Genomic DNA, 56,833 nt, shown 5'->3' on the forward strand with positions numbered 1-56,833 from the left:
AATGGCTAGAACTAATACACAAATTCAGCAAAGTGGAAAGATATAAACTCAATGTGCAGAAACCTGTTGCATTTTTATACACCACTAATGGAGCAGCAGAAAGAGAAATCAAGGAATCTATCCCACTTACAATTGCACCAAAACCCGTAAGATACCTAGGAATAAACCTAACCAAAAAGGTACAGCATCTGTACTCTGAAAACTACAGAAAACTTATGAAGGAAATTGAAGAGGACCCAAAGAAATGGAAAAACATTCCATGCTCATGGATTGGAAGAGCAAACATTGTTAAAATGTCTATACCACTCAAAGCAATCTACACATTTAATGCAATCCCTGTCAAAATACCACTAGCATTTGTCACAGAGCTAGAACAAACAATCCTAAAATTTGTATGGAGCCACAAAAGACCCTGAATAGCCAAAGCAATCCTGAAAAAGAATTCAAGCTATACTACAAAGTTGTAGTCATCAAGACAGTATAGTAATAGCACAAAGACAGACACACAGATCAATGGAACAGAATAGAAAACCCAGAAATGGCCCCACCACAAACGGTCAACTAATCTTTGACAAAGCAGGTAAGAATATCCAATGGAAAAAAGACAGTCTCTTTAGCAAAGGGTGCTGGGAGAACTGGACAGCAACGTGCAGAAGAATGAAACTAGACCACTTTCTTACACCATTCACAAAAATAAACTCAAAATGGATGTTACACAGGAAACCATCAAAATCCTAAAGAAGAACATAGACAGCAACCTCTCTGACCTTGGCTGCAGCAACGTCTGACTTCTTACATGTCCCCAGAGGCAAGGGAAACAAAAGCAAACATGAACTACTGGGACTTCATCAAAATAAAAAGCTTCTTCACAGAGAAGGAAACAATCAACAAAACTATAAGACAGCCTACAGAGTGGGAGAAGATATTTGCAAACGACACATCTGATAACTCAACACCCAAAAAACAAATAATCTAGTTAAGAAATGGGCACATGACATGAATAGACTCTTTTCCAAAGAAGATATCCAGATGGCTTATAGACACATGAAAAGATGCTCAACATCACTCATCATCAGGGAAATACAAATCAAACCCACGACGAGATACCACCTCACACCTGTCAGAATGGCTCAAGTTAACAACACAAGAAACAACAGGTATTGGTGAGGATGCAGAGAAAGGGGAATCTCTTACACGGTTGGTGGGAATGCACACTTGTCCAGCCACTCTGGAGAACAGTATGAAGGTTCCTCCAAAAGCTAAAAATAGAACTACTTTACCATCCAGCAATTTCACTACTCGGTATTTACCCAAAAATACAGAGTCAGAGGGGGTACATGCACCCCGATGTGTATAGCAGCATTATCAACCATGGAAAGAACTCAAATGTCCATTGACTGACGAATGGATAAAGGAGATGGAGAACGCGGAGAAGATCTACAGTGAGAACACAGGTTCTGGCAGCACAGATTAGAAAGAAGTCAATTCTGCCAGCCCTGATGGCTGCAGGTGGCTTTAGGTAGCTCCCTCCCATTCTGGTGAGGATTGATGAAGTATAGAGAAGGGTCATCCGCGTCCAGGTGGATGGTAAACCTGGCCTTGTACCGGTTCTGCCTCTCGGGAGCCTGCAGATCTTGGAAAAGTTATCTAAATACCTGCAGGGTGATTCTGAGGACTGCATTTAGTGGAGGCGAAATGCCGATGTGGCTGGTTTATACTCTCTTTTAGGAGCTGTGGCCTTTGGAGACCCTGGAGGTGGTCAAAAGAAGACGTGGTGTGGTGGAGATTATATTGATGTTACTGTATCTTCCGGTCATCCAGGAAACCAGGACAGAGGTGAGCCCAGCCTGGCTCCAAAATGGATATGCTGAACCAAGCTGAAATCATACAGAAATAAAAGAGGACTAATACACGATTTCACAACCTCCTCTCGTACGCAAGGAGCAGGGATGAATATTTTCAGGACAGAAAAAAGAGAAGCACTGTTGGTAAGATTCTACCTTCACCCTTAACTTGGGAGGGTTCTTTTTGGAGGGGGGAAGGAGTGGAAGGTTCCTAGAGTCTCCTTAAAAGTCCTTCATATGCCCATGAACTCTGAAGAACACTGTCTTTGCCAGACATCCTGGTCTCTGGGTGCCCCCCTCAGAAGTTGGAATCAATACATCAGACAATATCCATAGGTACAGAGATGCAAAGGTGGCCACCATAAGACAACACATCTTGGGCACAGGTTCTCACCAGAGGTGGAAATGCCCATTGCCTGCATGCAGGTGGGTATCCAATCCTGGAGCAAATTCAACTGAGGTTTAAGAGAGGAGCCCAAGGCATTCCCATAATCCCACAAAGCGCCCAATATATAAGCAATGACTGGTCTATAAGGGGTACTTACAAAATGAGGATTATCATTGTTAAGAATCAGAATATGCCACCCCAAAACTATGTCACTTTGGTGTAAGCATCGTTTTGAACTAAAAGCAATTGGGAATCACCCCCTGCAGGAAGAGTTCGCTGCCCTTCCCCGTCTGCCTAAAAGCGGGGGATAAACTTCCCTTAGATGAAGGGACCCACCTGGTACCAGAGAGTGACTCTCATCATCAAAGACGGGGAGTTGAACACCAAGACGAGTTTGCATAAATGAACCTTACTACAATAGTCCTCGTTTTCCATTGGTTCTCTCATACATTTCCTTGCCACTTCCCCATAATTTTTCATCCCCCGAAACCCAAATCTCCTTTCCTTTGTTAAAATGGCATAAAAACACCCACGTCTAACCACTTTTGAGTTTTACGTCTTTTCTGTGAACTCCCATGCGTGTAAATATTAATAAAAATTAGGTACCCTTTTTCTCTGTTAATCGGCCTTTTGTTAGTTTAATTCACAGACCCCCAGGTTCTAAACCTAAGAGGGTAGAGGGAAATCCATTTTTCTCCCCGACATCTGCTTCATAAACCAGATACACTTTTTCAGCCCAGGCTTCATCATAAACATAAATCTGCTGGACCAACCCAGACTTCCCTTGTGTACCCCTTTTTTGTCAGGCAGCTGCTTTTTGTTCAGCGAGTCATCGGGAGAGAAGCCCAAGTGTGGATGAGTAAATTCATCTACAATGTAATCATTAAATCATTTATAAAATGGAAACTTCTCTTCTTTGAGTTTGTCCTTGACAGCCCTTTGTCTGGTTCCTAAAAAACACTTACTATTGGGAAGACAAGATACCCCCATTAAAGAAAACTTTAAGAATAAAGAGGAATCACCTAATACCTGACTGTTTTCATTTCCGCCTGTTTCATTCTGGAATGTGATCACGCACATCCAGGTCTTGGCACAGACCATCAGTGTTATACGCACCGCTTTAATCTGCTTTTTTGATCTTAAAGATTTTTTTGGGTTTCTACTTAGTTTTCACAATGATTTTTCCCTTTCATTATTTATCATTCTTCAGAGAGTCGCTGCTAAGCTGTTTAAGGGGAAATTCATATAATGTCACCTTTTTACTCATCTATTGACCAGAGCAATGCTGGGTCCTCAGTGTTTGTAGCCTTGAGCAGCGGGGCGGGGCAGCGGGGGGCGTTAATAAAAGGATGTTGGTAGAAGATAAATTCTAGGAATAAAGGACCATCAAAAGGCTGAGAGATTTAATCAGTTCTTCTTGCATACAATACAGCATACATTTCCCGAACATGCAAATAAAAACACCAATGTTGTACTATTAATTGCACACACTTCTCCGTGTTCAACCCTTCAAAGCAATATTGTGGTTGTTGGTTGTGCCTTTGATTATATGCAGACACTCTTCCTGGCGACTCTCACACAGGAAATAAATATTTAGTAGTAAGAAAAACCTGTTTTTTGTAGCTTTTTTGGCCCTCTATATGAAGAATCCAATTATATGCATATATGTACATATAATTATACATAATTATTGTAATTGATTTAATATACAATCATATATAAATCATACGTATATGTTAAATCATATATAACTAAATTATATAAAAGCCACACGTATATATTAGATTCTATATCAAGTTATATATAAATGACTTAGATGCACGGGAAAAGCTTTTTCTGATAAACTGACTTTATTATTAATAACACATATGCTTTTATTGAACTCCTCCCTCTGTCTGCTATTTTGCCAAGCGAACGCTTTTGTCCCCTGAAAATTACTGGTGGACTTACAACTGGAAAATACAGAACCCCCTTAAAGATTCCCCCTAGTTTTATCCACAACTCTCTGTAACGTTATCATGGGAGAATTTTTGAAATACGGTGCCATGCAGAAAGCACCCTGGGCTGTGCTTCAGAAAACCTGAGAACCCGCTCTGCCTCGACTACAGACTCGCCATCTGCTTTGGGGAGAGTTACTTCACCTCTCTGGACTTAAATATCCCCATTTACAAAGATAGAGTTCAGTTTACATGGCCTGAGGGCATCTTCTGCCTGATGCTCTATGACAAGCATCTGTGACAGTAGTTAATGTACACATTTACACTGAGAGTTGATTTAAACAGTCTTTTCTTTGTCTTTATTCTGGGGGAAAGGAGGCAGAACGTGATGTCATTTATTGGTTACCAGGTGGAGAATTGACCTCCTGTTGCAACACAGCTACCTAAGATGAGGTCTTTTTTTTTCTTTTTTGAGAGAGAGAGAGAGAGAGAGAGAGAGCGCACATGTGCACAAGTGGGGGAGGGGCAGAGAGAGAGACTCTTAAGCAGGCTCCACACCCAGTGCAGAGCCCAACGCGGGGCTTGATCTCAGGACGGTGAGATCAGGACTGGAGCCAAAATCCAGAGTCGGAAGCTTAACCCACTGAGCCACCCAGGCGCCCCAAGATGAGGGCGTGATATGACCTTAAGCAAGAGAGGGCTATTCAGTCAAAGGAGGTGCAATGCCATGGGCAGCAAAGGAGTGCAAGGGAAATTAGCGGTCCAAGGTTCTCAGAAGTTTGAGGAGATGACTTGCATCTTCCCTCCCCTCTGTCCTGTCTTTAGAGGCACTCTGACTCTGCACCGATGCACATCTGGGAACCGCATGATCACATGAGCCTCCATAGGACGGAGGCTCAAGTGAGGTCCCTTAACTAGGCAGACTTCTCTGGGTACACAAATCAAATAACACATCTGTGGCTGCTTACCCGTTTGTTCCTGTGAATCTGTGACAAAATCACTTGGCCAGAGACGCAGGCCCGAGGTGTGATCGCCCCATCTGTGATTGACGTGTCCGCCCCACAGTCTGTCTTGATGACTACAGTCCTTAGCTGCCAGCCTCTCTTCCTGTCCCCACGGAGGGCCGTGCAGTGAGCCCATTCCAACTACGGCCAATCCCTAGCACGGCACTTTTTAAAGAGTTTGGGGCTTCCTTCATCAATTTAGTTTTCATTCTGGTGGAGGAAGACCTTCTTGACCCTTGGGGGAGCATGGTGGAGTTGGATTTATATGGGACATCCCTGATAAATCCAATCCAACATTTCTGTGCCCTGGTGAATTTAGATTCTTTCTTCTGTCTCCGCCAAGAGACCTTCTCCCCCCCATTCAGTGCCACTTAGGAGGCTCCAACAGTGAGTCCAGGTTCGTATGAGCCAATTCAGCAAAGGGTTAGGATTTGACCCCAAAGCTGATCTCTCAGGAAAGTAGACAGATCAACGAAGCCATCGAAATCCCCACTTTCATTCTGCCCTCCTTGATTCAGCGGCCATTCCCACATATTTCCCAGACTTTTTATAATTAAAGACAAATTCTTGTAGGTCCTTCAGAGGGCCAAACTGTGTTCTGAGTTCTCGTTTTACCCCCATGGTCAGGATGAATTCAGACTCTGGAGAAGTGGGGCCTGGGGGGAGGTTTTCACTAAGATGCATGGGGCATGAGGATTCACCCAGGTCCTTCACACCCTCAGAATCTCCCAGGGTATCATCATTCCTGTTGTCACACCCCGCTTTTTGTTTTCAAATCAATCAATCAATTAATTAATTAATTAATTTTAAAAATGTTTATTTATTTTTGAGAGAGACAGAGACAGAGTGTGAGTGGAGGAGGGGCTGAGAGAGAGGGAGACACAGACTCCGAAGCAGGCTCCAGGCTCCGAGCTGTCAGCACAGAGCCTGACGTGGGGCTCGAACTCACAAACTGTGAGATCATGACCTGAGCCAAAGTCGGATGCTTAACCGACTGAGCCACTCAGGTGTCCCTTTATTTATTTTTTAATTAACATCCAAGTTAGTTAGCATATAGGGCAACAATGATTTCAGGAGTAGATTCCTTAGTGCCCCTTACCCATTCAGCCCATCCCCCCTCCCACAACCCCTCCAGCAACCCACTGTTTGTTCTCCATATTAAAGACTCTCTTCTGTTTTGTCCCCCTCTCTGTTTTTATATTATTTTTGTTTCCCTTTCCTTATGTTCATCTGTTTTGTCTCTTAAAATCCTCACATGAGTGAAGTCATATGATATTTATCTTTCTCTGACTAATTTCACTTAGCATAATACCCTCCAGTTCCATCCACATAGTTGCAAGATTTCATTCTTTTTTGATTGCCGAGTAATACTCCATTGTATATATATACCACCTCTTCTTTATCCATTCATCCATCGATGGACATTTGGGCTCTTGCCATACTTTGGCTATTGTTGATAGGGCTGCTATCAACATGGGGGTGCATGTGCCCCTTCAAAACAGCACACCTATATCCCTTGGATAAATATCTAGTAGTGCAATTGCTGGGTCATAGGGTAGTTCTATTTTTAGTTTTTTGAGGAACCCCCATACTGTTTTCCAGAGTGGCTGCACCAGTTTGGATTCCCACCAGCAGTACAAAAGAGATCCTCTTTCTCCACATCCTCGCCAACATCTGTTGTTGCCCGAGTTGTTAATGTGAGCCATTCTCAGGTGTGAGGTGATATCTCATTGTGATTTTGATTTGTATTTCCCTGATGAGGAGTGATGTTGAGCATTTTTTCATGTGTCGGTTGGCCATCTGGATGTCTTCTTTGGAGAAGTTCTATTCATGTCTTTTGCCCATTTCTTCACTGGATTATTTGTTTTTTTGGGTGCTGAGTTTGATAAGTTCTTTATAGATTTTGGATACTAAGCCTTTATCTGATATGTCGTTTGCAAATATCTTCTCCCCTTCTGTCGGTTGCCTTTTAGTTTTGCTGATTGTTTCCTTCGCTGTGCAGAAGCTTTTTATTTTGATGAGGTGCTAATAGTTCATTTTTGCTTTTGTTTCCCTTGCCTCCAGAGACGTGTTGAGTAAGAAGTTGTCACGGCCAAGATCAAAGAAGTTTTTGCCTGCTTTCTCCTCGAGGATTTTGATGGCTTCCTGTCTTACATTTAGGTCTTTCATCCATTTTTAGTTTTTTATTTTATTTTATTTATTTATTTATTTATTTATTTATTTATTTTCATTTTATTTTTTATTTTTTAAATTTTACATTCAAATTTGTTAGCATATAGTGCAACAATAATTTCAAGAGTAGATTCCTTAGTGTCCCTTACCCATTTAGCCCATCCCCCCTCCCACAACCCCTCCAGCAACCCTGTTTGTTCTCCATATTTATGAGTCTCTTCTGTTTTGTCCCCCTCCTTGTTTTTATTTTAATTTTGCTTCCCTTCCCTTATGTGCGTCTGTTTTGTCTCTTAAAATCCTCATATGAGTGAAGTCATATGATTTTTGTCTTTCTCTGACTCACTAATTTCGCTTAGCATAATACCCTCCAGTTCCATCCATGTAGTTGCAAATGGCAAGATTTCATTCTTTTTGGTTGCTGAGTAATACTCCATTGTATATATACCACACCTTCTTTATCCATTCATCCGTTGATGGACATTTGGGCTCTTTTTTTTTTTAATTTTTTTTTTTTAATGTTTATTTACTTTTGAGACAGAGAGAGACAGAGCATGAATGGGTGAGGGTCAGAGAGAGGGAGACACAGAATCTGAAACAGGCTCCAGGCTCTGAGCTGTCAGCACAGAGCCCGACGCGGGGCGTGAGATCATGACCTGAGGCGAAGTCGGCCGCTTAACCGACTGAGCCACCCAGGTGCCCCGTGGACATTTGGGCTCTTTACATACCATGGCTATTGTTGATAGTGCTGCTATCAACATGGGGGGTGCATGTGTCCCTTCAAAACAGCACACCTGTATCCCGTAGATAAATGCCTAGTAGTGCAATTGCTGGGTCATAAGGTAGTTCTATTTTTAGTTTTTTGAGGAACCCCCATACTGTATTCCAGAGTGGCTGCATCAGCTTGCATTCCCACCAACAATGCAAAAGAGATCCTCTTTCTCCTCATCCTCGCCAACATCTGTTGTTGCCTGAGTTGTTAATGTTAGCCATTCTCAGGTGTGAGGTGATATCTCATGGTCGTTTTGATTTGTATTTTCCTGATGAGGACTGATGTTGAGCATTTTTTCATGTATCGGTTGGCCATCTGGATGTCTTCTTTGGAGAAGTGTCTGTTCATGTCTTTTGCCCGTTTGTTCACTGGATTACTTGTTTTTTGGGTGTTGAGTTTGATAAGTTCTTCATAGATTTTGGATACTAAGCCTTTATCTGATATGTCGTTTGCAAATATCTTCTGCCATTCCATCAGTTGACTTTTAGTTTTGCTGATTGTTTCCTTCACTGTGCAGAGGCTTTTTATTTTGATGAGGTCCCAGTAGTTCATTTTTGCTTTGTTTCCCTTGCCTCTGGAGACGTGTTGAGTAAGAAGTTGTCATGGCCAAGATCAAAGAGGTTTTTGCCAGCTGAGTTTATTTTTGTGTATACAACCCTACTTTTTAAAAAGCACAGTGCTCTACATTTCTTTTTTTTTTTTAATGTTTATTTTTGAGAGAGACAGAGACAGAATGCGAGTGGGTTAGGGGCCGAGAGAGAGGGAGACACAGAATTGGAAGCAGGCTTCAGGCTCCGAGCTGTCAGCACAGAGCCCGACGCGGGACTCAAACTCACAAACTGTGAGATCATGACCTGAGCCGAAGTCGGGCGCTCAACCAACGGAGCCACCCAGCCGCCCCACACAGTGCTCTATATTTTGCAAAGAGACCCAGAGAAACAATACACACAATTGTTATTGTGATTCAGAAACCCAATGAATCTGTTTCTGAGGGAGGTCCTCCATTACCTTTGCCAATGGTTCGCAACCAAAGATGGTCCTAGTTCTCGAAGGGACATTTGGAAATGTTGATGGTAGTCCCCTTGTCAGAATAGCTGAGGGTCGCGACTAGTATTTAGTGCCCAGAATATTTTCAACATTCTGTGAAATCAGGACTCAGGGATGAATTAGGGCATTTGTGGACATCTCTCAGAACCCGTGGGCAATCTCTTTTTTGAAGAACACTATGAGAACAGCAGAACCTCTTTTTTAGCTGTGGTCATTTTCCTAAAGATGTAAAGTCTCGGGAGACAAAGTCTAATTGGTTTTCCTGGGCTCAACCATGGGTCAAGATTAAAGCTGAGGCACCACATTTGACAGTCTCTTAGTTCCCCAAAGGAAAAGGAGGGTTTTCATACTAAGAGAAGGAAAATGGACAATGAATGGGAATAAAAACGACAATGTCAGCAAACAAAACAGATGTCCACGTTGATTACTGTTAGCCAGACAATTTTGATTGGATCATCTCTAGGTCAGTGTACAGATCAGAATTCTTTCAATTGTAAGAGACAGCAATTCACCTAAAGCCAGTTAAATGTACCAGCCTGGAACTGAAATCCACCGCCACCTTAGCTTGGGTGTATTTGCATCCATTGCACTGGGCACACACCGGCTCCTTTCCCTCTGGAAGCCGGTGACATTTACCTCCAGGAGATTTTCTTGAATTACGTCTTTGATAATTCCTTCTCCTTTGTTTTCTCTGTGCTCTTTGTGGAACTTCCATAACTTGGCTGCCAAACCCTAGGAGTGTCCTTGGATTTTTTTTCTCTCTGTTTTTCCATATGTTGTCTTTCTGCTGCCCTTCATGGGAGACATCCTTAACGTCACTTTCTAAACCTTCTGTTAATCTTTAGAATCTGATGGCATGCTTTTAATGTCCAGAACCCCTTTTGTACTACAAATGTCCTTTCGGTAGCATTCAATTCTTGCTTTGTGGATGTCATATCTTCTTATTTTCTCTGAGGATAGTGACATTTCTATTTTTAAAGTTCTCTTCTCTCCACATAACCTCTATTTCCTCAAAATCTGTGTTTCCTGTCAGTGTGTTTGGTCTTCATCTTTCATTTTGGAGCCCTTTTCCTCTCATGGGTAGTGGTTCTTAGCAGTCTGTCTGTTGGAAACTCTGAGCACTTGGAGGGTTTTGTCAGCTGTGAACTTCATCACCAAGTATTGCCTGTTTGGACTATTAGGTGGGAGGTCCACGGTGCCCATGGTCTTGAGTGTTTTCTTAATGCCCATCAGAGTCTGCTGAGGAACTTTTTCCCACCTCTATCTGGTGAGGGATGCAGGCCAGAGGGCCTTAGCTGGGTGTGCATATGGTCACTCAATCCTCTTTCCAGAGAATGCCAGTCTTCTGCAGGGGTGAGGAAGGGGCAGCCACCTGCTGCACAGAATAAAGAAGGGGTCCTAGGGATGAGGCTGCCTGCTATTTATTTTTTTTTAATGTTTACTTATTTATTTTTGAGAAAGAGAGTGAGTGCACACGTGTTTACTTATTTATTTTTGAGAAAGAGAGTGCATGTGCTCATGTGGGGGGAAGGGGCAGAGAGAGAGGGAGAAAGAGAATCCCAAGCAGGCTTGGAACTGTCAGCACAGAGCCCAATTCAGGGCTTGATCTCTTGAACCGTGAGATCATGACCTGAGCCCAAATCAAGAGTCAGAGGCTTAACTGACTGAAGCACTCAGGCACCCCAAGGCTGCTTCTTAAATAGCTTTCTACCAACTCCCCTCATTTAAACTATCTCCTCATCCCCTTGAAGACACCAGTCTAGAGAACCTGGCCCAGTACATTCCAGAGATCTTTGAAAAGTCTCCAGAGTAAACTAGGCTGCTTCTTGGCCTAGCATTTGTGTTCTGGGGTCTGCCGGTTATCACCTGTCCATCTGCTTTCCTGGCTCTAACTTCTGTTGTTGACTTCTTATTCTTTCCATTATTGTGATGTTATGTCTTACTTTACAAACAAAACAAGGGGCACCTGGGTGGCTGAGTTGGTTGCGCGACTAACTTTTGGTTTTGGCTCAGGTCATGATCCCAGGGTTATGGAATCGAGCCCCAAGTCAGGCTTCAAACTGAGCATGGAGCCTGCTTGAGATTCTCTCTCTCTCTCTTTCTCTCTCTCTCTCTCTCTCTCTCTCTCTCTCTCTCCCTCTTCCTCTCTCTGCCTCTCCCCCGCTCTCTCTCATGAAATGAAATGAAATGGAATGAAATGAAATGAAATGGAATAAAATGAAATAATAAAATAAAATAAAATGAAATAAAGTAAAATAAAATACTACAGTAGTTCAGAGTGTTTCCAGGGGGAGCAAAAGTAGGCCTTTATGTTCTGTCTGCCATATTACCTGAAGTTCCTATGCTCCCTCTAGCTTCAGGGACTTTAAAAATACTATTCCTGGGGCATGTGGGTGGCTCAGGTGGTTGGGTATGTGACTCTTGATTTCAGCTTAGGTCATTATCTAGTGGTTCATGGGATCGAGCCCCCCATGGGGCTCTATGCTGACAGCCAGGAGCCTGCTTGGGGTTCTCTCTCCCTCTCCCTCTGCCCCTTGCCCACTCCACTTTCCATCTCTCTCTCAAAATAAAATAAATAAGCATTAAAAAAATTTAAAAAATCAATAAAAACACTATTCCTATTGGGGTTCCTGAGTGGCTCAGTCGGTTAAGCATCTGACCCTTGATTTCAGCTCAGGTCATGATCTCATGGTTTGTGAGATTGAGCCCCATGTCAAGTCTGCACTGACAGCATAGAGTCTGCTTGGGATTCTCTCTGTCTTTCTCTCTCTTTCTTTCTCTCTCTGTCTCCCTCTGACCCTCCCCTATTCACATGGTCTCTCTCTCTCTCTCTCTCAAAAAAATAATAATATCCCTTCTGTCGTCCACCCTTCACCTTGTGAACAGCTGCTCAGCAGTTGGCTTTGCACCAATACAAACTGTCAAAGACACCTTTCTGGTCATCTCCACACAGACACACAGACACAGCAGATTGGGCCCGCCTGTTCTAAACATCCTCAGTATGGGTACTGCCCATTCACACTATCACAGATTCAAACACTTGTATAACTAGCTTTTTGCCTATCACCCTACAGGACAGAAGCCCTGGTTATGTCATCCCCCGGTGTATCCTTACAACCCAGCACAGAGACTCTCACGTAGTAAGCACTTGATAAATATTCATAGGATTAATGAAAAAAAAATGAACACATGAATGGACTCACTACTTCCAGAACCCACGAACCGCGAGATCATGACCTGAGCCGAAGTTGGCCGCTTAACCGACTGAGCCACCTGGGCGCTCCAATAAATAAACATTTTTTAAAAAGGATACAATTCTTTGCTAATTGAAGCTTCCAAACATAAATTTTCTTTATAGTGTCAATTCATCACAGATTTATGTCTGTCTAAAACGTATAACAACTGCAACTTCTTAACTCAACATGTCTCCGGAGGCAAGGGAAACAAAAGCAAAAATGAACTACTGGGACCTCATCAAAATAAAAAGCTTCTGCACAGCAAAGGAAACAATCAGCAAAACTAAAAGGCAACCGACAGAATGGGAGAAGATATTTGCAAATGACATATCAGATAAAGGCTTAGTATCCAAAATCTATAAAGAACTTATCAAACTCAACACCCAAAAAACAAATAATCCAGTGAAGAAATGGGCAAAAGACATGAACAGACACTTCTCCAAAGAAGACATCCAGATGGCCAACCGACACATGAAAAAATGCTCAACATCACTCCTCATCAGGGAAATACAAATCAAAACCACCAACTCAGGCAACAACAGATGTTTGTGAGGATGTGGAGAAAGAGGATGTCTTTTGCACTGCTGGTGGGAATGCAAACTGGTGGAGCCAGTCTGGAAAACAGTATGGGGGTTCTTCAAAAAACTAAAAATAGAACTACCCTATGACCCAGCAATTGCACTACTAGATATTTATCCAAGGGATACAAGTGTGCTGTTTCGAAGGGGCACATGCACCCCATGTTGATAGCAGCACTATCGACAGTAGCCAAAGTATGGCAAGAGCCCAAATGTCCATCAATGGATGAATGGATAAAGAAGATGTGGTATATATACATACAATGGAGTATTACTTGGCAATCAAAAAGAATGAAATCTTGCAACTATGTGGATGGAACTGGAGGGTATTATGCTAAACAAAATTAGTGAGTCAGAGAAAGACAAATATCATATGACTTCACTCATATGAGGATTTTAAGAGACAAAACAGATGAACATAAGGAAAGGGAAGCAAAAATAATATAAAAACAGAGAGGGGGACAAAACAGAAGAGACTCTTCAATATGGAGAACAAACAGAGGGTTCCTGGAGGGGGTGTGGAAGGGGGGATGGGCTGAATGGGTAAGGGGCATTGAGGAATCTACTCCTGAAATCATTGTTGTACTATATGCTAACTGTTTTGGATATAAATTTAAAAAAATTAAATTAAAAAAATAATAATAAATAAAAAATAAATTCTATCAATCAATCAAAAATAAATAAAATGCATAAAAACTGCATAACTTGGTCATTTGTTGGTGGGGAGGGGTCTCAATTTCATTATTGAGCCTGTATGTTCACATAATTAAACCTTGTTTTTTTCTCCTGTTAATTTGTCTCATGTCAATTTAATTTTTAGACTAGCTATAAGAATTTTAAAGGTAGAGAAAAATTTTTCTCCCCAACAAAGTCCATTCCCAAAGTCACAGAAGGCTCTATTATAGTATATCCCATCAAAGCATATGACATGGTTGGACAGGTCCCCTGTCCATTAAGGTCCCCTAAGTTGTAAAAAACTAGACCCAAACTCACTATGTAAAGCAGGAGTGCTCATATCCCGTAAGTCGGTGGTGCAGGGGCACCTGGGTGGCTCAGCTGGTTAAGTGTCCAGCTCATGGTTTCAACTCAGGTCATGATCTCTCAGCTTATGAGATCAAGCCCTGGGTCGGGCTCTGCCACTGGTAGTGTGGAGCCTGCTTGGGATTCTCTCTCCTGCTCTCTCTGTCCCTCCCCTGTTTGTACAAGCATGCGCTCTCTCTCTCTCTCTATCCGAAAATAAACAAATATTAAAAAAAAAAGTTGGTTGCACAAGCTCCATCTCAAATGACAAAATATCGAAGTACATGGAAGTGGAAAGTCTTTCACCTTAAACCTATAAAATTCCTCAACACCCAAACCAGGTTCTCTCCTAAAGAGAACCCTCTGAACTCTGCAATGTTCTTTAGCTGTCAGAGAAGTTGTGTTGAACCAGCTATGGGACTGAGCTAAAGCGATTTCTTTGGAGGGATTGGTGGTGATTCAATATAATGGTGCATCTAAGGAGTCATCCGTGACTAATAAGACATGTAACCCAGTAACCCAGTACTTGGAGACTCAGTACTTCTCCTTCCTAATCTTGCTTATTTATTTACACCATTAACTATAGTGTTTTTTTGTTTCGTGGTTCACATGGTACATTAAGATTCTCCAGAAAAAAACAGAACCAATTGGATGTGTATATACATAGAGAGAGAGATTTCTTTTAAGGAATTGGCCATCATGATTGCGGAACTTGGCAACTCCAGAATCCACAGGGTAGACCAGCAGGCCGGAGACTCAGGGCAGTTGCGATTCAAGTTCAGGTGGTTTGCTGAATTCCCTCTCTGAGGAGGTCAGTCTTTTTTCTATTAAGACCTTCAACTGATTGGATGAGGCCCATCCACGTTATAGACAGTAATCTATTTTGCTCAAAGTCCATGGATTTGATGTTAATTTCATCTAAAAAATACCTTCATAAAAGCATCTAGAATGTTTGACCAAATATCTGGATACTATGACCTAGCTAAGTTGACACATAAAATTAACTATTGTATGTGGTGATTACTGAAACCGCCGAGAGGATTTTTCTAAGTTTTGGAGACTAGATGAAGAAAAAGACAATGGATTTCAATTAAGATCTTCCCCAAAGCTTTGGGAAGTCTATCAACGACAGAAGTGGAAAATATTATTAAAAATACATTTTGAGGGAGCCTGGGTGGCTCAGTCGGTTAAGCGTCCAACTTGGGCTCAGGTCATGATCTCGTGGTTCATGGGATCGAGCCCTGCATCCGGCTCTGTGCTGAGAGTGCAGATCCTGCTTGGGATTCTCTCTTTCTTCTTCTCTCTCTCTGCTCCTTCCTCTCTTGGGCTCTCTCTCTCGCACGTGCGTGCACGCTCTCAAAATAAATAAACTTTAAAAAGTACCTTTTGAAATATGTTTGCCCAGAGGATCTTCCTTCCAGAATGCACTGAGTGTGTCTGTCCAGCAGGAGGTGGACCCAAGAGGCTGTCAGTTCTGGAGGCTGTATGTGACTTGGGGTGTGTAGTTGACTTCTGCTGCCTTCTAGAACGCTGGGGTTCCCCACGTATGGCCGAAGGTGAGAAAACAAAGGTTCTCTTTAGCCATATCATAGTCTCCTGTCTTTAGAGTCAGGGTAGAGGAGTTTGAACAAAGGCCACCCAAAGATATCAAAACCTAATCCCTGGACTTTGCAAATGCCCCCTTATTTAGAAAGGCACTTTGCAGATGTGACTAAGTCAAGGACCTTGAGATAGGAAGGTTATCACAGATTACCCAGGTGATTCTCAATGCGATCACCAGAGCGCTTATAAGGTAGAACCAGAGGGAGACCTCACAGAAGAGAAGGCGGGAAGGCAGAGGCAGAGACTGGAGTGATGTCACCACCAACTCAGGATTGCTGAGTGGCCACCAGATGCTGCACGGAGGGAAGCAAGGACTCACCCTTCACAGCCCCGGAGAGCTCAGTTCTACTGGATTTCGGTCATCTGGACTCCCAACTGTAAGAGAACAAATTTCAGTTGCTTTAAGCCGCCGGGTTGGTGGTAATTTGTTCGACAGCTGCCTTAGAAAGCTGCTACGCTGGCTGAGGGCAGACAGGTGCCCAGCCCTACGGGGCTCACGCCAGCCCCACGCGGACAGCCCCGGAGCCGCGGTGAGGGGCTCGTCCTTCAGGCCTGGCTGGGCAAGGACCCTTCAACAACTTCTCCAATTCTTCAGCCGACCCCAAGCCCTCATCTTGTCTCACACTCCGTTCAGTGATTTACGGAGAAATCGCCATGCACCAGGCACCATGTCAAAGACAGAGGAGCAGTGGACCAAAGCATCTCAAGGAAGTCACCGCAATCGGCCCCAGAGTCACCTCCACCAACTGGACTTGCCTCTGCCCAAACCGGGTTGCTTGGTAAAACTAGGCATCCACCGAGCGGCCCCGCTTTGTGCGGTTCTGGAAAGGTGGTGGATGGAAACCAGACCGCCCCCCGTGACTCCCCCGGCCCTCGGCTCAGTCACCACCTACAAAGCACTCCCTCTGGGCCAGGTGCCGTGCTGTCATTCTGGGCCGACCTGGAACCCGGGCGTGGGGAAATTCCACCTCAGTCCCTCAGGCCCGCTTGGCCTGCCCGGGGTAGGCTGCCCACGGCTCCTTCCCCCCACTGGGGGCGAAACAGGTATCGTAGTTTTTGCCATTGTGATGTGAGTCAGCAGTACCTGGGGGCCCTGAGTGTCACCACTTGGTGAACCATTGATCTTTGCTTATCAGGTACAAAACTCACATAAAGTATCCGGGGTTTTCCCCAGACTGCGTCAAAGCATGAATGACATTGGTAAGGGGGGTTACCCAGGTCCCAACACGGGCACCAGCAGGTGTTTCTAAGAGATGAAATATGGGAGGCAAAAAGACTGGATTCGGGGATCGTGAAGCAAGCTAGAGGAATGCGCGGGCGTTTGAAAATTGCAGCTACATCGAAGTGTAACAGCGACATGGATGTCACCTGTCCTGGGAACGCTTACCTTCCTCCTCGCTGTTTGGGAGAGGAACTCCCACATACCTCCGGGAGGGGGCGGGGCTGTAAGGAGAACAGCTCTGGTCCCTCTTCACCCCTCCCTCACTGCTCCCTGGAGCTGTGCCCCATCTCTCTGCTGCCTCCTCGGGGTGGTCTACACTCCACAGCGAAGGTCCTTGTGGCCGAAGCGGGTCTGTTTTCGGCAGACCCAGTTAGGTCTTCGTGTCTCCTGGTGAGGCAAGATACGATCCCCCATGCGAGTGGCCCTCCTGGTGTGAGCTCAACCAGGGGAAATAAACACTGTTCATCACTTCCCAGTTCTGTGCCCGAAATGCCTCTTGCCATCACTGCGCGGAAGAAAGCGCAAAGGATCAAGTTTGCAACACGGGGTATTTTTTCCACCTGACATTGTACTCTTCCAACGACTGAATATTTGGGCACGTACCACAGTAGAATGAAGCCATCTAGTTTCTTTTCTCTTTTTTTAAGTTTATTGATTTATTTTGAGAGAGAGACGGAGAGAGAAAGAGAGCCGAGGGGGGCGGGGCAGAGAGAGAGGGAGACACAGAATCCCAAGCAGGCTCTGTGCAGTCGGCACAGAGCCCTAGGCGGGGTTTGAACTCACAAACCGTGAGATCACCACCTGATCAAGAGTTGGGCATTTAACCAACTGAACCACCCAAGCGCCCCTAATCTCCTTCCTTCCTTCCTTCCTTCCTTCCTTCCTTCCTTCCTTCCTTCTTTCCTTCCCTCCAAGTTGTTCCTACTATAAGTTATATCATACTGTACCTTTGTAGATAGCTTACTTTCCCTCCTGCATTTCAGATTACTACCTTAAGTTGATTTCCAAAAGGTGGCCCCAAGGTTCTCGCAGACACTTTATATTTTTTTCTCAGGCTCCTTTCAGCTGAGCTCCTGTGCCCTTTTGCACAGATGCTGTATTGCAGGGTGGAGGCAGCGAGCGGAGACTTTCCTGGTCTCCTTGGTGGTTTTCCTGTCACCCTCTGTTCTTAGCATGTTCTCTGACTTCCTTAACGCACATTTGTGCAAAGTGTCTCCCAAGTTACCGTGTCCAACAGAATGGCGGAAACCCCTGTTTGCCTCCACTCCATATTTGGGGTGAAAATATGGGAGGAGGGGTAAATTCAAGAGTGAGGATTAGAGGACGACCTGTGCTCTGCTCCACCTTCCTGCTGGTACCTCACTTTCTTCCTCACAAGCTTCCAGAAGGAAACTATCATCCTCATTCTACACACAAAGAATGTGTCCAGCCACAATGGGCTTCTCTGCCTCCTAATCTGGCAAGACTGCTTGTATCGGTTAGTTTTTTTTACACAACAATGCTGTGTAACAAACAATGGTGGGGGGAGGTCTCAGGTATTAATGACAAAACGTTTATTGCTCATACATCTGTGGTGGTCAGCGAGGCAGCCCCGTTGATCTTGGATTGGCTCACTTCCACACTGGGCTCATGGAGTTGGCTGACGGATCTGGGTTGGTCTTGACTAGGATGCGTGAAGTAACTTGATTCTCCTCCAGCTGATGAGCTGGGGCATATTTTCATGGTAATAGAGAGTTACAAGAATGAGCATGTGCCTTCAGGTCTCTGCTTGCCCCATAAAACACTGGGACCACGAATGTGAGGAATCTACTGCGTCCTTGCATGGATTGTAGGTGGGGAGTGTCTAGAACTTCTATAGCTCCCTCCCAACATCTGGGGACCTGTTCACTCCCTTGGGCCAGGGGAAATTGCTTGAAGGTGAGCCTCAAAAGGCTTGCTGTTTGAAAGAGTTTACTTTGAAAGCCTAAAGCTCAGTTTTGACCCAGCAACACAGGCCAGAACCCAAGGGCTCTGACATTTGCCACTTTCAAGATGATGAAATTAAAGGTTCAGGCTTTGTAATCCCTTGGACCTGAATTTCAAGACTAGCCTTCCGTTAACTACTTGGGTGACCACTGCTACATCGCCTCAGTTCTCTGAGCTTCAGTTTCCTCAAACCGAGGAATAACTGAGAGAATAACTCTTGTGCATAATCTTTATGAGACCTAATGAGGATGAAATGTGCAAAGGAACTGGCACATAAATGGCACTCAATAACCAGAGCTATTGAATCAGTATCTACACTTTTAGTTGTGCCAGAAACCCCCCTGGAAACTAGCCGATGCGTAAAAGGGTGGTGCTGGGGGTGTGTGTGTGTGGACACTAATGAATCACACAACTGTCATTCCAGGAGCACAAACAATTTCATCAGAATTATGTATTTTCTCTGTTTCTTGGTTCTAATTTCCCCTGCTCGGTTTCATCCTTCAAAGATGTTCTTGTTTCCACACGGGGCTCAAGATGTGAGAGTCTGTAAATAAATCATGACTGTGGATGGGAAAGTGAAACATCCTCCTTGACCAGACCTGAGTCAAGGAGCCATCCGTCCTTGTACTGGTGTGTGTACATGTGTGTGTGCGTTGCATCGGTGGGCTTGGCGGCCCAACCGGGAATGCACGGAATGGGAGTTAGACGGATGTCCCTTGATCTAAAGATTCGTCTAAAGAAAGGATGTTGACAGACATAAGCAACATGGCCATCACATTATTACTCTGCTCACCGTAGGATGAAAAGAGGGAACACTCAATAATGATCATATTTTCAACGTACAGCATGGAAGCAATGGAATGACTCTCAGAAATTGTCTCTGCTACCACTGAAATTCCAATATATATGCATATACACGCACGTACCTACCACACTTGTGCAGGCTATATGCTGTGAAGGAAAGCAGGTGCAGGTAGAAATTATACAACTTCAAGAGAATGATAAAATTGCCATCTCATTTTATTTATTTATTTATTTATTTATTTATTTATTTATTTATTCAGTTTTTAGGGAGCGAGCAAGAGCCAGAAGGGAAGGGGCAGAACCCTTGACCCTAAGATCAAGGTCGCGTGCTCTACTGACTGACGGCCAAGTGCTCATCTTCGTCTTCTTATAGGAACACCAGTCTTACCAGATCAGAGGCCCATCCTTGTGACCTAATTTGACTTTAATTGCATCTCTAAAGGCAAATCCTATCACGCTGGGGGTGAGGGCATCGGCACTTGAATTTGGGGGGGACATAATTCAGTCCATAATACCACCTGCCCACCCTGCACGCTTTCTTCTATTATTCACATCTTGCATTAGGATTGGTACATTTGTTATAACTGATTATGTCAGCATCGATAGATTGTTATCACCCGAAGTCCATGGTTTATGTCAGGGCTCACTCTGAGTTGTACTGTCTCTGGTTTTTGACAAATGCATAAAGACATGTATCCACCACTACAGTTTCATAGAAAATAGTTTCACCCCCCTAAAAATGTCCTGCGCTTCACCTTTTTGCCCCCCTCCCCGGGAGCCCCTGAAAACTGCCTATCTTTTTTTACGGTCTCTACAGTTTTGCCTTCGCCAGAATGTCACCTAGTCGGAATCATTTCAGATGTAGCCTTTTCACATGAGTTTCTTTCACGTAGCAATATATGCATGAGGTGTCTTTGTGTGTGTGTGGCCTGATAGTTCTTTTTTTTTTTTTTTAATCACGGAATAATATTCCATCGTGCACATTACCACAGCTTTTATCCATTCCTCGATTGAAGGACATCTTGGTGGCTTCCAACTTTTGGCAGTTATGAAATAAAGCTGCTATAAATTCATATGCTCAGGTTCTGGGGGGGAGGATATGTTTTCAGCTCATGTGGGTAAATACCCAGGAACCCGATTACTGGATGATATGATAAACCTATTCTAGCTTCATGAAAAATTGCCAACCTTCTAAAAAGTTGTCGAACCATCTTCCCACGTGGCAGGACCGTTTTGCATTCCCCCCAGCAATAAATGAGAATTCCTCCGCATCTTCTCTAGCATTTGGTGTTGTCAGTGTTTGGGATTTTAGCCATTCTAATAATTACGGAGGGCTACCTCACTGCTGTTCTAATTTCCCATTCCCTAATGACATAAGGTGTTGAGCATATTTTCATATGCTAATCTGTCAGCTCTTATGTGTCCTTGGGTGAGATCTTTTTAAGTCACTGTTGGGATGGTAGGTCCACCCCTATTCTGCCACTCGCCACAGATAGATAAGACACCTTCCTCTAGAGGAGCTCTTGTTCACTGAGCTGCACACACACGAGGCAGGTTCTGCAAAGAAGGAAATAGCAGCACTGAAGTCTCCAGAACAAAGGCTCAAATTAAGGTATGTATTAATAAACATCCCCGGGGAAGAAGGATATTAGGCAAGGACTCTTTTATGTCCTTGGGAGAAAAGCAAAGGGAGGGCCAAGCTTTCAGAAGCTGGGCACGGGAGGTGAGTCGTTTTTTCATCGTTGCATGTCCTGAGTCCGCAAACCTGCAGATGTCTTAGCGGCTGCCCCTGGCTCTGACTGAGGGAAGCAAGCCATGCCATTTTCTCTGCAGGGCAGTAGGAGGGAGTCAAAAGAGTGGGAAGGTAGATAAGAAAATACCTCTCACCACCAGGCATCTGGGAGGAGGCTGTAATTTTGCTGGCTACAAGGCTTGTGTCAGACAACCATCACTCGGGTACAAAATAGTCTAGAACTTGGAAGTCAGGTGGCCTGAACTCTAAAAGACTGGAGTGTTTTTACTCTCCCCACAAAATAGATATGGAAGAGATGAAGGGTTTGGAGGAGATGCATTTTTGAGGCCTGGCTCTATGGTCTTCCTCTCTGTGACGTTAGTCAATGGACTGACGCTCTCTGAGATTCAGGTACAACCCGAACTCCAGAAACAGAAAGGAGGTCTGAGTGCCTGTTTCACAGGGATTCAAGAGAAATAAATGAAGTCATGCGTCTGAAACGCCTGGCCCCCTGTGATAAACGGTGGACATTCTTAAAACTTCGCTTGGATTTTACCGATGAGAGAGCGTGGGGGAAGTGTGGATTGGGGGGTCAGCAGGAAGGACCTGGGGAAGGAATGAGTTGAGGCCCCCTCTTACTCTAGGATATTCAGAGAGCAGAACAGAAGGATGGCAAACTGAAAAAATATTTTTTTTTTTTAAATAACTGCAAGACAAGTAGGAAGGAAGATGTAGGAGGAGAGACTGTTACTTTGAGAGATACTAGCCACAACAAAAAAGGCCCACCCTCATACTTCAGAAAGTATTTTTTAAATTTATTTGGGGGTACATACTTAAATGAAATTAATGTCTTTAAAAATGGCTACCTTGGTTAGCATTTCAAATTACAGAAAGGTGGCCTAGTGGACAGGGGGATCTGAATGTTCCGCAGCCAAACACCTTGGAAAGATAATGTCTAAATTGAGAGTTCCTTGAATGTATCTATCAGGCTGAGAATTATCATGTTTTCATTGTTGGGTCTTCCCTCGCATAAACAGAGCATACGTTTCCCTTTTAATCATGTCTTCTTTGTTACCCTTCAACAAAATTTTACAATATTTTACATAACTGAATTGCAGTTTTTATCACATTTATTCTTAGAAATATTAGTAATTTCTGTGGCCGGTATGGTTTCGATGATCTTTTTCTGTTGAACTTTTAAAATAGTTACGTATGGTGCTTATAAAAGCAGTAAACAGAAGGAACTGAACTTTTTAGAATAGCATGGCTACTTTTCTAGAAAAACAGAGCTGGGAGAAGAAAAGCAAGATAGGTAATGAGAGACAGGACACCATTTGTGTAAGTCAACAGGGAGCACAAAACAATATTATATATTATTTATGGGTGCATTTAAGTCTGTAAAAGTACAGGGGGAAACTATTCAGAATGAACCACACCATACTGGTTTCAGTAATTGCCCCCAGGGTGTGGAGATTTGTTGTGCAGTTAAAGGGAGCTTTAGTTTCATCTCTATTGCATTAGGCAGGCAGCCTGGAAGGAAGGGAGGGAGGAAGGAAGGAAGGAAGGAAGGAAGGAAAGAAGGAAGGAAGGAAGGAAGGAAGGAAGGAAGGAAAGAAGGAAGGAAAGAAGGAAGGAAGGAAGGAAAGAAGGAAGGAACGAAGGAATGAAGGAAAGAAGGAAGGAAGGAAGGAAAGAAGGAAGGAATGAAGGAAGGAAGGAAGGAAAGAAGGAAGGAAGGAAGGAAGGAAAGAAGGAAGGAAGGAAGGAAAGAAGGAAGGAAGGAAGGAAGGAAAGAAGGAAGGAAAGAAAGAAGGAAAGAAGGAAGGAAGGAAGGAAGGAAAGAAGGAAGGAAGGAAGGAAGGAAAGAAGGAAGGAAGGAAGGAAAGAAGGAAGGAAGGAAGGAAAGAAGGAAGGAAGGAGAAAGAAAAAAAAAAAAGAACCAAAAGGAAACCTGACAATATGTTAGCAATTGCTCATTCTGGGTGGCGGCACGATAGGTACTTAAATTGTCTTCATAAAATTTGGCATTTCTGAGCCCAGCTAATCCCCACCCCCGTATTGGTCAGCTGAGGCAGTTTTCAATTTTTAAAACATGTTAATAGACCTTATTTTTTAGAGAAGCTTTACGTTTACAGAAAATTTAGACAGAAAATATTGACAGCTCCCAAGTCGTTTTGGCCTGCCGTAACAATACAGCACAGTCTGGGGTGGCTCGAATGGCAGAAATTTATTTCCTCACTGTTCTGGAGGACCGAAGTCTAAGGTCAAGGTGCTGACATATTGAGTTCCTGGTAAAAGCCCCTTCCTGGCTTGCAAACAGCCAACCTTCTGTGTGTCCTCATGTATGACCTTTTCCCTGGGCATGAACTGAAGAAGAGAGAGGTCTTTCTTCCTCTTCTTATAAGGTCACCAGTGCAAACAGATCAGGACCTGACCCTTACAACATCATTTAACCTTACTTACCTCCTGAAGCCCTGTCTCCAAATATCATCACAGAGGGAATTAGGGCTTCGACATATGGGCTTACGAGTCAGCCCTTAACACCCTGCCCTCTGGCTTCCCAAAATTCATGTCCTTCTCACGCGCAGAATACAGTCACTCCACTCCAACAGCTCCCAAAGCCTTACCCCATTCCAGCCTCATTTCTAGATCCAGAGTCTTACCTTGATATCATCCAGATGAGGTATGGGAGCGACGTGGGGTGTGATTCATCCTGGGACAAAATTCCTGTCCCGCTGTGAACCTATGAAACCAGACAAGTTATGCGCTTCTAAAAGGCAGCGGTGGGACAGGCCTAGGAGAGACGGTCCCATTCCGCAGGGAACAAATCAGAAAGAAGAGCGAGACGGTGGGTCCCAGGCAAGCCCAAAAGTTGTAAGGCTCAAGAATAATCTCCTTTGGGCGCTCTGCCCTCCCCGCCCACCAGGTGGCAGCGTCATCTCAGGGCCCCAGGCTGTGGCCTCACCCCCCCCCCCCCCATGGCACTGGGCGGGATTGGCCTCCAAACAGCCCTGGCCCTCCATCGGGGCAGGTGGCCTGGTGACTTCTCCATCTTCAGGGACGTCCCTCCCTTTCCTTGAAGGATAAAATGTACTCGCAGGCACATGGCTCTCTTGTCCTATCTCGTAGAATCTTAGAAGCCCAAGGGGGTTAGTTTTCTTTTGCTCTGTCTCTGCAGCTTTTGTCCAAACTAGCAGGGTCTCTACCCCTGGCTGCTGGTGAAACGGCTGGTTGACTCCGCGGGTGATCTCTGTGTGGGGTGATTGCCCAGCCACACCTGAGGCGTGCTCTCCAGAAACAATTCCTCGTTTTTGCCCTATGGACGGGCTGAGAGTTTTCCAAATCTTCAGACTCTCATTCCTCTTTAACGACTCCTTCAGCTCACCTCTCTCCAAAGATGACATTGGTGGTGTCTTGGCCAGTTCGGGGCTATTATAACAGGAAACCATAGAGGGGTGGTTTATAAACAACAGGAATTTGTTTCTCACCGTTCTAGAGGCTGGGAAACGCAAACTCAGGTGAGAACCCTCTTCCAGGCTGCGGACAGCCAACTCCTCCTTGTATCTCATGGCCGAGAGCAGAGAGAAGCAAGCGGGCTCGTGATTCTTAGAAGGGCATTCATGCCATTCACCAGGGCTCTACCCTCACGACCTCATTTAATCCAGTTACTTCCCAGAGAACCCACTGCTTAATACCATCACAAGGTGGGGTAGGGCTTCAACATATGCATTTGGGGAGGACACAAATGTTCAGTCCGTAACAGGACTTTGGGGCTTCAACATATGAATGGGGCAGGGGTAGGGATGGTTACAATTCAGACTGTATTTTTTAAATAAAAATATTTCTAAGGAACGAATCTCTCTTAGGTGCCTCTTTGACCTGGTCCTCCCGCCTCGATGGATTACACCCTGGAGCCCAACGTGACAACAGTAACTGACGACTACTATCCCGATTTCTCGTCAAGCCCCTGCGACGGGGAACTTATCCAAAGAGATAACAAGTTGTTACTTGCCATCTTCTACTGTGTCTTGTTTGTATTCAGTCTCCTGGGGAACAGCCTGGTCATCCTGGTCCTCGTCGCCTGCAAGAGGCTGAGGAGCATCACAGACATATACCTCTTGAAACTGGCCCTGTCGGACCTGCTTTTTGTCTTCTCCTTCCCCTTCCAGACCCACTATCAGCTGGACCAGTGGGTGTTTGGGACCGCGATGTGCAAGCTGGTCTCCGGTTTTTATTACATCGGCTTCTTCAGCAGCATGTTCTTCGTCACCCTCATGAGCGTGGACAGGTACCTGGCAGTGGTCCACGCCGTGCACGCCATGACAGTGAGGACGGCCAGAATGGGCACAGCCCTGAGTCTGCTCATGTGGCTGATCGCCATCGCGGTCACCAGCCCGCTCCTGGGATTGTACCAAGTGGCCTCCGAAGACGGCGTTCTACAGTGCTACTCGTCTTACGGTCAGCAGACTCTGAAGTGGAAGATCTTCATCCACTTTGAGATCAACGTCTTAGGTCTGCTGGTCCCATTCACCGTCCTTATCTTCTGCTACGTGAGCATCCTGCACCAACTGAGGGGTTGCCAAAACCGCAACAAGGCCAAGGCCATCAAGCTGGTGCTCGTTGTCGTGGTCGCTTCTCTGCTCTTCTGGGTCCCGTTCAACGTGGTCCTCTTCCTCACGTCCCTGTTCAACATGAAGGTCTTGGACGGATGTGTCCTGAGCCAGCGGCTCATTTATGCCACCCACGTCACAGAAACCATCTCCTTCACTCACTGCTGCGTGAACCCTGTGATCTACGCGTTCATGGGCGAGAAGTTCAAGAAACACCTCTCAGAAATATTCCAGAAGAGCCGCGGCCACATCCTCCTCTACGCAGGAAGACAGAGCCCCAGGGAGGGCTGGGACAGGTCCTCCTCCTCTTGCCAGAACCCCCTGCGATCCTCCAGCATAGACTACATTTTGTGAGGGGGGGGGCCGGAAGCAGGCCTCTGCCTTCCTCCCTGCTCTTCCTTTAGGGGACACAAGTGATTTCAAGCTAGAGTCTGAGGCTATGCGAAGGGAGACTCTGAGAACCGGGGTTACGGGGACGTCTGGGCGGCGCAGTAGGTTGAGTGCCTGGCTTCGACTCAGGTCGTGATCTCACGGTTCCTGAGTTCGAGCCCCGCGTCGGGCTCTGTGCCGACAGCTTGGAGCCTGGAGCCTGCTTCGGATTCTGTGTCTCCCTCTCGCTCTGCGCCTCCCCCGCTCACACTCTGTCTCTTTCTCAAAAATAAATAAACATTAAAAAAATTTTTTTTTAAGTATAATGTTAACTTTGGGATTTTTTCCTTAGTTTTTGTTGAGTCTGTCCATTTAAGTTTTATCAAATGCTTTTGATATATATCCATATAAGTTTTATCAAATGCTTTCTCTTATCTATTAAGGTGAACCTATAGTTTTCCTCTATTATTCTAATTTGGTGAACTACATTGTTTGATTTGCTTATCTTAAATCAACCTGCGTTTTACCTGGAAAAAATGACCTCTTGGTCATGATCCTTTTAATAAATCATTGGATTCTCAGGATTTTTGTATCTGTGTTCATAAGAAATATTGCCCTATAATTTTCCTTATAAAATGTCCTGGTCGTGGGGCGCCTGGGTAGCTCGGTTGGTTGAGCCTCCAACTCTTGTTTTCAGCTCAGATCGTTATCTCACAGTTTGTGAGATCGAGCCCTGAGTCGGGCTCTGTGCTGAGTGTGGAGCCTGCTTGGGATTCTCTCTCTCCTTCTCTGGCTACCCCTCCCCTGCCGTGTGCATGCATTCTCTCAAAATAAAATAAAATAAAATAAAATAAAATATCCTGGTCTGATCTACAACAACATGGATGGACCTAGAGGTATTATGCTAAGTGAAATAAGTCAGAGATAGAAAAACAAATACCATGTGATTTCACTCATATGTGGCATTTAAGAAACAGAACAAATGAACAAAGAAAAAAGACACAAACAAACAAACAAACAAAACCAGATTCTTAAATACAGAGAACAAACCGATGGCGGTCAGAGGAGAGGTCGGTGGGTGAGTGGATGGGTGAAAGAAACAGATAAAGAGGATTAAGGGGTAAAAACCTCCAGTTGTGAAATCAACAAGTTCTGGAGATGAAAAGCACAGCCCAGGAAATACAGTCGGTAGCATTGTTTCGTGACAGGTGGTGACTACACTTTTCATGATGAGCACTGAGTAATGTATAGAACTCTTGAATTATTATATGGTACGCTTGAATCTAATATGACACCGTATGTTAATTATGCTTTAATAAAAAAAAAAAAAAAGTCCTGGTCAGATGTGGCCTCCAAAAGATGTGTGGGGAAGTGCTCCTTTTTCCACTACTCTCTGAAAGAGTTTGTGTAAAATATTGGGCATGATGTCCCCCTTCAAGGTTTGCTTGGCGAGGCCCATTCGTGAGATCGTCTGCAATTTCTCTGTAGGAAGATCTCACATGATGCGTTCGGTCTCTTCGGCAGGTAAAGTTTATTCAGATTTTCTGTTTTTGCTTGGTCTCAGTTCTGGAAAGTTTTGCTTTTTAAGGCATTTTCCCAGTTTAAATTGTCAAATTAGCATGTAGTTGTACCTAATATCTTCTTATAGTATTTTTAATACATGAGAATATGAAATAATGTCCTTTTCTTTTTTCATTCCTATTATCGGCAGTTTGTATTTTCCCTCTTTTTTTTTTTTTTCCTGATCAGTCTTATGAGGTTTATCAATTTTATCAATCTTTTCAAAGAGCCAGGTTTTGGCTTTGTTGATCTTCTGGTTTTGTGTTTACACTGATTTCTACTCTTCGCTTTATCTTACCTGCTTTCCTTAGGTTTGATTTCTATTTTATTCCAGCTTTTTGAAATGGAACTTAGATTACTGATTATCAACCTTTGTTCTTTTTTTTTTTTTCTTTTTGCAAGAGAGAGAGAAGAGAGAGCGCAAGTGGGGGAGAGGGGCAGAGGGAGAGAGAGAGAGGCTCTTAAGCAGGCTCCACACCAAGCACGGAGCCCGACTGAGCCAAAATCAAGACTTGGACACTTAACCGACTGGGCCACCCAAGTGCTCCCAACCTTTGTTCAGTTTTGAAAGATACCATTAAAGCTATAAAATTTCCTCTCAGCACCACCTACACTGCATCCCACACATTTTCGTACAACAGATTTTCACTGATTTTCAATTTAAATTATTTTCCACTTTCCACTGTGAATTCCTTTTATTATGAGTTGCTCAGAAATGAATTTAGGGGCTCCTGGGTGGCCCAGTCAGTTGAGCCTCCGACGCCTCATTTTGGCTCGGGTCATGATCTCATGGTTGGTGGGATAGAGCCCCACCCCCCATCAGGCTCCATCCTGTTAGCGAGGAACCTGCTTGGGATTCTCCCTCTCCCTCTCTCTGCCCCTCTCCTACTCCCAAGTGCGCGCTCTCTCTCTCTCTTTCTCAAAATAAGTACACAAACTTTAAAAAATTAATTGAAAATTTCCAAACACACAGGGATTTCTTTATGCTTTAGTTTCTAGTTTGACTCCAGAATACATAGGTGTACATTCGGGTTTTTGAAAATTTTATTATTTTTTTATTTAAAAAACAAATTTTTTTTTAACGTTTGTTTATTTTTGAGACAGGCAGAGACAGAGCATGAACGGGGGAGAATCAGAGAGAGGGAGACACAGAATCCGAAACAGGCTCCAGGCTCTGAGCTGTCAGCACAGAGCCCGACGCGGGGCTTGAACTCACCGACTGCGAGATCAGGACCTGAGCCGAAGTCGGACGCCCAACCGACCGAGCCACCCTGAAAAATTTTTTTAAGTTTATTTATTTTTTTTTTTTTTAAATTTTTTTTTTCAATGTTTATTTATTTTTGAGACAGAGAGACAGAGCATGAACGGGGGAGGGGCAGAGAGAGAGGGAAACACAGAATCGGAAACAGGCTCCAGGCTCTGAGCCATTAGCCCAGAGCCCGACGCGGGGCTCGAACTCGCGGAGCGCGAGATCGTGACCTGGCTGAAGTCGGACGCTTAACCGACTGCGCCACCCAGGCGCCCCCAAGTTTATTTATTTTGAGAGAGAGAGCACGCACAAGAGTGGGAGGGGCAGAGGGAGAGAGAGAGAGAATCCAGGCAGGCTTCCCTGTAGAGGCGGCACAGGGCTGGATCCCACGACTCTGGGGATCAGGACCTAGCCGAAATCAAGAGTCTGACACTCAACCGACTGCGCTGCCAGATGCTTCTTTTCTGAAATTTATTGCAAATTGTTTTGTGACTCAGAACGTGGTTTATTACGTAAATGTGCTACGTACATGTGAAAAGAATGAGTATATTGTGTGGTTGTTGCCTGGAGCTGGTTAATCAGATTGGTCAAGTCTCCATTCGGCTGAGATTTTCTGTTTGCGTGTTCTACGAGTCACTGTGAAAGGTACACTAAAATCTCTAACTGTGATTGCCAGTGTATTTTTCATTTTAATCCTGTTTAGTATTGCTGCATATATCTTGAAGCTATGTTATTCGGTGCACACAAATAGAAGATCTGTATACCTTTCTTAAGTCCTTTTTTTTTTTTTTATTTTTTGTTTTTTATTTTAGAGACAGCACGAGCACGGGAGAGGTGGAGGGGGGCAGAGGAAGAGAGAGCGAGAGCGAGAGAATCTTAAGCAGGGATTGATCCCTTGACCCTGGGATCATGATATGAGCTGAAATCAAGAGTCTGACGCTCAACAGACTTGAGTCACCCAAGTGCCCAGATTTATACATTTTTCTATTGAATTGACTTTTTTTAACCTTTTTAAAAGAGTTTATTTGTTTGTTTGTTTATTTACTTATAATCTCTACACCCAAGGTGGGGCTCTAACTCACAACCCCCAAGATCAAGAATCATGTGCTCCTTCCTACGGAGCCAGCCAGGCGCCCTCTTTTGTCATCATTAAATGTGTCTTTTCCTCCAACAATACTCCTTGACTGAAAGTCTGCGATGCTCAGCATTAATACAGTCATAGCAGCTTTCTTTTAATTACCGTGTGTGTTCTCTTTTCCTTCAAACTATTTGCTTATACTTAGTTTCTCTCTTGTAAACAGAAATTATTTGGGGTTTTGTTTCTTTTCCTCTCTCTACAGACAGGGTTTTAGTACCATGAGGGTGCCTAATACGTATAAAATCTAAAAAATATCCTTCAGATAGAATATTCTGCAATACATATTAAAAGTATACCAAACGTTGATTTCCGATTTCAGAGCAATTTTTTTTTCCTTCTCTTTTCCAAGTTAACAACATAATTTCAATTACAGGTGGCTCATTCGGCAAAATTGACACCCATTATATTGACCATATTGCAAATATATGCCTGGAGGGCAGCCTACTCGTTTTAGGAAAGCGTCCGGACAGCTTTATCTTGAAATGTTTAAATCTGTGCTGAGGATAGCCACACTGCTCCTCCAAAGCGTGTAACTTCTGAAAAACATGAGAACTGTCCTTCTTTCTCCTGGTGTAGACACAAATTTGCTTTATTTTGGACATCCCGTGAGTTCTGTTACTACGTTAGGTCGCTAATAACCAAAGACTAGCTCCTCATTCTGAATGTCCAGACCCTGAAATTCCAGTTGAATTAGAACCGAGCAGCAATTTCCTGGTAGTCTGTGTCTTTGTAGAACTTTCGTCATACTGTCATCCCAGTGCTTCGTAAGTCCTCTTTTCCTAGAGTGATTTCTTACATTGATGCCAGTAAGTGTGATTATACGTGTTTGATTGATATTTGTTGAATGAGGGGCACCGGGGTGGCTCAATCGGTTACGCGCCCGACTCTTGGTTTCGGCTCAGGTCACGATCTCGAGGCCTCGTGGGTGTGAGCCCCGAGTCAGGCTCTGTGCTGACAGTGTGGAGCCTGCTTGGGGTTCTCTCTCTCCCCCTCTCTCTCTCTCTCTCTCTCTCTGCCCCTCCCCTGTTTGTACTATCTCTCTCTCAAAATAAATGAACTCAAAATATATACATTTGTTCCGTGAATAAAGGAGTGGGTTCCTGAAACAAGACGAGGTGAGGACCCCTGGTCCTCATACACAGATGCTGAAGTTTTTTGCTCTCTTCCTGGTCACTGTGGATCATCACCCTGGTGACCCTGGCTGGCTGTGCCAGGGTGAAGGCACTGCCCCTTCCCACTTCCTCACTTGTGCTGCACCTGTCTGGTCTGCAGGATTCAGTGGGTGGGTATAAGGAGACTGCAGGAGTGACTGCACACGGCAAAGAGAGAGCATGGAACCAGGAGGCAGGATTCCTGATGCTAGTGTAGGCTCTGCCCAAACCTCACTGTGTCTCCCCTCAAGGCCTTACTGTTCTCACCTGTAAAATGAGCAAGTTGAACCAGGTGGCCGCCAAGGTCCTTTCCTAGCCTAACACCACGTGAGTCTAGGATCATCATGTTCAGACTGCCTTGTACCTGACTCTCAGGCTAATGCAAGCCACACCAGAGAGGTGGGAGATTTTCTGGGGCACAGAACACCTTGAGGAAAATGCCCACACATAAGCTAAGTTTTGCCAACAGTTCTGCATTATTAGAGCCCCCCCTTCCAGCCCAGGGTAAGTGATCTTGATATAGGGGTTCTAACTTACTAGGACAGTGTTAGCAGTCCTACCAAGGTCCGCCCTTTAAGAGACTGCACAAAGCACCAGGACCCCGATAGCCTTGTCCATGACCCACCCACTGTCTTCTCCATGAGTTCGTTATAAAGCTCCATCATGGTGGGGCTCCAGCCGGCATTGGGGAGGGAATAATCCTTACACTGGACCGCAAGTGACTGCTGGAAACCCGAAAAGTCCAAGAAAAGGGGGCAGACTGCGCCTGATGCTATCCGGGTCTGACTCGTTGATTCATGCCTGTATTTAATACTTGCGCCTGTTTTCTCCAGGCAGAGCAAGTACCAACGTCCGGAGATGAGAGAGACCGTGTCAGGTTCCCAGGACTGCAGAAGCAGAAATGCTTCGTGGTAGGGAAGGGCGGCAGGGGAGCCGATCGGAAAGCAAGCCCGGGGACTGAGCTGTCGTGTTAAAGAATTCGGGCTTTATCCAGAAGAGTCATGGGTAGGACAGGGCCATGGTCAGATCTGCATGTTGGAAGGATGCCTACCTGCACATGGGAACTTGCGGCCCGGTTAAACCTCGAGGCTCCTGGTGAGACGGCTGGTACACGATTCAAAGACACACACAATCTTCTGCCTGCCTCTTCCCTGTCCTGCTCCCCCAGGTCCTCCAGGCTTCACTCCTGAGATGGCCCACCTTGGCCGGCCACCCGCTTTATTATGCCTCCTTCCTGCCACATTACAACCAGAGGCTCAACCAGAGACTCCCTTTTCTAGCAGACAGAGGAGAAAACCAGAGGCAAGTGCCCAGCCCTCCTGCCAGGAATTCTGGATAATTCATGATATGGCAACACCTTTTGGTATCTTCTACCTGGTTCGAGTTCCTATTCACTGGTGCCCGTCAGTCCTCCCTGTGCTTACACAGTTGCTGTTTTTTCCTGGCTGGGTTATTGACTCACAGTTACATGCATATGACCTTTCTTACCTACACAGATGGCGAGGGAAATACATAATTTTTTTAATGTTTATTTATTTTTGAGAGAGAGAGAGGGAGACACAGAATCCGAAGCAGGCTCCAGGCTCCGAGCTGTCAGCACAGAGCCCGACGCGGGGCTCGAACTCACAAACCGCGAGATCATGACCCGAGCTGAAGTCGGATGCTCAACCGACTGAGCCACCCGGGCGCGCTGACAGACAGCCTCTTAAGTCTGGGGAAAGGCCTGGTAATGATCTCCAATCCTCCCTGCCCTCCTGCGGGGTTGGGGGGGCGGGGGGCTCTTTTGCCAGCAAGTAGATGATAGTGCAGCATTTGAATTCATTCTCCACGACTCCTTCCCATTATTCCACTGCGCTCCTGGCTGCTTGTCCCTTCACTGCTCTGAGCATCAGTTTTCAAGTCTGTAAAATGAGAATAACACCACCAGCCACATATCCTGCTGTCCCAGAGGCCGGGAGCCAGAACCTGCTGGGGACGGCACTCACGCTCCCCCCTAGCGGTCAGTTTGAGCTGAGGTTTCCCCAGTGGGTTGAAGGAGCACAAATGGAAAAGGGCAGAAGCTTAGAAGGGACGGAGGACATCACTGGATGACATCTGGTTGTTGTTGTTCACGTTTATTCATTTTTGAGCTAGAGAGCGTGAGCAGGGGAGGGGCGGAGAGAGAGGGAGACAGAGGATCCTAAGCAGGCTCTCCACGCGGACAGCAGCGAGCCTGATGCGGGGCTCCAACTCGGGAAACGCAAGATCACGACCTGAGCTGAAGTCAGACGCTCAACGGACTGAGCCACCCGGGTGGCCCTGGGAGACTTCTGATTTTATACATCTAACCTGTCGTGAGAAATCCTGCTCTGAGATTCGCAGCCCAACTGCAGGTGTTGGATGAGTGACTGGAGGCTTCACCCAATCTGATGAAGTCATCAGATGATGAAGTCATCAGATGATGAAGTCATCAGAAGTCATCGCTCGGATGAAGTCTTCGAGACCCTCCCCATTTCCCTTGGAGATGACACTGTAGAGGAAAATCCCACCTAAATCTCAGACGTTGGCAGTCAGAGGAGGGGACGGGTTTGCTTATCTTACGGGAAGGATTTTCATCGGCTAATCCCCGGAGCGGCCCCAAATCAGTGCATTGCCCATTAGTGTGTGTTACTCGGTCGATAGAAAGCGTGGCATCCCGAATTCGTGGGCGGTCCGCTCCTCACGCAGCTGACCTCTTCTCCTCCCTGGAAGCTGCTCCCCTCCCTCAGAGGTGTGTGGGGCCATTCCAAGAGGTGCAGGTGGGAAGCTAGGGCAGTGGGGTATCCTGAGGACCCCCCTCTGGGTCAGGTGCCTTCTGCCCTGGAGACACGCACCACCCCGAGGGTCAGTCTCCGGCCTGAGGTCCCCTCCCTGTCCCAGCTCTCCTCTCTCGTCCAAATGGTGGAAGACTCCCACCTCTTTCCCCGGGGTCACAGAGGGGGAGACCCCGGCTTGGAGGATGGCATCTTTCACAGTGACTCAGAGAAGCGCGTCTGCCTGTGAGAGCCTGGGATCCTCCTGGAGGGCCCATCTGGGTGAGGCCGGGGGACCCTCCCAGCCGGCAGCTCGGATGGGCTTTTTCTTGGCCGAAGAGGAGGGAGGGGGCCCGAGGCTAGCTGGTGAGTCCATGTCTGCTCCCAGCAGGTCCTCGGTGACTGCTGCCCAGAGGAACATAAACGCCATTCTATGGACTCCCCGGAGAAGAGTGACTCCACCTGCCCCCTCAGCGACCCACCCTATTTAGGGACCTCATCTCTGATCCCCGAGCCTCCCAAAGAGCAGTGGAAAATGCAGCGGATTTTAAAAGTGATAAGGACCAAAAGTCCGCATCTTCAGTCCTCGCGCGTGCCAGACCCGGTACCGGGAGTTTGGTTGCATTAATGGCTCATGAAAACTCTTAGGAGGAGATATTGCATTTTCCCCATCTTACAGGTGAAGACACAGACGCCCCAGGTGGTCACGTGCCTGAGGGCACGTGGCTACAAGTGTGGGATTCGGAGTCGGGGCTCTCACCCAGGAGGGAAAGCCGGATTCAGCAGAATTTGAGTTGAGGCTGGCGGTGGAGTGAAAGCCTTCTGCCACGTCCAACAGCTCCTTCCCTCCTAAGCAGGTGCAACTCGCTTCAGAAGTCGCTTGTCTGTCTTGCATGTGTGTTTCTCTCACTTCTCGGCTGCGCAGGAGGGAGGCAAGAATCCGATCCCGGATGGCGGGGAACCTCCAGCATTTCGCCTCACCAGCACTTGGCTGTGCGAAGTGAAACCCCGGGTGACTATTTCTTTCCTTTTCTCCCCTCATCTGGCCCCACAGGATATCCATAGTGGATTATCTGGGCACTGTGATAGATGCCAGTGTTTTTTGTTTGTTTGAGAGAGAGAGAGAGAGAGAGGAGAGACAGAGAGCACAAGCAGGGAGGGGCAGAGAGAGAGAAAGGGAGAGAGAGAAACCCAAGCAGGCTTCGTACTATCAGCGAGGAGCCCGACGCAGGGCTCGAACTCATGAACTGTGAGATCATGACCTGACCCCAACCAAGAGTCTGACACTTAACCCACCCTGGCACCACTGTTTTTCATGATGACACACGATGCGGTCTTTACAGGAACCATGAGCATCACCTTCAAGAGGTCTGTTTCCTTGCCTGGGTCCAAGTGAGGAGTGAGTGGGTGTGGAGTTATTCCATGGGTTATGATGGAAAATAAGGGCTCGTGTAGCCATCCCGATTGCAAAGAGGACCTTCTACTTTAAAAAAAAAAATGTTTATTAATTTTTAAGAAAGGGAGAGACAGACCGAGTAAGAATGGGGAAGGAGCAGAGAGAGAGGGAGACACGGAATCCGAAGCAGTCTCTAGGCTCTGAGCTGTCAGCACAGAGCCCGACGCGGGGCTCGAACCCATGGACCGTGAGATCATGACCTGAGCCGAAGTCAGGCGCTTGACTGACTGAGCCACCCAGGTGCCCCAGGACTTTCTACTTTTGCTCTTCTCATGGGCCAATCTCAGATGTTCCTTTTTCATCCAAGGACAAGGTGACAGGCTTGAAGATGGGTTATGGGTTCAAACATAAACAATCTACGTGGGATGCTGATGAGCTATGTTCGGCCACCCCTGACTTAGGGAACACCAGCCAACGTGCCTGTAACGACCTAAGTCTGCAAATAATTACTGGGCCCCCACTGAAATGATAATTCCCTACGTTTAATTAGCCTCTTACTTAACACTTACATACACGTGATTTCATTTGATCTTTGCTGCAGTCCTGGGAGGTAGGTACTTTTATCTCCGATTTGAGAAACGGGGAAGCTGCGGTGAATACACAGCTAGCAGGTGACACAGCCAGGATCGGATGCCGGTGGCCTGGCCTGCTCCCAAAGGCCACTCTCTCTGAATACTAGCCCTCTCCCTCCGTGGGGTCTCAAGGACACACGGGGAGGAGGAGGACACAGTCTCTGTCCTGCAAGGAGGGGAAGCCAGGTGTATTGGTCAGAGTTGTCCAGAGAAATGTGTATTTACGTGGATATAGACACATATAAAATACTATATTAATATATTAATCAACATAGCTATTATATATATAATATCAGTGCATAGATAGATGGATAGAATAGATTTATTTCAAGGAATCGGCTTAAGCAATGGTGATGCTGGTAAGTCCCAAATCCACGGGGCAGACCATCAAGGCTGGGAACTTTGGGGAGGAACTAAAGCTATCGTCCTGGGGCAGGATTGCTTCGTCCTCAGGGCAGCCTTGGTTCTGTTCTCAAGGCTTCCAGCTGATTACCTCAGGCCCACTTGGATCGTTGAAGATAACCTCCTTTGCTTACAGTGCACTGATCGTAGGTGTGATGAACATTTACCTGCCCAGAAACTCCTAGATTAGTGAGGACTGAATAACTGGGAATTATAACCCTAGTCAGGTTGACCCGTAAAACTCACCATCTCACAGGGAATACTTGTTTACTGACAGGGCCGTCCTGCCAAAGACGGAGATAACTCGCCACGCGTGGATAGGGCCACTCGACGGTTCACAAAGTGTGGGTGGGTCCCACTCACCCCTGTGGGCAATTCAGGCTGGGCAGGGACCGGGAGAAACCAGGTGCTTGTGTTTGTGAACTTGTAGCCAAAGTGTAGTTTCCGTTTCCTCCCTGGGAAGATGGCAGGAAAGCAAGAGGGGCTTGATGGGTGCAGAAGACGGGGAAATGGTTCGTGGCAATGTTGAGGGAGAGGTTTGTGGCTCCCACGGGATGGTTACACACGGAATGCCACAGAGCCTGGGTTTGCTTTACAGCTTCTTTCTTCCGTGGCCCCTGGTATCTCGGCCCTTGGAGTAGAATCCCAGGACTCCCACTCTGCAGGGGCACCCCACGCGCGCGCACGCACACACACACACACACACACACACAGCCTGCTGTTTCACTGCTTTCTCGGAGACCAGCCCATGAACAGCGGTACCGCATTGCTCTGTCTCCTAGCCCGGTCATCCTCCGCTCAGTGGTGAGGCTGCAGGCGATGAGGGAAACAAAGGCCCGAAAACTGTGGCTTAAATTAAGTCCCTTTATAGCTTGCAGCCCACTGAAAGGTGCCAGAGACCCACAGCGTGTGACCCTCCTCAAGAAGTCTATGGCTGCCTTAATGCCTTAATGTTTCCACGTCATTAAAAACTAAGGGCAACTTTATCTTAACAATGGCTAAATCTTCGGGGCCCTGTGAGATCCTGCTATCAGCATCCAGAAAGTCCTTGGAAACCAACTCTATCTCTGTCCCCCTGCCCTCCACAGACTTACAAGCATGTAATCAGTCACTCCTCACAACCCCAGCACCGCTCTTTCTGCCCACGGGTCCTGTCTCCGGGCCTAAATAAAATCACCTTTTTGCACCAAAGACGTCTCAAGAATTCTCAGTCGGGGGGCGCCTGGGTGGCGCAGTCGGTTAAGCGTCCGACTTCAGCCAGGTCACGATCTCGCGGTCCGTGAGTTCGAGCCCCGCGTCAGGCTCTGGGCTGATGGCTCAGAGCCTGGAGCCTGTTTCCGATTCTGTGTCTCCCTCTCTCTCTGCCCCTCCCCCGTTCATGCTCTGTCTCTCTCTGTCCCAAAAATAAATAAACGTTGAAAAAAAAAATTTAAAAAAAGAATTCTCAGTCGGTTGAGCTACCGACTTCTGCTCAGGTCATGATCTCACGGTTTGTGAGTTCGAGTCCCACATCGGGCTCTGTGCTGACAGCTCGGAGCCTGGAGCCTGCTTCGGATTCTGTGTCCCCTCTCTTTCCGCCCCTGCCCCGCTCATGCTCTGTGTCTCTCTGTCTCAGAAATAAATAAACATTAAAAAAGTTCTTTTTAAGAGTTCTTTCATAGCCATTCGCTCACAAACCCCCGTTCATAATTTTATCACTGGCACGGGAGGAAGAAAGGTCTTTCCCTCTTGGCGAAGCCCGAGACAGCAACAGGACCATTCTCTTTGCCAGAGCTTCTGGGAAAGCCATTAGAATCTTTTTCTCCCCCTGCGGGTTTGTGCCCATCTTCAAGACCAGGCACAGAGGATGATTTCCGCCACTGCTGAGGGCAGCCCCGGGCCCTTGGAGATTCTGAAGAATGTTCTTTCAGACTGTTTGGGATGGGAGGGGACGCTCAAATGGAGAGGAGCCTCCACGGGCTATGCCATGGAACCATCATAACACCCGTTCACCTCTCTGGGAGGCCACTGGCTGTAAAGAGGCTCGAGAAGATGGAAGGTGATGTGAAGAACAAAGGCAAAAACACGGAGATGTCATTACATTTCCTTATAACCTGCAACCCACTGGCCAACAGCCGAGGCAGGCTTGTCTCTCCAGGAACCCCTCACTGTTTGACTGGTAATGCTTTGCGAGGGGGAAGAACAGCCTTGGCTCGAGGCTGACTGGGCCTCCAGGACCCCCTAGGTCTTCTGTAGCTTATGAAAAGCCTGTCTGGAAACTTCCCCTTGTCTCCCTTGTCTGTGCCTCCCCCAACTCTCAAGTCTATAGGCAACTGTTCTTCGTGATCCCAGCGCCTCTCTTTCTGCCCACCAGTCCTGTCCCCCGGCTTTAGTAAAACCATCTTTTCTCACCGAAGGCGTCTCAAGAAGTATGTGGAATTGAAGACACACAACATAGGGAAAGGGAAGGAAAGATACGATAAAAAACGGAGAGGGAGACAAACCCTAAGAGACTCTTAGATACAGAGAACAAACTGAGGGCTGCTGGAGGGGAGGAGGGTGGGGGGAGGGGCTGAATGGGGGATGGGCATGAAGGAGGGCACTTGTTGGGATGAGCGCTGGGTGTTGTAAGTCAGAGATGAATCACTAAATTCTACTCCTGAAACCAGTACCACACTGTATGGGAACTAACTTGAATTTAAAGAAATTTATTTAAAAAAAAAAAAAAAAGAATTCTTTCTTGACTGTGGGGCTCCTAACCTCAATATTTTCCACATCAGAGGGGAGGGGACTGTGGCCTGCCACGTGCATCATGTCTCCCCTCTTGACCCCCTCCCGGCTTCCAAGGGCAAAAGGGGGCTCGTTGCCTTGACGACAGTAAAGGGAATCTAGACATTTCCAGAAACAGCTCTGGCTCCAGGCAGACAGGAAAAGTCTCCCTGAGCTGGTTTTCCCGGAAGCATGGGGGACAACTCACTATGGACTCTTCACCCTTCCAGCGACCTTGTCCCCAAGGAAGTGACACAGGTGCATGGCCCTGGAAGGCCCTGGAAGCCTCGTCTCCTCCAGGCCTGGAGGGCAGGGAACCAAAGCTGCCTTGGGAGCAGATTCTGTCTCTCCCATCCAGTTTCCCATGCTTATGCCAGCCTTTTCCTTCTTGGATGGTGGAAACTCCAGATGTCAATAAAACTTGTGAATAAAACTCTAAGAGGGTGTTATGTAACCTGGATAGAGAGTGACTACAGTCACCGGGATGGGAAAACCTCATGAAATCTTTTTCTTTTTTTTAATTTTTTTAAAAAAATGTTTTTATTTATTTTTGAGACAGAGAGACACAGAGCATGAGCAGGGGAGGGGCAGAGACAGAGGGAGACACAGAATCCGAAGCAGGCTCCAGGCTCCGAGCTATCAGCACAGAGCCCGACGCGGGGCTCGAACTCACGGACCGTGAGATCGTGACCCGAGCCGAAGTCGGCCGCTCAACTGACTGAGCCACCCAGGTGCCCCAAGCATCATGAAATCTTAACACCCAACTCAGCAAAAGGGGCCAGATGGGGTTTGGGAGACTTACTGTGTAACTGGGGGATGTTAGGTCATAGAAGCAAAAATCACCTTCCGCCGACTGCAAACAAGTCAGGAAAGCTATGCCTGATGTTAATGGCCTTGTTTTTGGAATTCTTTTATTTTTTTATTTTTTGAGAGGGAGAGCACGAGCTGGGGAGAGGGGCCGAGGGAGAAAGAGAGAGAATCTTAAGCAGACTCCACACCTAGCGCAGAGCCCGACGCGGGGCTTGATCTCAAGACCCTGGGATCATGACCTGAGCCGAAATCAAGAGTCGGACGCCCAAACACCTGAGCCACCCAGGCGCCCCAGTGACCTTGTCTGGAACTCAGGTCACACACCATGTTTTCACCGTATATTTTTCTTCTATTTTTTAACTCACTGCTCCAAGTTCTGCCATTAAGTATTGCTCCAAAACCCTCCTCATCTGCTAATGGGTAATGCTTCTGCACATTATCTCATACATTTCCCAATCTCCAAGAACATGGGAGGGGGTTTGGAGGGGCTGGGGGGCGGGGCAGGACTCTGGGTTCCAGGGTTGGGAGTGTGGTGGGAACAGATACCGAGGAGGGAAAGCTGGAAGGCACGTACCACGCTTGAAAGCCAGCCCACTTCTTCTGAGCCCGGAACCAAGCCCTCCTGCTGGTGGTAGGGCGGCCAGCGGGCAGGGGCCTTTCACTCTGGGCCCCCATTCCCAGAGTGGCCAAGAGCAGTCTCTGAAATCCGCCAATCCACTCTGTTTCTCAAAAGTAGAAACCCTTGCCCTCTGGGGGAAAATGTAGCTGTTCCTTTAAAAAGAAGTTTCAGGGGCACCTGGGTGACCCAGGTAGCTGAGCGTCTGACTTTTGATCTCAGCTCAAGTCTTGATCTCCCGGTTGCGAGTTCAAGTCCCACGCTGGGCTCTGCACTGGGTGTGAATTCTAGTGAAAAATAAAAGTTTCATGGCGCCTGGGTGGCTCGGTCGGTGAGGAGTCTGACTTCATGATGATCTCACAGGTCATGATCTCAGGTCATGATCTCACAGTTCCTGGGTTCAAGCCCCGTGTTGGGCTCTGTGCTGACAGCTCAGAGCCTGGAACCTGCTTTAGATTCTGTGTCTCCTTCTCTCTGCCCCTCCCCTGCTCATGCTCTGGCTCTGTCTCTCTCTCAAAAATAAAGAAACATTAAAAAAAAATTTTTTTTAAGTTTCTACTTAAAAATAAAAGTTTTAGCTTAGATATTGACACTGCACAAAGAAAATGAGCCTTGCCCTTAGAACGAGGGATAGGAAAGGTTTTAACAATCACCAGCCAGACTTGTATATGTATTTCTACGTTTTTTAAAACATTTATTCGTTTTTTGAGAGAGAGGGTATGAGTGGCAGAGGGGCAGAGAGAGAGGGAGACACAGAATTGGAAGCAGGCTCCAGGCTCTGAGCTGTCAGCACAGAGCAATGCGGCTCGAATTCATGAGCTGTGAGATCATGACCTGAGCAAGTCAGACTGAGCCAGCCAGGCGCCCCTGTATATGTAATTTTTTAATGTTTATGCTTTGCTTAATCCCTTCTGGAGATAAAGAACTACTTTCTTGCTGTTCCTTGTGCCTTAATAACACAGAAATGAAGCTTAAAATAACAGCATCTTGCTCCCTAAATTATAAGTATCTTTCCTGACCTACATTTCCCCCTAGTGGAGAATGAATGCTAGAAAGTAGCAAAAATTGTCACGAAAAGTTATTCTGCAGGTAACCAGGTACATTGAAGTTGTGTGCCTGCTTTTTTCGACAGGAGTGTCAGGATCCCAGTAGCAATACTTTCCCATGTGTCTCCCAGACAAGGAATGATGGGAAGGTGGGAGACCATAAAGGTTATTCCCACAGTCCAGATGAGAGATAAACCATGATCTGAAACATCCAGACCAGCGTGGTCCAAAAGACATGTAGTGTGAGCTACACGTGTAATTTTAAATTCTAGTAGCCATATTAAAAAACAGAAAAAGCTGGGGCGCCTGGGCGGCTCAGTCGGTTGGGTGTCCGACTTCGCTCGGGTCATGATCTCACAGTCCGTGAGTTCTAGCCCCGTGACGGGCTCTGTACTGACAGCTCAGAGCCTGGAACCTGCCTCGGATTCTGTGTCTCCCTCTCTCTCTGTCTCTCCCTTGCTCACACCCTGTCTCTATCAAAAAATGAATAAATGTTAAAAAACAAAAAAAGATGGAAGAAGCAGCATGCAAAATTAATTTTAATAATATGCCTAACTTGATATATCCAAAATATCAGGTTAATATAATAATAATATAATTATTATAACGTAATAATATAACGATTATTAATAAGTTATTTTACCATATTGCTGTAAGTCTCGAAATGTGGTGCACGGATTACTTAACAACACTGGTCAATTCTAGGCTACATTCCCAGCGTTCAAGAGGAAACGTGCGTCTGCCAAGACAATAAAGTGTTTAACGGAAAGTTATTCCACACTGCTTCCGTTTTTTAATACAAATTAACTAAAATTAAATACAATGCAAAATTCTGGTCCACAAGCACACGAACCACACTTGAAGTTCAATAGGCACGGAAGGCTCCAGGCTACCTTATGGGGCAGGGCAAGTCTCTACAGCAAAGGAGCTCAGCTCAAATCTCGCACCAGACCTTGCAGCTGGAGGGAGGCCTCCGCGCAGACGCGCCTTCAAGCTCAGGGCAACCGCGGGCCCTGCAGTTCTGGACGTCTCCGCTAGGTGGCACTAACGCGAACCCGTTCACCCGCTCCAGACCGGCGGCGTCCAACCCCGGAAGCGAAATCCCACGGTTCCGTGCAGTTCCTCCGGCTTTCTCCACCCCCTCCCCGGTGCATCCTGCCTGTTCTGGGGTCCAGAAGCGTGTTACAGGGCGGGATGGGCGGGAGAGCAGAGCCACGGCCTCTGCGGAGCAAGTGAAGAGCTGCGAGAAGTTCCCGGGGCGGCGCGCCTAGCCACGCAGGGGCGGTGGGAGCGCGGGCCCGGCCCCCGACCGGCGCGGACGGCAGAGCCGCCGCCTGACCGCGTGGCGCCCCACCACTGCGGCCGCGTCACCCTCGCCCCCCGGGGTCGCCAGCGCTGGCCCGAGCTCCTACTGACGGCACACTGAGCCCGGCGCACTTGCCGGCCTCGTCTCCAATGATTCAGAAGTCACGCCCGGCGCTGCTGCAGCCTCAAGATGTCGGAGACAGGGTGGAGACGCTTATGGTAAACTGCGGGGAGTGGAGGCACGGGTTGGCCGCTCCGGGACCGCTGGCTCGTGGCGGGGTGGGGGGGAGGGATATTCTGGAGGTTGCCAAGGGTCAGCGGCCCTCTGGGAGCCTTTTCCGCTCTCCAGATGCGCGCAGAACAGGTTGGGGACGTGGCGCAGGAGGGATGGATTGACTAAGGGAATTGAAGAGGGTGGGGCGAGGGAGGAGAGCAGTTGCAGCCCTCCTTAGGACCGGCTGGCGAAGGTCTCGCTGATGTTTGATGTCTGGGTAGAGTGGGCAAGGAATTGCCGGGGTCTTGAGGGTGTCGGCGAGTGTGCCCGCGCGACACTGAACGACGTGAGAGCGCTACCGGACGTTGCTTTTGAGTTCGATTCCCAGAGTGACCGTGGTGGGGAGGGCGCTCGGGCAGGTATTTGGACCGTCGCAAAGACCGCGGGTAGCAACAAGCCTGAGAAGAGGTGGCTGCTGGAGCGACGTGGGTCCACTGCGCCCGCGGCTCGGGCGGGAGATCACGGTCTGGGTCTCCGCTTCCCGGCCGGCGGGGAACTAGAGCGGCAGGCCTGGCCGCGGGGCCACGCCCCCTGCGTCTGGATTGGCTGCAGTGGTCGTGCCGCCGGGCCTCCATTGGTGGAGACGGAGGCGGGGCCGCCGGAGTTACCGCTCGCGGGGTGTGCAGGCGGGAAGCCGCGTGGTTTAGCGCTGGGAGGGGCGGGGGCGCTGTCCGCCCTCACCCTGAGGTTGTGGTTTCGTCTACCAGCTCTGGCGGGCGGGGTCAGAGGTGTTTTGTTTCGTTTCTTTTTTAATCCTTAATAAAGGTCACCACTGGGGTTCTACATCTCCTTTCAGCTCTGACCTCGAGATCTGAATTGGATTTACGATTTAATTTTTTAAAGGGGAGTAAATTGCTTGGGGAATCTATTTACTATCTGTTTAAGTACTTTTTTTTTTTTAACGTTTATTCATTTTTGAGAGACAGAGACAGAGCATGAGCGGGGAAGGGGCAGAGAGAGAGGGAGACACAGAATCCGAAGCAGACTCCAGGCTCTGAGCTGTCGGCACAGAGCCCGACGCGGGGCTGGAACTCAAGAACTGCGAGATCATGACCTGAGCGCAAGTTGGATGCTCAACCGACTGAGCCACCCAGGCGCTCCTATGCTTATGCTTTTGTGTACTGTGTATCATTTGGTTGTTTTTGCCCCGGTTCCTCAAAAAACCAAATTGTTACTCCTTGTTGTTAACTTGAATAACTTGAAAAGAAAATCAAACATGCCTTCAAAGGATGTGCTTGCCATAGGACAAGATCTTAAGCCTATTCAAATGAAAAGTGTAAATTCTGGTTGTTTTTTTTTTTTTTTAGTTTTTTTTTTTTTTTAACATTTGTTTATTTTTGAGAGAGGGCGAGTGTGAGTGGGGTGGAGGGAGCAGAGAAAGGGACAGAGAATCTGAAGCGGGCTCTGGGCTAAGGGCAGAGCCAGAGGCAGGGCTCGAACTCACGAACTGTGATATCATGACCTGAGCTGGTCAGATTCTCAAAGGACAGAGCCACCCAGGTGCCCCAATTCTGTTTTTCGGTTTTTGTTTTTTAAATAATGCTACTACGTGTGTGTGTGTGTTTTAACTATTAGAGGTTAGTTTATACTGCTGGTATATATTTAGCATCTGCTGTGTGCTAATGGACCTGGAAGTTTACAAAGTTAAAGAAGTTACGGACTCTACTCTTTATTCAAATATTTATTAAACCAATAACATCTCCAAGCTTTGTGCTGTGAAAATGAAGACATAAAATAGTTGCTACAGTGGGGGGAGGGGGTGTACTTGGAGCATGCACGTGAAGGACAGCAGCCTGAAAACAAATTCCATACAATACCTGTGAGAGCCTTGGGGAAGCCGCACCGCACCAAGAACTTCTCAGAAGCTGTAAGCACCTTGTCATTCCTACAGCCTTACTGGAGCAAAGGGCTGAAGGGAGCCCGTCCTGGGAAGGGGCGGGCTGAGCCCACTAAGCCTTATCCTATGGAATTGTGCTCAAGGGAGAGCCATATGCAGATTTCCTGTAGATGACATGACTCATCCATTTTTGGCTGTGGGGCCCCATTTTGACTGTGCACCAGGCTCGGTGGTCGGTGCTGGAGGTACCGTCGTGAACAGGACAGCTAGTGGCCTCTTCTGTCCTCGACCCAAGGGAGGTGGGCTCAGGTGCAGTGGAAGTATTGGAGGAGGAGCCTGAATGCCAGTGGGGGGCGGGGATTCGGGGCTTTCCCACAGCAGGGGAGATCTGGGCAGAGGCCCCCCCTCCCCCGATGAATCAGAGGCGAGAGGAGCTAGGATGGGGTTTTCTGAGGCTAGAGGAAGGCAGAGGATCCCTTCCGGCTGCGCCCTATGCAAGAGGGAGGAGGAGGCTGAGAACACAAGCCAAAAAGGAAAGCAGGGGCCCCTCGATTCATGGGAGGCCTTGTAAGCCTAGCCAGTGGCTTCAAACCCTGTGACTTAGGACACATTCATAACCGCTGTGAGCCCCAGTTCCGTCTGTAAAATGGGTTTAAAGATTTAGCTTTTCAAAGGGCTGTGAGATCTTGAGGTGCTATGCACAGATGCCTCATCCAGTGCTGCTCCAGTTCAGGGGAGGGTGGCTTCGTCGGGTTGAGGCTGGAGGTTGCCGAGGAGGCCGCTGAGATCCACGGGGGCAGGCTCTGGGGACACTGAGGGTCATCAGCCGGACTCAGTCCTGAAGCAGTCAGTACAGCTGATGGGATTTTGGAGCGGTGGTGGGGTCCGGAGCTGACCGCCAAGAAAGAGTTCCTGAGACATCTTCAGGGCAAAAAGGCGCACCGGAGCCTGGAGGCCTGGCTACGGTCAAGCTAGGGTTGTTTTTCCCTCCAGCAAAGTGTTAACATCTTTAAGACCGCAGGGAGTTCCTGGAGAACTCTGCCGGCCTCAACTGTCAATGGGCTGCAGGTTATAAGGAAATTTAATTTTATCTGCCATTTCCTTCTGCATTTGCTGAGGAGTCTTACGCGACTCCCAAATGGGCTGCTGGGATATCTTGTGGGGTGGAGTGGGGGCAAGAGTGTGGGCAACAGTTGGCTGGGTTTCCATTTTGGAGTGTGAGCTGTAGATGCCTGGGGGCGTTTGGGGGAAGTGCTGGGCTTGGCCGTGGGCGTTGGTGTGCGGGTGTGGGTGAGGTGGCCCCCGAGGGGCTGTGGCTGGAGGAGATAAGAGGAACCACCGCCACCTGGCTGAGGGAAAAGGCGAGGGGAGCCGAAAACCAAGAGGCAGCCAGCTGTTTGAAATGTGTCCCAGAGGAGGCCGAGTAAGAGTAAGAGAAGGCCCGGGGTGGGAAAGGGATCCTTGGTGAGCATGAGAGGGGCACCTTTAGCTGGATGGCAAGTCGTGGGGGCTGAGGGGTGACCAGCCAAAAGGGAGGGGAGGTGATGTGGCATCAGGCTGGAAAGACGGGGGTTCGAGGCTCACTGCCAGGCAGAGTAGAGGATGCCAGTTGTTTGTGCCCTTTACACATGGCTTCCAAGTTATCGGAAGGAGCAGGACACCCCTTCTGGCGGGACAGGGAATGGTGTGCCGGCAGACCGGTGAGGTATACATTTTGCTTGGTCGTACGTGTTGTCTTACTAATTCTGTCACCCCTTCGATATTTTGCAAGCCGTTTGAGCAGAGTTATAACCTCCAGTATTTATCATCTGAACTCATTTCGTCTCTTAAGTGGGTTCAGTTATCATGGGAGACCTGCTCGTCTGCTAGAAACGTGGAGTGATCTCTGTCCCCTGGGGGACAAATAACCACAGGTTACAAACATTTTCGTTCTGGGTTGGTGGCTATGTGTGTATAACCGGTGACTTCATCTTAATAGCGTCTTAGGGCCACAGCGTACCATTTATTGAAAAATAATAGTGCAAATGCCATTTAATGAGGGGAGAGAAGGAAGGTCTTTTAGGATGGAGTTTGCCCAGTGTCTCCTTTGGAAAAGAGGCCTTTTCTTCTGTGGTTGGGTTTTTTAAAGTGCCTTTGTCACACATTTGTGATCGAGCGGATTCTGAGGCAAGCTTTGAGACCTCTAGTGTGTCGGGCTCAGAGGAAGTACATCTAGCCCTTGCCCCTTCTGGTGGTGCCTCTAGATTAGCCAGCGTGTGCGACTGTCCTGGTTTAAAGGAGAGCCACCAAACCCGGGGGTGGCTGCTGGTCTACTGGACTGTCTGTGATCTGCTTAGGTGGCAGGGAGATGCGTGGATAGGAGAGAGAAAGGGAAAGCTTTAAGTTAAGAAAGTTCATAGGTTTTTCAGGAAGTAGCCCATGTCTTACATTGAAACTGAACTTGCGGTTTCATTTCTCTGTCTTGCTCCTATAAATATCTACAGGTTTGATAACCAAGAGACCCCGGTGACCTTGGTTCAGACACTCCCCTTCAGTTGACTTTGCTCTGTGAAGATAAGGAGATGGCCAATAACTTGTCTCTAGCTAGACCGAGGGAGGTGTGGTTGGGGGCCTGATGTTCCTGGCTCCTTCTCAGCACTAGGGCTGGAGAGATCCCAACAGCAGGATGTTATGTTCTGCACAACATGCCAGCGCCGTTCATTCCTGGGAACACTTTTCCCTTCTCTGAAGTGGGAAGGTAACACAGAGCACCACCGGACGGTTTTCTAAGCCACCCCTAGAGAGCAGTTGACTGGTCTCGGGTGGAGAAGGCTGAGGCCCGGGGCGACAGAGTTGCTGACCCAGCGTTCTCTTGCCCTGCAGCTACATCCGGTGATCAAAGCTTTCCTGTGTGGCTCCATCAGCGGGACCTGCTCCACCCTCCTTTTCCAGCCCCTAGACCTCCTCAAAACTCGCCTGCAGACTCTCCAGCCCCCAGCCCATGGGTAAGGCCTGCCGCCCCCCATTTCTTTGAGGAACTGGTTTCAGCAACTTCTCTCAGACACCCGGGCCTCTCAGCGATGTTAAGTCAACGCCCATCCTGCTGGATGCTTCGAGAGAAACACAGGCCAGGCCCAACTTTTCGCCCACCTCTTCTTCGACATTTCCTGTTAATTGAATGGGGGGACATTCGCATTTTCTCGTGCTAGCCTGTAATGTTTTAACTGTGCTGTCTGCTACGAGACGTGTGGGTGGTTTTCTGGAAATAATACAAATGTTAAGTGGCTCTTTTATGCCCCTGCTGGGCCTGGCACTGTGGGAAGTATACGACACGCATGCAAAATGGGAGCTCATCCTTCCAGTGTGAATGGACAGATCGACATGTACGCGCCAAACCACGAACGTAGCCGAACTCGGAGTTACCCCAAGAGGTGTTGCCGAGACGCCCGAGCGTTCTTAGGAAAGAAGTCCCGCAAAGCAGTCTTTGGGTGGGGAGCTCTTTTACGAGGATGGGGGTCTAAGTCATTTTTTTTCTTCTGTGTCTCCGTTCTGTCTGCTTTCAGATCCAGGCGTGTTGGGATGCTGGCTCTTCTCTTGAAGGTGGTTCGCACGGAGAGCATTCTGGGCCTTTGGAAAGGGATGTCTCCTGTAAGCTGCGTTTTGGGTCTTCTCTTGCACCCTTTGCTGTAATAGCCAGCCATTTCTCATGCACCTCACGTATCCTCTCGTTAGGATAGGTGAGCGTCCTACGAGGTCGTCGGTTGGTCTCCTGCTGCTAGCTCTGAGGGCTCAGGGAAGGAAATGGGACGTCTGTATGCCCTTTGGGGGCAAGCGGCAGAGCAGATGCAGCTGGTGCCCTCAGCTGCCAGCATGTCCTTGTCCTTGCCCTTCAGAGCACGCAGGCCACACCTGCATTTCTTTACCTGCCGGCTTTCCTGGCCCTAGGAAGTCACTTTGCCGGAAGTGCCAGGGAATTAACGCTCACCCAGGCCCGCAGCAGCCCTTTAGTCGACGGAAGATGACACTGGATACTTAAAACTCTCACTCACCCTCCTCAGATGGCGGGGTAACAGGGAGGCGCCCTACACCAAGATTCCCAGAGTTCCCCAAAGGGATTGAGTTGCCCGGGGCGGTAGTGGCTTAGGGAACACGCCCTTTGTCAGCTGCCTTCCCTCCTGTCTCTCACTTCCCCTTTCTCTTCTTGGTGTCCCTCCGCACCTTCAGTCTAGTCACGCAAACCTTGGCCTTGTTTTGGGAAAAGCCGGCTAAGACGGTGTCTTACTGTGTCAGCCTTTGACTTCTTTCCCCCCCTCTGACGTTTTCTGCAGTCCATCGTGAGGTGTGTCCCCGGCATTGGTATCTACTTCGGCACCCTCTACTCCTTGAAGCAGTACTTTCTGCGAGGCCATCCACCAACCGCCCTGGAGTCGGTCATCCTGGGAGTGGGCTCTCGCTCAGTTGCAGGGGTCTGCATGTCACCCATCACTGTGATCAAGACCCGTTACGAGGTGAGTCTGACTGCTCTAGGCCTCAAGGCTGGGTAACCAGAGGCACTGGACCGCCGTCCGATGTCCACCCCCGATTTAGAATCGAAAATAGAGGCTGCTGTGGTCTGAGAACCCAAGCCACGTGGGAACCAGAGCCTCCGGTGCCCCGGTAATGCCACATACCCTGGAGTCGCATTGGTTGTTACTCCAGCCCGGGACCGCCCTGCCAGCCACTGGTCCTGTGCTTCCCTTGCAGAGCGGGAGGTATGGCTATGAGAGCATCTACGCAGCCCTGAAGAGCATCTATCGCAGCGAGGGGCACCGGGGACTCTTCAGTGGCCTGACAGCAACACTTCTGCGTGACGCACCCTTTTCTGGAATCTACCTGATGTTTTACAACCAGACCAAAAACATCATGACCCACGGTACGGACGGTCGAAGGTGTGGCGGGGAAGAGAGAGCTCCGGGACCGCAGATCCTCCCTGCTTCCTCTGCTGTGCGACACTGTTTAATGTTCTTAGCAACTCCAGATTCTTGGCAGAGTTTTAGGAACTGAGCCATGTCAGGTGCTGGGATGCAGTGGTGGTCATGATAGACTTGGTCCCTGCCCCCTCCAGTTTAGAGTCTCTTATGGCAGAGTACTGGTAGTACTAAAATTCTTGAGTGGGGTAGGCGGTGAAGGAAAGCGTGTTTCGCAGAAGTCCTGCCATAATACTTTGCAGAGTTACCCCATCTTTAGATTGCTGGGTCCTGCCCAGGGCCTCCTGCATCAGAAGCTTTGGAACAAGACCTGGGAGTCTATTCCTCAAGAAGCAGTTGGTGGGATTCTCATCAGACAAGTCTGGGAAACGCCAGTAGGGTAGGAGCTGGAAGGAAAGTACCATTTCACCTCCATTGCTGTGTTCCCAGTTAAGAGTGGTTTTGAGCCTCTGTTGGGGTGGACAGAAAGGTGCCAAACCTCAGGCGTTCTGGCAGACCCACCCCACCAGCAAGCTCATCTGGATACGACAAGGACACAATCAGTGGGCAGCAAACGTTCACCCAGGCGGAGCCAGGTGCTAATGGAAACACGTTCTGTGGCATGAACCTGTGTTCAGTAAGGGGTCTCTGGATAATTCGAGAAAGGATATGCAACCAAGGTCACGTAAGTGGGAAAGCTGGCATGCCATCATGACAGTGGTGATCAGGTACAGTTGGGGTGCTTTTTAGGAGGCTTCCTGCTCCGCCCAAGGCACCGGGGGCCGTGACACTGCAGGTCACAGCCTTCATTTTGCCATGGAAAGTTAGGGCAGTAAGGGAGCTTGGATGTACACTTTTGATTTCTCTATATGTATAATTGTTTATTCCCATCTGTTTAAGAGCAAGTTGCAGGAGTGATGCCCCTTTACCCTTAAATATCTCCATGTCAGGAAGCTCATGACATTGGTTTGACCCACTGTGGGCGATACTAACTTTTTATCACTTGGACAAGATAGTGTCTCCACTGAAAACTCACTTTTTCTTTTGTCATTTGTAAGCGTCTCAGTGGGGAGATACTTGGAGTCTGTATACATCTATATAAAACATCCTGTTCCTTTCATTCATATGTTTTAGCCCGTGATTCTTGCCCGAATGAATTATGATGGCGATAGTTGTAAAAAAAAAAAAAAAAAAAGGCGAATTTTAACTCCCACTACTCCATCTACACATAGTGTACCTTTAAATGTTTATTTCTTAACCTTGTCTGAATCTACATCCTTCTAACTTTGGGGAAGGATTAGTGGTCAACTTAGTAGGGATACTTCGGAGTTGAGTGGGATTTATTTATAACCGAATGTTGCCTTTGTCCTATTTCAGACCAGTTGGATGCAGTCCTTATTCCTGTTGTAAATTTCAGCTGTGGGATCTTTGCTGGTATTCTGGCCTCCTTGGTAACTCAACCTGCGGATGTCATCAAAACTCATATGCAGCTCACCCCAATGAAATTTCGGTGGATTGGCCAGGCGGTGACCCTCATTTTCAAAGTAAGGCTATGGACTAAATATTGGTTCTTACTGGGGTTATGGCTCTGTCTAGAGCAGTATCTTGTGCCCTTTACACATTAGAATCACTTGGGGAGCTTTAAAACGTCCCCACTCCCTGGGGCGCCTGGGTGGTTCAGCCGGTTGAGTGTCCAACTCTTGATTTTGGCTCAGGTCATGATCTCACAGTTCATGAGTTTGGGTTCCACACTGGCGGTGTGGAGCCTGCTTGGAATTCTCGCTCTCCGTGGTTTGCATTCTCTCTCTCTCTCTCTCTCTCTCAAAATAAATAAATAAACTAAAAAAGAAAAGTCCTCACTTCCAGATCATAATCTGGGCTGGTGATATCTGAATGCCTGGGAGCAGGTGAAGCCCGGATCAGTAGTTAAGTTCCCTAGTGATTCCAAGGTGTTGCCAAGGTTGAAATCACTGCTAAAAACCTATGGTTGGTTGCGGGGAGTTTTTGGTGGTGGGTGGGGGAAACTGACTACATTAGGACAACCAGTTATATTCGTTAAACTTGGAATTGCTGGGATCCACCCCAGACCTATTGAATCAGGTGAGCAGGGAGGGTCTAGTCATCCGATCAAGGACCTAGGAGGAACCAGAGTCCCCAAAAAGCCGCACAAACACATTATTTTGTTTCTAGAAATTTGCTCTAGAGGAGTAACAGGCGTTTTGTCTCTAATTCTTATATTACGAAACTATGGAAAGAAGCTCCCTCCAGGCAGACAAATCATCATAAAGGCACCTGTTCCTCTAGCCTGGAGCCAGGGCCCGGGGCTTGGCATGCAGACCGAGGTCGGGGACTCAGCCGCCAGCTGGCGCTTGGTGCCTCTGTGAGCTGTGTAAGCTGCACAGCGGTATAGGGCAACCCTTGATGAAGATTTTCAGCCGAGAAACGCATTCCCCTGGATAAAGCAAGAAAGCTTCGCAAATGTGCCAAAAAAACCCTCTTCGAGTTCACTGCCTTCTTGGGTCCATTATTCATACTCTTGGCATTATCTATAAAAGTCTGAAAATGAAGACTCAACAATGGGGTAGCGGAGACCCTCGCTCTTGTGTGCTAGGGGTGTTCATTGTATTGCCGCTTTGCTTCCAGAGTGTTGACGTTCATTTTCCTTGTAGGATTATGGGCTGCGTGGCTTCTTCCAAGGTGGCGTTCCCCGGGCCCTCCGCAGAACTCTGATGGCAGCAATGGCATGGACAGTCTACGAGGAGATGATGGCCAAGATGGGCCTGAAGTCCTGACCGAGAGGGGCCTGGGGACAGATGGGCTCTGTTGCCTTGCCCGGCTCTTGCCAAGGGCTGCTCCGTCTCACTGTCCCGGAGTTAGAGGATGTCCTGTCTGGAAAGCCAGGCAGCTACGTCACCTTCAGTTACCCAGTTTGAGTAGAGAATAGATGGGCCCGACTCAAGCCTTCAGGATCTCCCGAAAGAGGTGTTACTGATGCATACCGCGCGCTAGGGAGTTAGGAGAGGGTTTGCCCATCCTGCAGGACTTCTTAAAAAGGGGTTTCTGGAGAGAGCTCTGTCAGGTGGCTCCGCTTCACCTACACCCACCTACACCAGGCTGCCGTTTGGATCTGTCCTTGGGCAAGGAATCGCACCGCCAGAGAATCCGCGGACTGGCGCTGCGGCCGAGGCGCTCCAGTGGGGGAAGCCCATCTGCTGGGAGAGGGGTCCTTGTCACCAGGCTGAAGGCTGTGTCTGGGGTGCTGTTAGGACGAGGGGAAAAAAGATGTTGCTACTTAACTGGTGGTTACTTAATCACCTGGAGAGCCTCTAAAGAAGTGGGGACAGTGGCTTCTTAGCCTGTAAGTGTCCAAATAACGTTTTTTTGTTCTTGGCCTCCGCCCTGTTTTAATTCTGAATTGTTCTGGCATTTTTTTTTTTTTTTTCTGCTGCTAAAATTCACATAAATAAAGTGAAGCACTTTATCACTGAAAACTGTTTGGAAAACCTCAATAGTGTCCCCTCTGTGTTCTAAAATAACCAAATTAATCCAAGGCGGCTGGCTCTTGACCCATATAGGTCCTTCGACCTAAACATCTTTTAAAAAGCTTTATTTCACACATTGTACCATCCCCTCATTTCAAATAAACCAATCCGTGATTTTTGGTAACTTCACTGAGGGGCTCAACCATCACTACAGATCCGTTTTAGAACGTGTTCAGCCCCCAAGATCTCAGATTTAAAGATCTCATTCTGAGCCCCAGCCGCTGGGAACTATTGATCGCTTTCCGTCCATCACTTGCCTTTACTGTGCGCTTCCTATGAATGCAGTCGTACAATTTGTAGTTTCGCATCTGGTTTCTTTCGCTTAGCGTAACGCTTTTGAGGTTCATCCATGTGGCACGTTCAGCACTGTCCTTTGTTGTGCGCGTGGCCACATAACATCGTACTATCCATTCCTCAGTTGAGGACTACTTGAATTGTTTCCACTTTGGGGCTCTTAGGAATAATGCCACTGTGAACGTTCACGTACAAGTGTTTGTGTGGACCTAGCTTTTCATTGCTCTTCTGGAAGTATGTGCCTAGGAGGAGAACTGCGGGATCATGTGGTGGCGGTGTTTAACCGTCTGAGAAACTCCCAGACTCCAGACCATCCTCCGTTCCCACCAGCAGTGCGGAAGCGTTCTGATTTCCCCACATCCTCCTCCACACGTTATTGTTTGTTTTATTTATTGTAGCCACTCGAGTTGGGTACCCAGGCTTTTCTATCAACTTTTCAACTTCGGAAAGAGCCATACGTAAGAAAGCAGACAGCAGAAAGAAGATTGGTCTCCTGGTTAAGGATATGGGCTGTGATCTAGGTGGCCCAGATGGAAAGCCTGGTTCTCTACTTATTTAGACACACTTTGCAACTGTTCCTGTAAAGCGGGGATCGGGATATTCCCTACCTCCTAGGGTGATGGTGAGGGTTAAAAGAGCAGATGTTTCTGCTGCACTGTGGTAGGTTCCTGGGGCCGCACAACCAGTGACCAGAAATTGGGTAGCCTCTGGCAGAAATTTGTTCTGGAGCCTAAGAGTCTTCAAGTCAAAGTGTCAGCAGGGACATAATTTTCTCTGAAGGCTCTAGGGGAGGACAGTTGTGGCTTCTGGTGGTTGCTGGCAATTCTTGACACTCGTCACTCCAATCGGCCTCCGTCTCCACAAAGCCTCCCGTCTGTCCATCTGTCTCTGTGTCCAAATTTCTTTGAAGGACACGAGTAACTGGATTCGGGCACACCCTACTCTAGAAGGACCTCCACTTGATTATATCTGCAAAGACCCATCATCAAATAAGATCACATTCATAGGAACACAATTCAACCTGTGATGCATATAAATTTAATGATGTTTATACTTTAGGCTTTAGGTTGAAATGTCCCATTCAAGGGGCACCTGGGTGGCTCAATTGGTTAAGCTTCTGACATCAGCTCAGGTCATGATCTTGCAGTTCGTGGGATCGAACCCCGTGTCCGCTCTGTGCTGACAGCTCAGAGCCCGGAGCCTGCTTTGGATTCGGTGTCTCTCTCTGCCCCTCTCCTGCTTGTGCTGTGTCTCTCTCGCTCTCAAAAATAAACGTTAAATAAATAAATAAATAAATAAATATCCTATTCAAAATAATGGAGGAGTATGGGAGAGGGCAGAGGAGGATCCTAATGTCAGTGACCCTGAAGCCATCAGGGCTTGGTGACCTAGGTGTGGGAGGCCCAGTGCTGGGGAAAGTAGGAGGTCACGTAGGACAGATGTGTGCTGGGACAGGAATGGAACGCAGGCCAGTCACTACAGGCCTAGGTATAGTGTCTGCCTCCTAAGAACTTGGGTCCTGAGTTAGGGTGTTCGGGTCATCTTTGACCCTCATCTTGGGCCAGGGGAGCCTAACTTGTCAGTGGGGAACCTGCCAAGAGCCCCTGGGAGGGGAGGGGCAGAGGTGAGGCCCAGAGGTACAGGCTTCCCCCCAGTTCGCTCACCTTCTACTTGGTTGGTGAGTTTTGGCCACCAGAGTCCCCTTCCATGCTCATTTGTTCTTTGGGGGCAAATGAGGTTTGGAGGGACAGTCTAATTTTCTCTAAACATGGGGTAAAACTGGAATTTGCCCTTAACCTTGATTCCAGAGGGATGTGGTCCTGGACATCTGCATATTCCAGGCCCCAAGAATTTGTCTTTCCTGCAGTCTGTCACAGCTATTAAAGTTTGTGAGTCTCAGCTGGCTTTGGAAACTCTGCCCGGTGCCTCTTTAACAAGTTGACTTGTTCTTGGCTGCCTCAGACTTCAAATTATTTAGAGGCAGAGCTTTGTGGAAGCAAACACTTGTCTGGCCACTACAGATAAGGCCTAGTAAGGCATATGGGCCCAAAGAGGACAGAAGCAAAGATTTCAAGCTGCTGTTACATTCAGTTTCTATAAATATATAAACAAAATATTTCAAACACAGAGTAGGGCAAATGGTACATTGGCCCTTCATTCGCATCACTGAGATGAAAACTGAGGATCAGGATTTTGCCACTCTTGTCTTTCCACTTTCTCCTTTATGAAAGCAGATTTCAGACATCAGACTATTTCACCCTTCCCATCGTTCATCTTTAAAAATCTGCAGCTCTAAAAATGGTGGACATGTTTCTTACAATGTTATTATCCCACCTGGAAAACGCTAACAAATTTTTTGCATATCCTCCAAAACCCAGCCCATATTCACATTTCCAGTGATCTCAAATAGGACTTTTTAGGGGTACCTGGCTGGCTCAGTCTGTGGAACTAGACTGATCTCCAGGTTGTGAGTTTGAGCCCCACAGTCGGTGTAGATTACTGAAAAATAAAATCTTTTTAAGTTTATTTTGAGAGAGAGCACACCTGAGTGTTTTCCTGTGATTGGGGAGGGGCAGAGAGAGGGAGAGAGAAAATCCCAAGCAGGCCCCAAGCTGTTAGCATGGGGGCCCCATGCAAGGCTCAGTCTCACCAATCATGACATCATGACCTGAGCAGAGATCAAGAGCCTGGAGGCTTAACCAACTGGGCCACCCTGGGGCCCCCAAAATAAAATCTTTTTTAAAAAGGGAGTTTTTACAGTTGGCTTACTAGAATCGGGATGCAAACAAGGTCTTGAGTTTCCTTCACCAGATCTTCCACAGGGTAAGTAATTTTGAG

At 47.4% G+C, this 56,833-nt stretch overlaps 2 protein-coding genes across 3 annotated transcripts; both read left to right on the forward strand.

Moving 5' to 3' along the window:
- The first annotated feature begins 21,128 nt into the window (after positions 1–21,128).
- Positions 21,129–26,494, forward strand: CCR8 (C-C motif chemokine receptor 8). Its single transcript, XM_047099876.1, has 2 exons — positions 21,129–21,200; positions 25,187–26,494. Exon 2 carries the CDS (start codon positions 25,217–25,219, stop codon positions 26,282–26,284), a length of 1,068 nt encoding a protein of 355 aa, XP_046955832.1. The 5' UTR covers positions 21,129–21,200; positions 25,187–25,216; the 3' UTR covers positions 26,285–26,494.
- Positions 26,495–42,889: 16,395 nt separating this feature from the next.
- On the forward strand, positions 42,890–53,668 carry SLC25A38 (solute carrier family 25 member 38). 2 transcript variants are annotated; one of them, XM_047099334.1, is made up of 7 exons: positions 42,898–43,342; positions 48,097–48,218; positions 48,777–48,861; positions 49,542–49,721; positions 49,957–50,125; positions 51,537–51,703; positions 52,829–53,668. In XM_047099334.1, exons 1-7 carry the CDS (start codon positions 43,274–43,276, stop codon positions 52,949–52,951), a joined length of 915 nt encoding a protein of 304 aa, XP_046955290.1. In that variant the 5' UTR covers positions 42,898–43,273; the 3' UTR covers positions 52,952–53,668. The 2 variants fall into 2 exon arrangements, with proteins under 2 accessions (XP_046955291.1, XP_046955290.1); XM_047099335.1 differs by lacking the exon at positions 52,829–53,668 and having other exon boundaries at positions 42,890–43,342; positions 50,440–51,629.
- The last annotated feature ends 3,165 nt before the right edge of the window (positions 53,669–56,833 follow it).

This window comes from Lynx rufus, unplaced genomic scaffold (genome assembly GCF_022079265.1).
Source record: "Lynx rufus isolate CCGP_SWC_20201006 ecotype Redwood Valley unplaced genomic scaffold, mLynRuf1.p SCAF_5, whole genome shotgun sequence".
In the NCBI taxonomy this organism is placed as follows: domain Eukaryota; kingdom Metazoa; phylum Chordata; class Mammalia; order Carnivora; family Felidae; genus Lynx; species Lynx rufus.

Excerpts from the sequence above, each read along its gene's own strand:
- CCR8 (XM_047099876.1), top strand. The coding sequence starts at position 25,217 with ATGGATTACACCCTGGAGCCCAACGTGACAACAGTAACTGACGACTAC.
- SLC25A38 (XM_047099334.1), top strand. The coding sequence starts at position 43,274 with ATGATTCAGAAGTCACGCCCGGCGCTGCTGCAGCCTCAAGATGTCGGA. Across the intron at positions 48,862-49,541 it reads TTTGGAAAGGGATGTCTCCT|TCCATCGTGAGGTGTGTCCC; the intron begins GTAAGCTGCGTT and ends CGTTTTCTGCAG. Across the intron at positions 49,722-49,956 it reads TGATCAAGACCCGTTACGAG|AGCGGGAGGTATGGCTATGA; the intron begins GTGAGTCTGACT and ends CTTCCCTTGCAG.